The sequence below is a fragment of the Lotus japonicus genome, chromosome 1, assembly GCF_012489685.1.
Source record: "Lotus japonicus ecotype B-129 chromosome 1, LjGifu_v1.2".
In the NCBI taxonomy this organism is placed as follows: Eukaryota; Viridiplantae; Streptophyta; class Magnoliopsida; order Fabales; family Fabaceae; genus Lotus; species Lotus japonicus.
In genome coordinates this window covers 127,277,201-127,349,289 of record NC_080041.1, presented here as the reverse complement: position 1 = coordinate 127,349,289, position 72,089 = coordinate 127,277,201, and the positions used below count along the sequence as shown (strand labels likewise).

At 37.2% G+C, this 72,089-nt stretch overlaps 3 protein-coding genes, 1 long non-coding RNA gene and 1 pseudogene across 10 annotated transcripts; 3 read left to right on the top strand and 2 right to left on the bottom strand.

Annotated features, from left to right (window-relative positions):
* Positions 1–7,198: 7,198 nt before the first annotated feature.
* On the top strand, positions 7,199–10,249 carry LOC130730498 (uncharacterized). 3 transcript variants are annotated; one of them, XR_009016365.1, is made up of 4 exons: positions 7,199–7,632; positions 8,355–8,900; positions 9,050–9,144; positions 9,732–10,249. It is a non-coding gene; the product is annotated as an uncharacterized LOC130730498 (long non-coding RNA). The 3 variants fall into 3 exon arrangements; XR_009016366.1 differs by having other exon boundaries at positions 7,199–8,411; positions 8,521–8,900; XR_009016364.1 differs by having other exon boundaries at positions 7,207–8,900.
* Positions 10,250–29,970: 19,721 nt separating this feature from the next.
* LOC130730497 (60S ribosomal protein L23) lies at positions 29,971–31,402 on the bottom strand. The gene is made up of 4 exons (XM_057582526.1): positions 31,280–31,402; positions 30,899–31,183; positions 30,758–30,799; positions 29,971–30,194 (listed from the first exon to the last, which is right to left on the bottom strand). Exons 1-4 carry the CDS (start codon positions 31,290–31,292, stop codon positions 30,112–30,114), a joined length of 423 nt encoding a protein of 140 aa, XP_057438509.1. The 5' UTR covers positions 31,293–31,402; the 3' UTR covers positions 29,971–30,111.
* Positions 31,403–32,832: 1,430 nt separating this feature from the next.
* Positions 32,833–41,830, bottom strand: LOC130730496 (probable inactive histone-lysine N-methyltransferase SUVR2). 5 transcript variants are annotated; one of them, XM_057582522.1, is made up of 14 exons: positions 41,674–41,830; positions 41,431–41,528; positions 41,291–41,318; positions 40,410–40,517; positions 40,073–40,290; positions 39,931–39,972; positions 39,412–39,829; positions 38,591–38,766; positions 37,564–38,388; positions 37,142–37,404; positions 35,870–35,936; positions 35,708–35,758; positions 35,299–35,395; positions 32,833–33,141 (listed from the first exon to the last, which is right to left on the bottom strand). In XM_057582522.1, exons 5-14 carry the CDS (start codon positions 40,253–40,255, stop codon positions 33,110–33,112), a joined length of 2,154 nt encoding a protein of 717 aa, XP_057438505.1. In that variant the 5' UTR covers positions 40,256–40,290; positions 40,410–40,517; positions 41,291–41,318; positions 41,431–41,528; positions 41,674–41,830; the 3' UTR covers positions 32,833–33,109. The 5 variants fall into 5 exon arrangements, with proteins under 5 accessions (XP_057438505.1, XP_057438506.1, XP_057438504.1 ...); XM_057582523.1 differs by having other exon boundaries at positions 40,410–40,511; XM_057582521.1 differs by lacking the exon at positions 40,410–40,517.
* A 13,227-nt stretch (positions 41,831–55,057) lies between these two features.
* On the top strand, positions 55,058–56,988 carry LOC130730495 (plasmodesmata-located protein 1-like). Its single transcript, XM_057582520.1, has 2 exons — positions 55,058–55,904; positions 56,589–56,988. The coding sequence occupies exons 1-2, from the start codon at positions 55,148–55,150 to the stop codon at positions 56,714–56,716; spliced, it is 885 nt and encodes a 294-aa protein (XP_057438503.1). The 5' UTR covers positions 55,058–55,147; the 3' UTR covers positions 56,717–56,988.
* Positions 56,989–61,597: 4,609 nt separating this feature from the next.
* LOC130730494 (pleiotropic drug resistance protein 1-like) lies at positions 61,598–70,625 on the top strand (annotated as a pseudogene).
* Positions 70,626–72,089: the final 1,464 nt, after the last annotated feature.

Below are 72,089 nucleotides of genomic sequence, written 5' to 3'. Positions count from 1 at the left end.
CGTCTTTTTTATCCTTTTTTTTTATTATCTTTGTTTGTGATAGATCTATTTTTTGAAAGTAAAATAAGTGTTAATTTGTGGAGTTATTACAGTGATGGAAGCTAAACTTGATAAGTTAGAAGCCGACCTCGACGAGCTAATATTTTCTGTTACACAAATGTTGCTCAAGAACCATCAACAACAATTTGAGTCACCTCAATGTTATCCACAAGAGAATTTTGAAAATATTTGGTGTGACCCACCTTGCTATCATCCACAAGGGCAATTCCAGCAGTCTATTTATGCACCACCATGCTACTATCCGCAAGAGGAATTTCAATATCGTTTTTATGATCCACAATGCTACCATACACAAGAGGAATTCCATCAACAAGCAAACCCTACACCACCATCTAAAGAGTCGACGTTTGAAGAATTGGTGAAGCAGTTCGCGATCCAGAACATGCAATTCCAGCAAGAAATTAGATTGTCCATTCAAGAAACTAGGTCTTTCATTGAAAGCGAAGAGGTCTCCATTCATAATTTAACCAACCAATTAGGACAAATGGCTACCTCCTTGAACACGCTGCTCGTCGCACGCGCTCACAAATTGCAACATGAAGTTGATGCAGAGATTGATGATGAAGTTAATCCTTGTGTTGATACTCATCTTGATGCTATCACTGATGGTTCTGGTGATGTTAACGAGTTTGAAGTCGATGTTGCATCTGATGCTGATTCTAATGATGAAGCCAACCAACAAGAAATACATCTCCCTCTTCCACAAAGAACTTATGAGAATGAGAAGATGTATCCTGGTGAAGAAGAAAATAAGTTGTTGGATGATTTCAAGAAATGTTTTGCAGGGGATGAAGTTAAGAAGATGGATGTAGAACATGGATCTAAATTAGCAATTTTTCCACATAAGCCACTTTTAATTAATGTAGACATTTTTGAAAAAGTCGTGTTTATTGAAGACTCTGTTGATTGCAAGGAGTCAATTTCCATGGAGGAATATTTTTCGAAACCTCTACCAAAGCCTCCAGACAAAGAGTTGATTGTTGAATGTACTGATTTTTCATTTACTCTTATTACAGGTGGTATACATGCTTGGAAAAAGTTTTCGCTCAAACTGACCATTGTCATGAGTCATGCTGAAGGTGCTAGAAAACGGTTTGGGTATGTTAAGATTGTTGCAGATGAGATACCTCCAAAGCCACCTGACTTGTGGATTTTTGCTGTTGTGCCTCAAGACTATGAGCTTCCGCTTAATGCAAGGCCTCCACCGGACCCAGGTGATAGCATTTTCAGAGCATTGCCAGGTTTCATGTTTCGCCAACTCCCTTGATCCCTGATTTTTCCTAACATTTCTCTTTTATTACACTTGTCTAATTTATTTGATGATTTGTGCCTCACATTGTGGACAATGTGTGATTTAAGTGTGGGGGTGAGAATATTATTTAGGAGTAGTAGAACCTCAGTTAGGATAGTTTGCAATTTTATTTTAATTTATTTGCTTTGTTTTTATTCTTTTCAATAAAATAGTTCACACTTTTTCATTGAGTTTTAGAGATGCTGAGTTTGTGAGCAATATAACCATTTTTGTTTTGTTTCATGTCTCTCTTGGATGAAGTTACTTGCATTTTCAGTCCATCATGATTTGCATTGAGAATTGATTTGTTGGATTCATTGTGTTATATGCTTGTCATTTGAGACTACCTTGTGAGATTTTGGACCAAACACTTTAATGGTAATATCTTTTCCATGATTCTCTTCTTTCTTGTGTGATTTCCTCATGTTTATATGCACTGCAGAACTTGACTTGATTCTGACTGAAATTGTTGTTCATGTGCATACATTGAAGTGATAAGGCATTGTTTTTCAATAAGCTACTGGCCTAAAAAGCCTGCCTTGCATGTGTTAACCTTTGTTTTAGCCCCTTTGAGCCTAATATATCCATTCTTTTGTAGCTCATTATAAGTCTAAGTGAAAAACAATGATGATACCTTAACCTTAGGGAATGTAAGAGCTTTGGAATTGTTTTGAGAATTAGTATTCAATAAGTGTGGGGGCGAATTATTTGAATGCATGGTCTAAGTTGCTCAAAAGAGGCACCTTCCTTGTGGATAAATTGTAAGCAAGCTGAAAAAAAATTTGAAAGAAAAAAGGAAAAATGCAAAAGAAGAAGGAAAAAAGTGAAGTTACAAAGTGAAGGAATGTACTCATTGCAAAAGGAGAAGGAAGTGAAAGTTGTAAAAAGAAAGTTGTGAAAAGTAAGAATGTGTTAGTTCTTGGAGTTGTGAGTAAGTAAAATTCGAATTATTCTCCATTGCTCTTATTATTCCTAAGGTTTTAACTCTTAATATCTTTCATAAATCCTTCCTTGACCTTAGACTCATTACAACCTTGAAAAGTCCTTTGATCTTTGTATGCATTTGTTCAATTTAATTGGTGTGTTAGAATCTTGTCAAGCCTATGATAGATGCATGTTTTCATGAGATGATGAGAGTTGCTTAAGCATGATTAAACACAAGCCCAAACACTTGAGAGTATAACACTTGCATCCAACTTTGATGTTCAATTTGCAATTCTTGTTGGCTTAGATTAATGTAGGTGATGAAGCTCTTGTTGGTCTAATCTCTGTGAAAATGAAGTGGTTATTTTCTTGCTCGTAAACCTGAATTTCTACTTCTCAAAGATAAGTATGAGCTGAGTTTTTATATTTTAGGAAGTACTTGTTATCATAAGTGATTTTCTTATTCTTCTTTGAAGTTAAGTTTTGCTCAGGAATGCAAAAGGCTAAGTGTGGGGGGATTTGATAAGCGTATAATTGATGCACTTTATTTGTGTCTTTCTAAGATTCATTATATACATTTTTGTGCTTAATTGTTATGAGTTAGTCATGTTTTGACCATTAGTGCTTATTTGGATTATTCATAGAAAAGTGCTTATTTCTACACTTTTAGTTTCTATGGCTGTTTTGCTAAAACATATTGAATCTGGAGCACCAAATACTAAAAAAGGACTCATAATATGTCGTTGGAAAGCTAACTCAAAGGCCTACAACTTTCATGTTCAGCACAATTCCAGAACTAGCCTTGAACTTGGTCAGAATTTCCTTGCAAAGTTGTTGTGGCTAATCCTACGAGTCTGGAACAGTCTGCACTAAAATGATTATATCTTGGGCTACAGAACTCCGAATTAGGATCCGATTGAAGGCCCGTGAAGCTGACTTAAAGAGCTACAATTCTAATGTTTACCGTGATTGAAGATTCAGACTTCTTGTGGGACCCGCGAATGCCTGGTTGATCAGCAGCTTACTCCTTTTATGTGAGCCTGATTTTGTGAAGATTTAGAAAAGATTTAGATAACAAGGATTGTTACTTGATAAACAAGTTTATTTATTAGTATAAATAAGTGAGGTTTAGGCTTTTGTTAGACCTCACCACCTCACCACATCATCTCACCATAACCTCCTCCTCCTCCTCCTCCTTTATCTCTCTCTCTTTTCTATTATGAGTTGCTAAACTCCATAGTTAGTCTTAGGATTTTTAATATTCTTGTGTTTGCAAACTTGAGGTTCTATTCTTAAATGCGAATTTGTTCTTATTAATCCTCTTCATCTCTATTTCTGATCTAGGGTTTGCTTAATTCCGTAGTTTTAGAAATAAGAGTTGATGCATGTTCGCTTAGTTCATGTTAGTTCGTAACTGTTTCTTAATCGCTTAGTTTAGGAAACTGTGAATTAATTTCCGCTTAGTTAATTAGTTCTCATGAATTAGGGAATTGATAAGGAAGAATTAATCTTTTGTAACCAATGAAGGTTTGTTGCACTTGAATGTTATAATCTGATGACTAACGTTTTCTCTATTTTGTCTATCTCTTTAATTATTGCTTTGTTACCTTCTATCAAATCAATCAAAACCCCCTTTTATTTGTTTTTGTTTTACTCTAATATCAATTAATTATTCATCAAGTCCTTGTGAGGACGATCCTGGTGTTCAACACCTTGTACTGCATTTAAAGCAAAAATACTTTGACACGCACCCACGACAGTGCGTTCGTCAATGATATAAGTCTTTTTAGTATTCTTATAAAAAAAACTCACTTTTAGGCCACAAACATTTATATATGGCTCTACTAGTCACGTTTTATACTCTGCAATATACTAAACAAAATTCTTAAAGCGGTAGATAAGAGTTATAGTATATGAACCACAAACATTAACGACACCTTTACGACACCCAAATTTGTTACCTCCATCTTTTTTTTTTGTTGTTGATAATTTTGTTACCTCCATCTGCAGGGAGTTGGATTTGGCACCTCTAGTACCAAATCTGTCACTCCAGGTTTCTTTTTTTAAATGTCAGAACTATCCTCCGAAACTTTAAGTTTCGGGATACTTTGGAACTTTAATTTCCGGAGTACTAAAAAACACTAGGTGTTAATTCTAGTTGCAAAGGCTTCAGAACTTTAAGTTCCGGAGTACTTCGGAACTTTAACTTCCGGACTACTTAAGAAAAGGATATTTTAATATTTTCCCACTTTAAAATGGAGTGGCAAATCTAATATGTGGGTGGCAAATCCAACCCCCCATCTTCCTATCATATTTTTGATACAAGAGGAAAATTAGAAAACCAAAAAACTAACTAACGCCTAACGAAAGATATCCCCATCGCGTATGCAAGCAGAAGCTGAGCCATGCTCAGCGGAGGAGCCGACACTAACTGGAAGCGCTGATCCTGTTAAGCACCAGCTTTAGCCATGAAGTCAGCGCATGCGTTTCCTTCACGAAGAGTGTGCTCCAGACGAACCTCCCAATGACAATGAAGCAGATCACCAATCTTGGCAATGAGCGCTGCACACTCATGGGTGGATGCTGGAGGCTGAAGAACCAGAGACACCGCCAGCTGCGAATCAGAGAGGCAAAGCACAGACCGATAACCATTACTCCAAGCTACTCGCAACCCATGGAAAATTCCCTCAAGCTCCATACGAAGCACAAACTCATCGCCACCAAACCCCATGAAGCCCTCTAACCAATCCCCATGAGCATTCCGGATGCACCCACCAAAACCACTTCTCACAAAAGCTACACCCCTGCTACCGTCACAGTTAACCGCAACTTCCTGCTCCCGAGGCGCTTTCTAGGCAACCGCACGCTCCGGTCTATAATTAGCAGCCATCGGCCACGCTCGAAGGTTCTCACCACACAGCCCCTGGATCCAACGAAGAAGCGCCACAGGAAAGTCTGGTCCCCAAACACAGCTCTATTTCGAGCTGACCAAATGCCCCAAACTGCAGCCAACATCAAGCACTCATGCGAACCCGTAAACTGACGAACCCAAGCTCCAGGATCCACCTCTTCAAACCCAGGACTCCTGCCACTTAAACCCAACCCATGCCAGACCTGCCTCGCAAAATAACGAGTGAATCACCATTTTGGTCCCTAAGAAAGTAGGCACCGGTCATATTAGTCCCTAGAGATCATTAATGGTTAAAAAAATCCTTGTAAGTGTTGACGTCGGTCATAGTAGTCCCTATCTAAGTTTGGCCGTTAGTCCCTGGAACGGAAAGTGTCCATGTGTCACGTTATGTGCCACGTAGGTTTCAATTTAGTCCCCGACGTTATCAATTTAGTCCCTAGGTATTTAAATTTAATTAAAATAATGAGTTAAAAAAATAAAAATACAAGAATAGAAAATCTTAATTAAAAAAATAAAAAAATAAGTCAAATAATTTACAAATCAGATAAAAACTTTATTAAAAAAAAATCACATCATCAACTTCTTCCAAAGCTTCAACAGGTAGACTTAGTACAAAGAGGACAAAGATAATTAAAAAGCAACATCAAAGGAGACTAAGAATTAAGGTGCAGCAAAATGAAACTAATAAAAGGAAGGGAACGAATGTTGTAGCAGCTTCAGCAGCATCACGTCCCTCACATATTGGCAAGTCCTGTGTGTTGTACTTGAAAGCCTCTCCATGAAATTCACAGCAAACACAACAAAACTGCACAAAAAATTAAATTAACTGCACCCCAGAAAAAAAAAAAGACAAGTGCAGCAGGCCTTAGCTCCAAAATTCCTCACAACAAGTGCCAACCGAAAATTACCCAAGAGGCAATTGTGTCATCCATCCAATTTGTCACAACACCCTGCACCTGATATGAAGTATCTGCAACCCAGAACACAAAACAAAAGCAGCAATCCACAGCTCCCAAAGTCCCTCACAGCCATTGCCAAAAGACACATACCATGGAAGCATTTTACCTTTCCATCCAAAATGTCCACAACCCATCCTCACTCAGAGAGAATATCAAAACCCCAAAACCCATCATCTTCCTTCAACAGCAAAAAAAAAATCATAAAAACAAAAACATATATCAAAAAATAGAACAATGGAAGATGAAGGAGAGAAGCCATTGAAACCCAATCCCATCAACACTACCACCACACCGAATCGTCTCCTCCACCGATCTGTCTCCAGAACCAAACTCACCCCAACTTCATCTTCTTCAACAGAAAGGCACCAGATCCGACCAGTTGAAATTGATAAAGTTAGCATCTTTTTGTTGAAATCAGTGAAGAGTTTTCTCTGGTTGAAATTCAGAAGATAAGGGAGATAAATTGAGATGATTAGAAGAGGAAAGCATGTAGATTGGACCCAAATTTGAAACCCATCTGCTTGAGAGCAAGCTTGAAGAAACATAGTCCACAATCCACGACCCTTGACGAGGCTGAGTGGAGGCTTTGGATCGGTGGTGGCTGGTCGGCGGTTGCTGTAGTGAATCGGTGGCGGCTGGGTGGCGTGGAGGCTTTCGGGAGGGGATGGGTTTGGGTTAGGTTTCCAGAAGATGAAGATGATGAAAAAGATCTGGGGTTTTTTTATATTATAATTAAGATTTAAGAAAAATCTGGTTAATTTTTTATTTTTTGTAATTCATAATTTTAATTAAATTTAGTTTGGATTTTCTATTTTTTTTTTTTTTTAACTCATTATTTTAATTAAATTGATTACCTAGGAACTAAATTGATAACGTGAGGGACTAAATTGAAACCTACGTGCACATAACGTGACACATGAGCACTTTCCGTTCTAGGGACTAACGGCCAAACTTAGATAGGGACTACTATGACCGACGTCGACACTTACAGAATTTTTTTAACCATTAATGATCTCTATGGACTAATATGACCGGTGCCTACTTTCTTAGGGACTCCAAAATAACAGTCTCGCAAGCAGTGTAGAGTCGTCTGTGGACACACGGAGAGTTCACCACGCGTCTCCTATGGCGAAGCGCATTGGTAGGTAACACATCTCTCACAATCATCGAAACCCAAAAAACACACCTTGAATGGGGCATGAAGCTTCCAAATCCAGGTCCAAGATGGATTATTCCCCCTTCCATATCCGTAGCATCATTCAACAACCATTTATACGCATAGTACATGCCCGATGGATCTCCAAGCCAAACACAACTAATGAGTTCCACCACCGCGTCTGGGAGAACAGTAAAGAGAGAAGCAAAGTTCCAACTCCCATTCCCAATTTCACTGATATGTTCCGACGGGTTCAAGAGTTTTCCGGTAAATCAGCTCCTCTGGTTCAGTCCATTGAACTGTGCTGGTTGGATCGTAGAAGAAGATGATGGTACTACTACTGCCTCTCAGTTTCAGATCTAACTTGTATTGCTTTCAAGTCTGCTTTTATTGCTTTATCTTCAGGAATTTGGTTACTCCCAAAGTAAATACAAACTTTTAACACTCATTTCTGATAAAATTAGGATTGAAATATATATAGTGCAAAATTATAAAAAGAAAACAAATTGCTTACATTTTTAACTTCAAGTGTTCTTGTAGATGCCTGTATTCTGTTACAATTCCAATTGTTGATTTTTCAGATAAATGACAACTTTTGCACTTTATCCTTGTACCTACTGACATGTATGATAACTTAGGAAAATCATGACAATAACTTAAGCTTTTCCCATTAGCTGGGTTTGGCTATATAAATTAAACCAATGTCATAATACTTACGAGTGTTTAGCATTTTCTCTGATTTTTGGTACTCACTAGTGTTTTTCATTGAAGAGGAGGCCTCATTGCTACGGTAAAGGAATAGAACCAAAATAGCTTAATGTGTGGAGTTTTCCAAAATAACTCAATGGGTGGTAATTAATCATTGCAATTTTCCTAAAGCCATTCAATAAATTGTTTCTTTCCTAAAGCCATTAATTAAACTAGATTTTGATGAAGTTTAATTATAGATTTCCAGCTGGGAAGTATCAGTTTCAAGACTTTTGGGTTCAGTTTTTCCTTTTTGATTTGGATATTTTCTGGACGAATTTATTTGCATTTGCTTTTGTTTTGCAGAAAATCAAGAACCCTAACTACAATGGGCAATGGAAACCCAATGGATAAATAATCCAGGTTTGTTCAAGTGTCTCTATGTATATCCAGGTTCTTTGTCTTATACCTTATAGATTTCAGACTTCCCTACGCACTAGTAAATGCTTATCTTTCATTTTCCCTGTATTAGAGTTCGAAGATGACCTCGATCTTTATGTGCTTAAGGCTATCAAGTATGTCAGTTTTGAAGTTTGGCGGAATAATGAATATAAACTTGATGATGAGTTGTATAATTTATTTTAGTCTTCATATATATATATTTTTCAATTATGTTTGGGCAATGAACCGAATTTGTTCATTGTGGTCCTCCTCTTCTCATAGTCATTCCGATTACACCCCATTGATTTCTCCACTAAGCTTCAGACTCTTTAGGTATGACACTATCCTCTTCAGATTCTAGCTGGTGCCGCCTACCACTGCTTGCAGACGTCACCGAACAGGTTTCCATCCTCAACTCTACTTTGACGTGGAACGAAGCTGCTTGACCGTTTGCTGATCTTTCTAAGAATGGTAAATACATACCGATCCCATCGCCTTTTGCTACCTTCGCTTGAATTTCTTTGTCTGTGTAGTGTTTTCTTCTTCTGTGTTTCTGTTTGTCAATTGCATGTAGTGTGTATGAATAAATTGGTGGTTGTGTTTGCATGTATCATCTTCAGGCGTCGCCTTTGAGTGATTTTGCTCAGGGCCATTGCCATTTGAGCATGAGGTTCAGAAGGGGAGCGCGTTTGGTGTAGGACTTCTTGGCATCAAGGTCAATTGATTTTTCTGCTACTGTTTGTTTGTTATCATTCCATAATATTGTTCCTTAGATTCTCCTTAGTACTATGCATGTTCTGATGTACGCATTGATGTATGATTCCACAAACTGAAATCAAAGCTATTGCTCCATTCTGCTCTATTTGATTGTCAAACACTACCTTAAAAGTAAATGAGGGCTTCATAAGTAACGTGTGAGAGTTTAATTTGTGGATTTGTCTGCTAAATACTGTGTTATGTGTACTGTGTGGAATTGTGAGGGTGAATGTCATATTGAATGGAGTTCTTTATGGATCCAAAGTTATAGGAGCTTTGGTATGTATTTCAAGGCGGTGAATGGAAATGTTGTGGCTTATATCATAATCCACTTTCGGTTTCAGTTATATTATGTTTTGACTGTACCATTGCTTCCTCCTATCTCATTCCTGAGGGGGGGGGATCGATTCATAAAGGATAAGAGGTTACTGAGAGAGTGACCATATACAATCATTAAAAGCTCCTGCTGTAGGTGATATGTTTGGTCTTCTTATTTGTTTTGGTCAAGTATGTGTTTTACTTAAATGCTATGTACATTGGTTGCAGAGTGAGATCCTTGGGGTGTCCCAGACGATTATGAATGTGAGGCTTTTGACAATGATGCACCAGTTCCAAGCATGTCCTTCTCCATCGACCTCCTCCTCTCCCTAAAGAATTCCATGACTCAGAGGTTGTTTAAGTCAGGTCTAAAGTGATTGTTGGGAACAAATGTGGGGTAGGGGTTGGTAAGAAGGCCTGTGTTGCTCTTGATTGATTATAAGAACTGAAATTCAGACCAATGAACATTGTAGAAGCACTTCCAATAGATGCAGCACAGTGACCTGTAGGCTGAGATGTGTAAGAACCTGACTATAGCATGGAAAGAGCAGCAGAAGTGCTAGAATCCATGGCTGTGGCTGAAACTGGAAGTGGGTGATTGTGAGTTCCTAGTTCAATGACTGAGGTCATGTTCCTAAAGGGAAATACCCTCTTCCTTGTATAGAATAAGAAGCCAAATGCACATACCATCAGATATATATATATGTAATTCTAGGATTTCAATTATAGATGCATCATTCCTATCACATGTTTACACGGTCAGGTTATGTTAAACCTGAATTCAAAAAAGTGATTTATTTATTAACTGCACAACATGTTCCAAACATTTGGGATAAAATTGTCAGTGCCAATGAATAAAAAATTGAACATAACCAAAAATTGATCAAAGGTATCAAGTCTCCAACTCTCCATGAAGATCCTCACATCATATTCTCCAACCAGTAAAACAATGAATCTTTTTTATCATTGTCAAATCCGTGGAATGATGCACTATTAATAGGTCCTCCCCTTTCTTTATCCCACCGATGGCTCAAGCAGACAACAATGACTGCTATATCCCTGTGAACAGCCAGCCTCTCTTCCCCAGGAGCTATGCTATTAAGCTTTGCAATGGAGATTCCACTTCGTGTAGCTAACTCAGCTAATGCAGCATTAAGTAGATACTTTGCCATTCCCTGAATTAAAAAGAAATTAATTTTCAAAGTATTATAATAAAATGGATAGAAGGAGAGTTGAAAAAGAAAAGAACAAGAATTTTACATGGGGTGGGGCAGCATGAACAGCTGCTAGGACCCTTTGCTTGGTCATAACATCCCAAAATGCTGGAGATGCTAAGATAAGCACTTTATCCTTGGGAGTTAAAACTCTTCTATATAAACAAGGATCAGCTGCATAAGATGGCCGATCAGATGGTGCCCTTCCACCACTTGTGCTTGCCTAAAGAGAAGAAATTAATGTGGATTCATCCATAACACTGACAATACATTGTAACATGTTTTATACAATGCTTCCAAGCTATAACTAATTAAGCTATCATTCATTCAATCTTTTGCTAACAAAATAAGAGGTTGTGTAAAATATGAGTTTGTATACATTCACACTCTCATTTCTCTTCTATTTCACTTCCATTTCTTTTCTTATCTCGCTTATTTTTCTATTACATCACTTATAATATTTCTCTATTTTTTCTTAATTTCTCTCATAAGGTGGAGGTTTGCGAAGGGTGTAACAAAAACTTAATCTAAATATATTAGCATGGATATAGAGACATACCCGCAAAACCCCTTCCTCAAGCCTAACAAAGGTCTCTATATCTGAGTCTAGAGAGTAGCACCCACGGTCCAGACGGTACAGGATGTCGGGCCGCAACTGGTAGCCTCCACCATCTTCTCTACGAACAATCTCATCAAAAGAGCGTCATACAAGCATGGCTCGTGAGTCGCCCATGCTCCATATATACAACGTGCCCTTCCATATGAGCGCGGCAACACATGATGAATCCGGCCGATCAAACACTGCGGGTAGTTGGCTTGGAGATGAGCCGCAAGCTGACTCCTAGTAGCGGCCACTGCTCCCCTCACACCATCTATAGACATGGGATGAAATTTGGTAATACAATCTGCAAAAAAGTTAAATCAGGCCATTAAAAAATTAATTAACAAATGATAATAAATTCACAAGCAAACATTGGTAGAATACTAAGCATTAAATAAATACATAAAGTCTTTATGATAAAGCTAAGTTGCATGATGGATCTCATGCTTCTGTTAAGCAAGTTTTTTAACAGAATAACAAAAGCAGAAATGTTCAGTTAACACAGTTGAGGCTAAAGTATTAACCCACTCTAGCTTTCACAATATGATGTTAACTAACCTAAATTAGTTTATCAAGGATTAGCCAGAGCATTCTATGTCCAAAGAGATTGGAATGTACACCTAGAATCCTACCACGAGCATGTTAGGATCAGCTTCTCTTTGCTCATAATCAATTTTGAAACCCATAAGTGACGTTTCATCCCATAATTGATTGTGAGTCCAAAATCAATTATAGAAGACTTTCCAAACATGCACTACTACCACTACTCTCTTTAAAGAGCCAAAAAGTATAATATATAAAATCTAATAAAACTTTGGTGGGCACACCAGCCATCATCAACCACAAGTTGGATTTGTTCCACACAATAACAAGTCCATGTTCTTCAGCTTCTTCCACAAACTTGGGCCTTTTTCCCCCTCCTCAAATTTCTTCCCAGGATTACCTCTACCATTGCCATCTTTCCACTTGAACCTTCCAAGCTTATCGAGCTGAACGCGAACCTCCAACGCGATCCCTTCGTTGTTGTTCTTCCCCTTGCAGCTGCTTCCCATGCTGCAGCTGTCATCATCTCTTCTCAGAAGCTTCTCATAGTACTCCTTGTTCCTCTTCTCCAAGCCATGTTTCTGTGCTTGAAGATCCTCAATCTTCTTGTGGAGCAAGTACACCCTGTGATCCTCCCTCATCTTCAGCACACACTTTGCCAGCTCCCCGGCCTTCCTCTTAATAAACACCGACTCTGATGCCAGATCCTTGTTCTCTTCCACCAGAGTGTTGACCCTGTAGCTCAATCCAGCATTCTCATTAAGCAGAACAAGCCTCTCGGACTCCAACCCCTCAAGCAAGCTCTTCTGCAGCTCATTCTTCCTTGAGGACTCACAGTACTTCCTCTCCATCACACCAACCTCATGCATCAAGATATCATGCTCCACATTCTTAATCACAAAGCTCAGCAACAAAAGCATCAACATCAAGCATAGAGCTCCCAGGGAGAATCATCACAGGCATTGGCTGATAAGAGATTGAGCTCTCAATATCTGAATCAACCTGGCTCACACCACTAACCACCTTCTATGCCTGAAATGCTTGTGTTTGGCCAATGTTCTATACTCTAATATAAATGGTTGAGACTAATCATAGCACTTCCGAATTGGGCCAATAATTTTCAATAAAAACGAGTTCAGATCAAGCCATTTTTCAAGCCTAGCACACCACAAAACTAACAACTACGGCACAGAAAAATAATGAAAAGGAAAACGAAAAAAAGTGAACTCAAGTCAAATGACATACACAGGCACCAAAACAATGGAAAACAAACAAGGCATGTCCAAGTTCTTGGTACAAATGTATGTACCACGGATTATTAATATCACTGTGATCCAGTGACACAACACATTAACATAAAAGGGTAAAGTATAAATACGTGTTCATTGACAACATTTTCATCCTCTCTTCTAAGCCTGTTTTACTCAATTCCATGGCTTCTTAAACTAAATAATAATCAAATGCATACACTATTCGTCCCAAAACAGAAACAAGAAATATTCATATAGAAGATCATTGTATAAATAGTGGAACCCTCAATGCATTAAGCAACCATGCGTTCCGACAAAGTGCAAGAAACATGTTTCAAGAATCAAATTCACACTCCAAGAAAACCGAAGAACGAAGGAGGAGTTAACGGAAAGAACGAACAAACTAACCTCGAACATGTGCTCAAGCAAGAAAACCGATGCCTCACAGCCTCGAATCCCATCGTATAAAGCAGCAAATGCCGATCTCGTGGCAAAGTCTACCTGGCTCCGCACCTGCAAGACTGGGTTGGCTTGCACAGACGCCGTGGTAAAGAAGCCAAAGTCGTACTCGTCGTCCAGGCTCCACACACCACGTCATCATATACCGCCACATTGTCACCTCCGGCCACCACGTCATCATATACCACCACATTGTCACCTCCAGCCACCCCCTCATCATCAAGAACAACGTTGTTACCTCCGGCCACCACGTCATCATGAACCACCATGTTGTCACCTCCGGCCACCACATCATCATCAAGAACAACGTTGTTACCTCCGACCACCATCGCATCATCAACAATCTCCATGACATTGTCAACTTCCACCAAGAGCTCAGCCTGTGGCTGCGTCTGCACCACCACCTTAGTGCCCAAACAGCCCCAAAAAATCTTGAAAACCAACCCATAGATCGAAATTCTCGTCGGAAAGAAAGCCAACAATAATTGAACAGTGTTTGAACAAGAAGTGAACAAGCGCTAGCGCTAACAACTCTGAATTCAGAAATCGTTACTTTTGGAGGGATGGAGAACGATTTAAATAAACTCACCAAATTAAAATAAAAATGAAAATTTAATTAATTTTAAGTCCAAAACTGACATAGATTGACTGAATGATAATTAAATTCTTTTTATTATGTAACAAAAAAAATCTTTTTATTAGACCGTAAAAAAAATCTTTTTATTAGTTTTTTCAATGGAAAACTTCTAATTTTTTTTAATATTCTCTCTAGTCACAATTTTGTTCGACTCATATGTGGTCAATATAAAAGTCATCTTAAGATTGCAGTTCTTAGAATCAAACTCTTAACTTTACACCGTCCCTTACACGCATAGTCAATTCCATAGAATGAACATCAGCTATGCTAGGGTTTCCTCAACCCAGGCAAGTGCGACGGCGGCTGGCGGAGAAGATGGTCAAGATCCGGCGGCTGGAGATGACGAGGAGGAAGGCGATGACGAGGCCTGGGGCACTCCGACGCTGGTTCTGGTTTAAGACGAACCAAGATCGAAAAAGGGGCTTCCAGAGTCTGATTCGTCGAACAGCACAACTCTCTTTGTCGACGGAATTGAGGAGGCGGTAGGGTATCATCATCTCCAGGGGCTCTTCTCCCTCTTTGGCAGAGTCTCGCGAGTCTTCATCCAAAGAAATCGCAAGCTTGGAAGGCGATTTCGTTTCGGGTTTGTTCGTTTTCTCTCTAGGAAGCACGCGACCCATGCTATTTGTGCGCTGAACGACCTCAAGGTGGGTGGGGCGGCTCCAGCCAAGTTCCCGAAAGCAGTGCTGAAATCCTCTGGAAATTGGGCGTCGCACAACAAGGGTTCTCAGGTTTTAGTGGCCGACGATTTCGAGAAGGTGGTAGGGGTGGACAGGGGGTGCGACTCGGAAGAGAGGCTTCCAGTGGCTTTTCTTTTCCGTGAAGTTGTCCCATGTTTTCCCTGCCCTCTCGAGGAGCCTTCTTCAGCTCCGGAAGTCCTCTCCGGCGAGCTTTCGGTGGCGCTCCCCCTTCTTCCTTCTTTAGTGAGAGATCAGGTGGGAGAGGCTGTTGTGATTGCAACCATGGGGTGGAGTTGTTCAACATCTCTTCTGTTGGCAGGGAGGGGTAGCCTATGGAGTTCTGTCACAACCTCTTTCAACTTCTGTTGTTCCTAGACCAAGGGGTAGGCCCAAAAAGGCTGTGGCAAAGGGGTGCGAGAAGAAGGGCTTGCCTCCAACATGTTCCAGTTCGGCGCATTTATTTTCTCATCCATCATAGGTTTTTATGTCGTTAATACTTCATAGGTACTATATGAAAAATATAAATTAGGACAAATAAAAATACAGTTTAATGAATAAAATAATAAAATAAAACCGTGATTCGTATATTCACACTATCAACAAACGAATAATTATATTTTCACACCTCATTTTTTAGGTGTGGAGCAGGGACGAACCCTTGCACCTTGACAAGGAAGGGGTCAAGTGCCCCCACCTGATTTTAACTTTTGGTCCATATACTAAGTAAAATATTACATTGCCCCCATGTACTTACTATGAGTGCCCCCATACCTTGAAAAGATTTACATTTAGTGCTTAAAGACTAACTTTTGTTCTCTCTCATCCACATTTTGCTTTCTTTTTCCATTGAATAAAATGAAAGTCTAGGGTATTCTTAACTCAATTCTTCATTTTAGTGACCTCCATTGCAATTGTCGTTAATGTGTGTATAAACCGTCAGAATAGACTGAGTTTCTAAATTGTTTTTTTATTTGATATTTTTAGTTTGTCGTTTTGTGTTTTTCAAGGTGTTGGTATTTTATTGTGTTTTTCACATATTTTATATATAACAAATTTTATTATGTGATATTTTGAATCTTTATGTACATATAAAATTTCATAGGGGTAACTATTTTTAGGAGTGTGAAATTAATTATGTTTATTTGATTTTACTTGATCAAATTTATTAGTCCCTAAAACAGTTTTTATTGTGTTCCCCAATCAAATTGTGATACATTAATTAAAAATCACTTATTTATGTTATAAATATCATATTCATACATTTTTTTATGTGACATGTTACAATTTTACTCAATGAAACAAAAAAAGCGACACTATTTAAAAATAGAGTATCTTGATACGATTTTAACTAGACTAGTAATGAAAAAAAAAATCATAAGAAAATCAACATCAAACACTTGATAAATTGTCAGGTTAATGCTTAGTTAAGTATTAGATAGGTGTTGAGAATGAAAAATTTGAGTAATGTTTTCAAAAAATGAAAACTTGTAGTAAATATAATTATAATGCCTATTCAAATTTTTAAAATTAATATGTTATATATTTTCTACTTAAAATTTATATGTACATATTGCCCCCACACCAGAAAATTTTTGGATCCGTCACTGGTGTGGAGAGGTGGAGGAAGAGAGATAGAAAGAAATGAGCGAGAAAGTAAAGATGTGAGCGATGATTTGATTGATAGAGAAAAAAGAAATAAATAGAAAATGAATGTGAAAAATGAGTGAAGATATGTGTATATATATGTATGATAACTCGTCAACTAACTACTACAACAATCATGACAAAATTATTTGTGTGTGCATGGTATTTGGAGTGCTTGATAGGTTCCGGAGATATCTCACATACATATTTTTGCTAATGAAAATATCTTATTTTATCGTGCCAATGATAATGAAGTTGATGTTGTAAATCAATTCTTGGGCGAAAACCAACATGTGTCAGGTCACCTGATTAACTTAATTAATTTAAACTTATTTTAGCTGAATGTTCCCGAGTACTACAAAAAACAATGTAAATTGCAGCGGTTGATTAACACGCATTATATACATTAGTGATGGTTTTTATTTTCACAGTAATTGCATCCACCATCACCATACACTATCAAATGGCGGTTTACGTCAATTATTGTTTTTGTATAAAATGGCGGTTAAAACATCATTACTTTATTAGTATAGAATGGAACTTTTGTATGTATGAGAGTGGCGGTTTTAACCGCCGTAATATGCTTCATGTAGTTAACGGCAGTATCGACCGCCATAATATAATGTGGGTTTGATGAAATGACAGTTTTAGCCGCCATAACTATAATGCTTTACATTTCACATTTCACATTTTTTGAAGCCATTGTTGTGGCTGAAACTGGAAGTGGGGGATTGTGAGTTCCTAGTTCAAAGACGAGGTTACAATTAAATTTGGCCTAGTGGTCGACTCAGTCAAGGCATTGGGTCACTGGTCTGACCTTTGACCATTAAGTTATTGGTTGAATTGGTTAACACTGAATTTTTTTATAAAAATCCATAATACCATAACAAAATGTCACAAATATCATACGCACAAAAACAATAAGGAATTTTTTATCACAACAAAATGTCAACTCACAAATAACTGAAATAAGTTTTAAACACCATCAATTAACCGCAGTTCATTGGTTGGCACACATTATGACGGGTATTTTTTCTCTTGATTTAGGGAAGGGGACTTTTCAAGAATTTTTGCAGCCTGATCATGGGATAGAGGTGGATTATAAGTTGAGCTTGGATGTCATGAAGGAGTATGGAAATAGTGAGTCATGACTAAATTCTTCAGTTTTCCTTCTAACTTTCGTGTGTCTTTAATACACTGGTATGGGTTTAGGGAGCACCACTTACTTCGTGTTTTGGAGCTAGAATGATGAATCACTGGTCCACCATGTGTTTATAGTAACAAAAATGACACTTTTAGGAGGTCTCGTCTTGAAAAAAAAAATTGGTTTGATGTCATGAAACACAGGCTTCTTATGATTAAAGATATATATGTTGAGATGGAGAGTTTGATTACAAATTAAATTTCGTTCGGCATTTTTTATTTTTCCAAGCTTCTGGGATGGACTCGGGTAAAAACTAGTGCAGATTGCTTCTTCCAGTACTTTGTAAGGTTAAGAAATTTGTGTATGCTAACAAATTTAGACCTATTAGCTAATGTAATGTTATTTTCGAGATTATTACTAAGACTACTTACTACAAATAAATTATAATTGATTTTTCCTGATTTAATTTGTAACATTCAAAGTGTTTTTTCATGAGTTTTTTTATTACGGACAATGCTTTAGTAGCATTTTTCACTATATGAAAAAAAAAGAACTACTGGCTGGAATGACATGATGACTTTGAAATTGGACATGTCTGAAGCATATGATAGGATTGAGTGGGCTTTCTGGAGTCAGTTCTTCAGAAGACGGGCTTCCCACAAAGTGGGGTTAATTTGATTATGATTTGTGTCTCATTTGTTAATTTTCAATTATGTTGAATGAGAATCCTCAACCCGTGTTTGCACCCTTTAGGGGGTTGCGTCAGGGGACCCCCTCTCCCCTTATTTTTTTCACTTAGTGAGAAATCCATTGCTTCCTATGATATTCATGAGGTTAAGATTTCTAAATCTGCACTTGTTATTTCACATTTTCTTTATATAGATGATAGTGTGGTGTTTTCCCGGGAAATTGCTCAGGGGCCAGAATGTATTAAAAACATTCTAGTAACTTAGGAGCGCGCCTCTGGTCAAATGATCAACCTGGATAAATTTCTGCTTTAGGTGAGCCGAAATGTGCCAAATATTTGTTTCTATAAGCTAAAACAACTTATGGGTATTAAGGCGGTTGAAAGCTTTGATAAATATATGAGGTTACCTACTATCATTGGTAAATATGAAACTCAAATCTTCAAATTTTTGAAGGAACATGTTTGGAAAAAGCTTAAGGGGTGGAAGGAAAAATCACTTTCTCGTGCATAATTTTATGGGGCAGTGATGCTTCTCGTTATGGTATGCATTGGACGAACTGGAGCAATCTTTGCAAACACAAATGGGATGGAGGACTTGGATTTTGAGATTTTAAATCCTTCAATACAATGGTGGTGGATAAGAATTGGCGGCGTATCATTCAGCCCCAAATGCTTTGTTGGCTTGGGTCTTAAAGAGCATCTCTAATGCAAGGTTGCTAGTTGGATTGCTTAAACACTTTTCTGGTGGACCCAGACTGCCACATAGGATTCAAGCAACCCAAACAGAATTCGCTCCAACCACGGTTGCTTATTTTACTTTTATTTTGGGTCTCACTATACCTCATATATTTATATTATTTCAAGGTCATGACACTATTTAAGTTCATGAATGAAATAGAAAATATAATTTTTAATCAAAAAATAAGAAGAAAGAGAATAAGCAACCGTGATTGTCTTTCTTTTAGATGGTCTGGAAACTCTGTTGCTAATTTTTATTTTTATTTTGCTTAGAATGTCTCAACATTTGATAACTCTATTTAGGTTGAGGAGGTTCCTTTAGGTGCGGTTTCTTTGGTGAATGTCTATGATTGTATAGATGCTTTTGCCCTCAACTAAATTGTGGTCCTGAGGAGAAGGTTATAGTTGCTCTTGGTGTTTTTTTTTGTTGAGGCTTTTAGGGGTTTGTCTTTGATATGAGGCATTTGTGTTGCCCTTTGCCTTGGCTTTTGCTTTGGGTAATGGTCATGTTCTTTTGGATTTGTTCTTTCTTTTCCGCTTTGGGTTTTCTTGTTGGTTGGGTTGTTTTTTTTTTTTGGCTCCTTCGGGTTTAATGGTTTTTTTTTAACGAACGAACGAATAATGGTTTTTTTTAAAGTGGTTTAATGTGATATCTTTTAAGTTTTGTGTAAGTTTCCCATCATCTTTATATATTTTTTTTTTTCGGAAAAAAATATTATTGGACGTTGCTTTCAAAAATAATATATATCAGCATGCTTTGAGAGGATATTAGATAGCGAGTTTTGAACCACAAGGGGTGGCACAAGTGGTGAATGTGCATTTTCATGGGATTTCTCCTAAGTTTCTGGACCGGGTTCGATCCCCTCTAAGGTAAAAAATACTACCGTTGTGGCCAGAGACATCACTACTGTATCCCGAGTCATCTTAGTCACGTGGGGTCCCTTTCCCCGTGGAGACTGGTGGCCAAATGACAAAAAGAAAATAGATAACGAGTTTTAATTTTACTCTCTTCCCGAATATGTCTCACATGATGAAAGGAAGAAGATGATAATGATGATGACAAAATTTGGGTGGATGTATGGACGACGAAGATAATGATGAAATTTTTGGGGATTGAATTTGATTCAATCTTTGTCCTACCATTATAGTTAGGGGTCGATTGTGTTTTTGTGATTTAATTCATTAGTTTAAGTGATGTAAATACTATGGGTTTGGAGAATTTGGAGAAGAAGAAAGAATTTTAATTCAATTTTTGTTTAAAGTGATTTAAATTCCATCTCGTGTGAGGATGCTGCTGGGGATGGAGAAGAAAAGTGTTTCACGACTCACGAGATGAAGAACAAAAGAAAATGGTTTTTACATTTTTTAAGTTTTACTCCATCCGTTCCAGAAAGTTTGTAGTTTAAGGTTGTGGCACAAAGGGTAAGAAAACAATTATTGATAGCATAATTTGACTAGATTGCCCTTATTTAATTTTACTAGTTTGATGTGCAACTATTAAATTATACTTAGATAAAAAAGAATGTAATTAATAGAGAAGAGTTGTGGTTGGTTAATATGAAAGGTGATAAGTGAGAGAAAATGTATTAAATGAGGGTAGACGTGGAAAAAATTAGCAAAAAATGCATTGGTTTTCTAAAACAACAAACATTTTGGGATATTGAAAAATGGTGCAAAACAACAAATTTTCTGGAACGGAGGGAGTAATTAATAATCTGATGTAATTCATTAAAAAAATAAAAAAAATTCACGTATGACTCATTAAACACGTAAGCATGCCACATGGGACCTCGTCGGAGCTCCGCTCTCCGGCGAGGACTAATACCAAAATGCATGCAATCGCATATAGTTATTGCCTAAATTTTTTCGGGAAAAGACTAAAATCAAAACTCGCTACAACCCTAAAAAAAATATAAGGCAGAGTAGCAAGCGGATTAGGTTATCATTATGTCTTCTACAAACACTAATGGCGCCACGAGGTGACCAAAACGACGTTGTTTCATCACCTACCTCCACAGCTACTTCAAGCTCACCTTCACTCTGTTCCACCCCCAACCCACCCTGCGATTCACTTCACGCGCCACCGCAACCAATCCTTCCGAGTTCCGATCAAGATCGTGGACGAAATCATAATCAGGTTTCGGTGGAGTTCCTCTCGCAACTCCGGTGCGTCTGCAAGTCCTGGAACTCCCTGATTTTCGATCCCAAATTCGCCATAAGGCACCTTCGCCGGCTCAACCATCGTATCCTCCTGGTAAAGTTCTGGGATCACCGCTCACTTAATTTCAATTTCGTGTCGTACCCACTCCCCTTCGTTCTCAAGGCGTCTGCGACCACCGGTGGGAGGCATCATCCGTTGAAACACCACCATGAATATTCAGTCGTTGGGTCATGCGATGGCCTCATCTGTTATTGGAATCACACTGGTCATTCCTTTATCGTATTGAACCCTTCTATTCGGAAATTCTAGGAATTGCCGCTTTTGGAAGAGCCATGCAAAAAGTCATATTCGATTCTTATGTACGGGTTTGGTTACGATCATCTCTCTGAGAGTTTCAAACTGGTTGCAATATTTAAATCTGAAGGTTGGACAAGCGGTTACGAAACTCAAACTCAAACTCATGTCATGGTTCATACTTTGGGCTCCAATTCTTGGAGAAAGATTGATGATTTCACCCCCCTTCAAGATAGTGGTCATGATGGAGGAAAATTTGTGAGTGATGCAGTTAATTGGTTGGCGCGCTATACGGCGCGTATTATTTCTCTAGATTTGGGGAAGGAGACTTCTCAAGAATTTTTGCAACCTAATTATGGAATAGAGGTGTATTATAAGTTGAGCTTGGATGTCATGGGGGACTGTTTGTGCATACTTGCTAATTCAGATTTTTGGGTTATGAAGAAGTATGGAAAGAGTGAGCCATGGACTAAATTGTTTAGTTTTTCATCAAACTTCTTATCTCGGGTGTCTTTAGATTGGTATCGGTTTAGGATGCACCACTTACTTTGTGTTTTGGAGAATGATGAATTGCTGATCTACTCTGGTGGTCGGGATGATGTATATATTTATAATCACAAAAATGACACTATTAGGAGGTCTCATCTTGAAAAAAAATTGGTTTGATGAAACACAAGCCTCTTATAATTAAAGCTTAAGGGGTGGAAGGAAAAATCACTTTCTCGTGCATATTATTCTGGGACAGTGATGCTTCTCGCTGTGGTAAGCATTGGACGAATTGGCGCAATCTTTGCAAGCAAAAATATGACGGAGGACTTAGATTTTGGGATTTTAAATCCTTCAATACAATGTTGGTAGGTAAAAATTGGTGGCGTATTTATTTGGCCCCATATGCTTTGTTGGCTCGGGTCTTTAAGGTAGTGTACTTTCCTAGTGGTAGCATGTGTAAGGCAAAGAAGGGGTGACGGTCAAGCTATGCTTAGTCTAGCATTCTGAAAACTAGTTGGATGTTTGAATGAGGTGGTAAATGGAGAATTGGGGGCATGACTCTAAGTTAATGTGTGGAAAGATAATTGGCTCATGAATAAACCGCCTCTCATTTTTCGCAGTGACTTGGAAGATTTTGCGGGTATTACGAGAGCGGAAGACTTGTTAGAACCAACTCATAGAGTTTGGTGGAGAAATGTGGTTGAAGCTGTCTTTTGTCCAAGTACAACTCAAAGCATTCTGGCTATTCCACTCTCCATTTATGTTGAAGAGGACATTCTTTACTGGCCTGATGTTGCAGATGGGTTGGAGGAGGTCCAGGGATCGATTCCTAGCAGGTGCAATATATAGTTCCGATGTACCAAAAAAAAAAAGTAGCAACTAACAAGAGGATTTAGGTTATCATACGTCTTCTACAATCACAAATGGCGCCAACCTCCACAGTTTCATCACCTACCTCCACAGAGACTTCAACCTCACCTTCACTCTGTTCCACCCCCAACCCACCCTGCGACTCACATCTCGCGCCGCCGCTCCCAACCCTCCGGATCGAGATCGTGGAAGAAATCATAATCAGGTTTCCGATGAAGTTCCTCTCACAAATCCAGTGCGTCTGCAAGTCCTGGAATTCCTTGATTTCCGATCACAAATTCGCCAGAATGCACCTTCGCCGGTTCAACTCCTGCATCCTCCTCGTAAGGTTCAAGGAACACCGCTCACATAATATCAATTTCATGTCGTACCCACTCCCCTCCGTTCTCAAGGCGGTTGCGACCACCAGTGGCACGCATCATCCGTTGAAACACCACCGTGAATATTTAGTCGTTGGGTCCTGCGATGGCATCATCTGTTGTTGGAAGTACACCTGCGAATTTGGTTATTCCTTATTCGTATGGAACCCTTCTACTCGGAAATTCTGGGAATTACCGCTTTTGGAAGAAGTGTCAAAGTCATATTCGATTCTTACATACGGGTTTGGTTACGATCATCTCTCTGAGAGTTTCAAGCTGGTTGTGATTTTTTTTTTAAATGTTGGTCACGCGAAACTCAAACCCATGTCATGGTTCATACTTTGGGCTCCAATTCTTGGAGAAAGATTCATAATTTCCCTTGTATCCCCCATCAAAATAGTGGTGATGGAGGAAAATTTGTGAGGGATGCAGTAAATTGGTTGGCGCGCGGTATGACGCGTCTCTTGATTTAGGGAACGAGACTTTCCAAGAATTTTTGCAGCCTCATCATGGAATAGAGGTGGATTATGAGTTGAGCTTGGATGTCATGGGGGACTGTTTGTGCATACTTGCTAATTCATATTTTTGGGTTATGAAGGAGTATGGAAAGAGTGAGTCATGGACTAAATTGTTCAGTTTTTCATCAAACTTCTTATCTCGTGTGCCTTTAAACTGGTATCGGCTTAAGGACCGCCACTTACTTTGTGTTTTGGAGAATGATTTTTTTTTTGTCAATGGTTAATGTCATATCATTAATCCAAAAGGAGTCTAGCTCCAAAGATGTACAAGGAATGGTCTGCACGACCCAAAGGGCCCAAGGTCCGCACTCAATAGAAAGCATAGCTAGAGAATAAACATGTAGCAAAGCTAGCTAGTTGACCCATTTCAATGCTCTGAACAAACTACTTACATTCAGGCATGAACATAAATAGGGGACTGAAAATAACGCAAGGTGGTAAGCAACAAAAAGACCCACCTGCCTAAACAATAAATACCAACTACCCCGATCCCAATTATTAAAGGAGAGAAGAACAGGTTGTGGCACTAAAACTACCAAAAAGCCAAACAACCTTCAAGTAAGAACATCAATCCAGTGGGATCAAATTAAAGTTAGGATGCACTACAAGGCCATCATGGCTGCCTTCTTAGTTCGCCTGGTCTTGGTGGTGGTCTTTGCCTCACAGAAAGTGAGGGAGCAGGAAAAGGAGGCGCATGATGCTCTTGGGCCTGAACAAGGGGTTGAAGGGGGGACACACAAGAGGGATATCTCTGTCAGAGTTCATCTTATCTTTGTTTAGCGCATCTGTCAGCGTAGGTGGTGGATTCTAGGTCCAATTCTGATTCAATCTTCCATTCCAGCTCAGAACAGCTGCAATATGGGCAGCTTTGTTACATTCTCGAGGTGTCCAAGAGAAACCAAAGACCTCAAGCGCACGAACCATACTCTTGATGTCATGAATAAGCACAGAGATGGATCCCAACTCTTTCAGCCCCCTGCAGGCTTGAATAAGTTCAAGAGAGTCGGATTCGAAGATAACCTTGGAGCATCCTAGATTTGTAACAAAGGCCATTGCATCTCTCAAGGCAAGGGCCTGCAACCAGCGGCGAGCGTGCGAAGAAGTGGCTAGTTTGTCCCGTTAGCAGGTAAGTTCTCTCATCCCTGATAATCGTGCTTCCAGTAGCTTGAAGATTCTTCTTATTAAAAGCAGCATCAGTGTTACACTTGATCTAATCCACACGTGGCCTTTTCCAGTGAGGAAGGGTTCTCCTGCTCACCTCACACACAGGTTGTTGAGCAACCTTAGCAATAGAGTTGATGTATTCTTGGTGAGATCGTTGGGATAGCATGATAACTTGTAGAGGGTCGAGTGTGTTGTTAGAGAAGACATCGCCATTTCTAGCTTTCCAAATACCCCACAGAAGGAAGCTTACCATGGAGAAAGCAGAAGATACCCGGTCTTTATTAGTACCCCATGTAGCAACTAAGGCTAAGAGCCAATCTTCAAGAGACCCAACTCCAGCGGTGTTGATGGTTAAGTTGAGAGCGGAGCCAAACCAGACCGGTCGGGTCCAGCTACAACCTATGAACGTGTGAATGATAGACTCATCTGCATCATTGCAAATTGGACACAAGGCATCATTAGTAATGTGCCTTCTAGCTAGGTTACCTTTCACAGCTATAGCGTTATGGCACAAGCTCCATAGAAACATCTTGAAACGGCTATAGCTCCTATATGAACTACTGGGAAGATCATAGCGGAGAAGTCGAGACCTAACAAAAGAAGTAAACCTAAAGTGTTGCGAAAGACTGGGATGGGAAACAAAACGGAATGTACCGGATTTTTAGCACGTGCAACCATCAAACCAGAGACCAAAGCAGGGCTCGATAAAACAGAAATTATCATGGTACCCTTAGTCCAAAAAACCTTCCCTGAAATGGAAATTTCATGCTGGAGCAAGAACTAGCATGAAAGTCGATCTATTACGACCAGCGCGGTTGTTCGTATTTCATTTTCTTCTTCCAAGCCTTACATGCAATGCACTAAGTTACTTATATCCACAGACGGTAAGGGCTATTCTAAAATGCCCATTCTTGTATCTCTTTGGTCAGCCTCTGGTTTTAGCTATATCGCCAGTGCAGTAGGGAGACCGCTGACTTCATGAAATTTTGTCTGATACTGTGCGAGCAGCACTTGGAAAGCATTATACAATATGTGATTTGTATTTTTTGGGGCACTAAGGCTCCCTAAACCAGCTTCCATAAGAGAGGGTCTTGAGGAGAGGATGAAGAAACCAGCCCTTGGAGGTTGTAATCTTCCTCGTTAGCCACAAAGTATCCCGAGTTAACAGCATAGGTTCCTACCTTGTTGTACGGCCAGAACAATTGGTCTTTTTGTGGTGTCCAACTAACCGGTGTGTGAAGCACTTCGAGTACTCGATTCTGAGGAACTACTTACCTAACTTTACTTTCATCCCAGCCTCTCGTATCTCTTCCCAATAAGTGTTGCACTGGCATCTCTTTGTGTGTTTGGTTTTCCACGAGTTTTACCCCGGAGCTCACCCAGTTATGCTTCCACACGTCAATATCCTTGCCATTCCCAACCTGCCAGTGGCCATGCTGGATAATGAAGTCTCTTCCCTGTAAGAGACTGCTCCAGGCCCAAGAAGCGCTCCTTTTACGCCGAGCACTAGAAAAGGACCCATTCGGAAAATGTAGAGACTTGAGGGTTTGTACCCACAAAGACTCCGGAGATTGTAAGACCCTCCAGGCTTGCTTGGCCAGCAAATTCGTATTCATATTGTAGAAATTCCTGAATCCCAATCCACCAACCGGTTTTGATCTAGTGAGGACCCTTCACTTTCTCCAGTGGATGCCCTTTTCTCTCTTAGTCTTGCACCACCAAAACCGTGCCACTTTCGCACAAAGAGCATCACAAAACCCTTTAGGAAATCTGACAATTGACATCGCATACGAGGGGATAGACTGTAACACTACCTTGATTAAAACTTCCTTCCCTGACTGGTTGAGCAGTTTACCTTTCCAACCTGTGATCTTATTCATAACCCTCTTTGTGATCCAGTTCAAAGCCCGAGACTTTGACCTCCCCCACTCAGCTGGGAGGCCTAGATATCTCCCTGGTGAATCCCACACTTGCATATCAAGAATGCTTGCAAGTTGGAGAAGAGCTTCCGGTGAGAGATTTCTTCCCCCAATTACACCAGATTTGGTGGTATTAATGGGTTGATCCAATGCCCGGGAGTACAGATTCAAAAGACGCTGGACGTTGTACAATTCCTCAGCTTTAGCTCTAGCGAACAAAATTGAATTATCAGCAAACAAAATGTGGGTCAAGTAGGGTCCAGAAGCTGGGAACAAAATTGGAGAATGATGAATCACTGGTCTACCCTGGTGGTCGGAATGTATATGTTTATGGTCACAAAAATGACACTTTTAGGAGGTCTCATCTTGAAAAAAAAATTGGTTTGATGAAACACAGGACTCTTATAATTAAAGATATATATGTTGAGATGGAGAGTTTGATTTCACCTTGGTAGATTATGTGTGCTTTTGCACTTTTGGAAAACATTCCTCAGAATGTATCAACTACACCTTCAAATATTTATGTTTATTCTTCAATTAGCTATTATTAATTTTGCGGATTTGTTAAATTTTTGCATTCTGTATCTATTTTCTTTCCTTACATGATAGCTGTCTTTCAAGCAAGTATATGAGTTCCTTTTTGGCATTTATGTATTCAGATGTTAGTTTTTTATGATGGTGTATTTTACTATGAAGTGTGATCACTTATGTATAACACACTTGTCATGGTCATATACTGAAATAAGGGTGGAACATCTCTTCATAGTGTATGAATGAAAAACTTGGCGTTGGATTCTTGAGTTAACACCTTTTTTTGGTTAGTCATTTATGAAATACTTATATCATAAAAAAATGTTTTTATAAAAGCGAAACCATAAAAGAAATTATTAGATTAAGGGTCTGTTTGGTATGTTGTATAGTATAAGGCTGATTGTATTAGGCCTAATAGAATAAGGCCTGATAAAATTTTAATACTATACAATTTTTTGTCATACACTGTAGAATTTTGTAGCGACAATGGTGGTAGTGGTTGTATTTGTATTGAAAGGTGATGGTGGTGGCGGTGATGGTGGCAGTGGTGGAAGGTGGAGGGTGGGGGCGGCAGTGGTATTGACGTGATAGCGATGACGGTATCAATGATGGTGGGAGTGGTGGAGCGTGTTAGTGGTGGCAGCGACAGCGACAGCGGTGGCAGTGGTGGTGGCAGCGACAGTGGTGGTGGATGGTGGCGGTGGTAGTGGGAGTAGTGGCGATAACGATGACGGTATCAATGTTGGTGACAGTGATGGAGCGTGGTGGTGGTGGTGGCGACGGCGGCAGTAATGATGGTGTTGGTGGTGGTGGTGTTGGTGGCGGTGGTGGTGGAGGGTGGTTGTAGAGGTGATTGATTAAATATATTCAAATAGTTTATACATCATACTTTTATCATGTCTTATCTATCATCTATAGGGTAAATTAAATAATTCATCATTCTAATGTATAAGAGGATATTAATGTATAAGCTTATACAATAAAATGTAAACACGAAACAATGGATAAGTCCATAATATATTGTATAAACTTATACTATCATGTCTAATACGGCGCATCAAACGAGTCTTAATACTATGCTTTTTCAATTTTCTTTGGCGAAGGTTCAAGAGAGGACATGGGTTCAGATAGTTTTTTCCTTCCCTTTGTTCAGATAGTTTTTTCCTTCCCTTTGTTCAGATAGTTTTTTTCCTTCCTTTTCCCTTTTGAAGTGCAATGTCTATTTTTAGGTAAGGAGGCAAAAAAATGAATGGTCATCTGGGGTTTTGATGATATTCGTGGAGTGAAAACAAGATAAATTATTTATGTGAAGCTGATTTGTATAGATATTCTGTCCTGTCAGTCTATAATATGTTGTTACATTATATCCTATCATAGTCTGTTATATTTATGAGATATAATCAATGTTCATATCATGGTCCGAGCTTTTAATCTTATGAATTATGAGAAACTATTGTTAGTTTATACTCCCTCTGTCCCTATTATAAGATCCCTTACGGAGGGAGTATAAGTAAATGCTTTACCCTCACATAAAATAGCAGAAAAACGACAACTTGTTTGCCTTACCATTTGTTAGGACTGCCCCGTGTTTTACAATTTAATTAGGCATGCACATTGATAATAATGAAAAATGAAACTGAAACATTCACATAAAAACAACATACAACTTAATTAAATGCTTTACCCTCACATAAAATAGCAGAAAAACGACAACTTGTTTGCCTTACCATTTGTTAGGACTGCCCCGTGTTTTACAATTTAATTAGGCATGCACATTGATAACAATGAAAAATGAAACTGAAACATTCACATAAAAACAACACATACAACACACATGTCAAAAAAAAAATTAGAGTGGCTAAATTCGACCATAAGGCTTACAACATACCTACAATTATTAGTTCTATCATGAAATTTACAAAATTAGATCTCAAATCACAAATAATCTGTGAAAAGTTGAATATTTGATAACTTGAATTATCAAATTGGCTGATTCCAACAAAAACTTTTCATCACTCAAAAACATCTGACTTAATCTGTTCCTAAATAAAAAAACAGGACATATGTATAAGGTAATTCTCACTCTTGCACTTGGTAAGTCAGCAACAATGCGATAAAATCACAGAAAACCACATTCTCACATGACACACTCCGTGAAAAATTACATCAAATGATTTAACTCACAGAAATTATACATTTGATTTAGATTATAAAAACAAACTCAAATAACAATCTTTTCTTTAGCTAAAAAAATGGACATCACTGAGTGACCAAAACTATCATCAGTGAAAAACCTGTCCTAGAGTATATGAACATCATTCACTTCAAGAAATCTAAGTATTAATGCTCAACAGTCATTTAAAAATTCTAGTTAAGAAACCTCAATAATGATTCAGTAGGTACAGCTAACATGAAACTTGGAATTCATGCTTAAAAACAAATGGCAAAACAAAGCATAATAAATACCACAATCAACCACTCGCACATGCAAATTATTGTTATCAACATCAATCAGAACAATGATAACATGAATAAAGCAGATTGAATAATTTGGAACACAAGAATAACTAGAAACAAATCTTATAACCAACAATTTCTTCAAAACTCAAAATCTGTAACTTTGGAATACGATTAATCCTAGAAATATCCGAGACAATTTAAAGAAAAAAGCCAAAACATTGTCAAATAAATACTAGAAATCCAAACTAAACAATAGCATTTGCAGCACTTGCAATCCTAGGCCACAGATCTGCACACTCCTTTCCAATTGGACCAGTGATAGCAGAACCTACAATTACAAAAACAACCATAATAAAAACCAGAACAGAATGCACAATATGTACACAATCAGCCCTTCAAATATAAACCTATTAAAATCCATTCCAATCACAGTCCTTCAACAAATCCTTTGAAGTTAATAAAATCAAACTATCAAACACCAATTCCAGTTGTCAAAGACACAAGTAAAAGGCATTTTAAATAGCTTGTCTAAACCTTACTTAAGCCTCCATTACAAGCAAAGTATTCAAGTAGGTGTATACTCAAACATTGAAGTAGTTTTATGACAAAGTTCCTACCTATTTCAGCCTACATTACAAGCTAAGTATTCGAGTAGGTGTTTGCTCGAACATTTAAGTAGTTATATGACAAAATTCCAACCTATTTCAGTTTCAATAAGTATACCAGATAATCTCATGAGCAAGTGATTATTCAATAAGCTCTTTCAAAATAAAACTCACCCCAAAAGCAACATTACACAAACTATAAGCATGGCTTCATGTAAATGACCAATTTACTAGAACTATCATGCATTCAAAATCTATAATATAAACAAACAAGAGCTATATTTACCTTTCATTTCACCCTTTGGATTCACAATTACACCAGCATTATCTGCACAAAACCAAAACAACCAAGTCAAAATCAATCAGCACAAAAACAAGTATAGGTACTCAAGGTGATTGAATTTTGGAAGAGGAATGTGGAAATCACCTTCGAAATACATGAAAACACCGTCCTTTCGGCGCCAAGGCTTGCGCTGACGAACGATGACAGCAGGAAGCACCTTCTTACGCAGATCAGGCTTTCCCTTCTTGACAGTCGCCATCACCATGTCACCGACGCAAGCAGAAGGCAAACGGTTCAGCCTTCCCTTGATCCCTTTCACTGAAATGATGTACAGGTTCTTCGCTCCCGTGTTGTCGGCGCAGTTCACCGTCGCCGCCACCGGAAGACCCAGTGACATCCTGAACTTGTTACCCGCCGAACCACCGCGACCTACAAAATCAAACACGAAGTTAGTTGCTAACACGATCAATCAATCAAGGTTCAAGTGATTGATTCATCTATGGAGATGAGAATCGAAAATCGAACCTCGCTTCGACATTGTTGCTGCTCGTCGATGCGACACAACAAACCCTAGTTTTCGCTCTTTGTGTTGTATATATACAGCATGATTCTCTTTCTCTTCTTGGGCTAGGGTTTAACCACACCAACACACACTCCGAATATAATGGGCCGCTATATCTAGTATGAGGCCCATAACAATCTCACCTCACTTCCTACTTTTATTTCATATTTTTCTTTACATGAAAATATATTGCACATAATTTTTTTTTGATAGGTCAATGTTAGTTGTTAATTGTTAGTAAATTAGCTCATTCGCCAGGATTTGAACCCTGACCCTTCACCCTGCAAATCTCTTCATTCCCTTAGTTGTCAAGTGAGCTACCCTTCCCCCCAATATATTGCACATAATACTTACAAGTTTCATTACATACACTTGTTTTATTGAACATTTGCATAATTATATATTGCACATAATTCTTTAGGGTATGTTTGCATTATCATATGGTTCGGCGGAACCTAAATGGTACTTTGAGGTTTTCGTTCACGTTATGGCCTTGAGCTTTGGTGTTCTAAAGCACCATTAACGCTCACTTGCAATTCACTCAAACATACGCTAAATTGTTTGGTACTACCTTCATTTCTTTTTTCAGTTTGAACGATTGGTGTCATTGAATGAGACAATCATGTTCGAGCTAGTAGGACTACTCTGTGCGGCAAAGCTCTCTCTACCAAGTATTTAACATAAATGCATTCACAGTGACCTTTTGACAGTCGATCTACACACCTGTACTACCTTCATTTATGATATTTTGTTTTAAGGTTATGCACATAGTTTAATATCTCTTTAATCAATAATCATATTTGTTTGTTGAATAATTCATGAGAATGATGGTATGTGAAAATAGGAGGTGATACTGATAACTAAGAGATATAATTATTAAACTGCCTGTGATGGAGAAGAAAAATAGATAATTAAAGTTAGGAAGAAAGGGGGAAGTTAAAACAACAAAAGAAGTGTTAACATTTATGCAGGACTATGCACCTCCTTCTTTTTTTTGTTACGGCTATGGCCCTCCTTTCCTTCACCTTTTATGAACAAATCATTTGTTAACATCTGTTTGTCGACAAAAACAGTTTCTGGATAAAATTTATAAAAGAAAAACTGTTAAAAGTATATATTGGGGTCCTGCTCACCAGTGCCCTTGAGGCCATTCACTTTTGAATAAAAGGCAAGTGCACATTAGCATTTCTCCTACCACAAACTATATGCGATTTCAACGTTATCAATCAATTTGCCACAACCGATCATGAAGTTGATTTATGAAATGTTTCACTCAACTCTTCATTTTTACTTTAAAAGTTTGAAATAGAAGATAGAACAGTATAAGGTGACATTGGCTAACTAACTTTACTTTTGGCGACTTTACTTATCTATATGATGATGACATTGGTCTTTTGTTTTGATTTCACATCGCAGCAGTAGCAAAATGGGCGTTTAACTTGTTCATCTTTATCAGCTTCAAACCACACAAAAAAAAAATTACCAGTAACTTTTTTAACAACTAATTTGTCATGACTTCAGTACAAAAAATCCATTAGCAATGAACAAAACCCAACGAATGACACAGTAATAAAACATCAAAGTCTCAGATTTGCTAATGCCCCAAAAGTTATTTTCTTTTTCTAGGGCCATGCCTGCCTAAGTTTCCAGATGACTGTACTAAGTGATTAGCATCCAAGTTTCAATAAGAACAATAAATAATCAAATAAATAGACTAATTCAGTAAGTTGGGGTCTCGTTGCTCCCCATCCATGACATTGATCTGGCAGCAAAATTAGATTAGCAGAGAATTGCTACAATCCTGAAGTTGACGATCTAATGGACCCTGCATTGTGAAAGTGCCAAATGAATTTGTAAGATAATCATAATGACGATAAATGCCAAAACTAAAACAATTAAATGCATTTACTGTTTGATAGAGACAACAAATTGTCAGCCATTAAAAGAGTCTTGCAAAAAACACAAGACAATTTCTACCTATGAAATTAGTGTCCAAACAGGCCAAGTTACAAAGAGTCAGGTACTTTGTAATTAGTGTCCGAAAAAGGCCGTACGATTGTGAGAAAGAAGCTAAACAAGAAAGTTTATGAGCTACCTAGCTCCCATCTCTCTTGGATATTCTAGACGAGGAAAATGTTCAGCAACTGAGCTATCTTCACAACCTAAAATTTTTAGTTTTTCTACAGCCATTTTTAGTGTCCGAAAAAGGCCGTATGATTGTGAGAAAGAAGCTAAACAAGAAAGTTTATGAGCTACCTAGCTCCCATCTCTCTTGGATATTCTAGACGAGGAAAATGTTCAACAACTGAGCTATCTTCACAACCTAAAATTTTTAGTTTTTCTACAGCCATTTGCTTTTCCACACATCTATACAGAAATGGTTATCCAAGCAAACATCGAAGCATCCACCCACCGACAAATATATAGAATACAATAAATTAATATGGTAGGTGGTGGGGATATAAAATACACAAGTCAAATTCGTCATCTTTTGTATATAGAAAGCGTCACCGGTATAAATTTCAAGATCATAAACCATGTTTTTAACTAATGAGTGTTGCAACCACGCTAAGCTGAGCTCAAATATCAGCTTAGTTTACAGCTGAATCCTAACCTAAACCAGGCCAATATCTGTCAAAGTCATGTTCGATATAACTCTTCCAGAAAAGGAAATAGAGAACCATCACTTATAGCAGAATCAATAACATTATTAGTATATATCCAATTTTACCCCAATAAACTACCTGTAAGCGGAAGTTTCACTAATAATACTCTCTAAAATCAAACTCAACACTACAATGCCTAAACAGATCAATCCACATTGGTGATAAACAGTGAAAACAAAAAGAGTGGTAATACCCTCTTTTGAACACGCTCTCTCACACACATCCTATGACTGGTTTAACATACAATTCCCACAACAAAGCAAGCAAATTAAAAAATAAAACTGCAGACTGCAGTACGAGCAGAACCTTTTCAACAATCAATTAAGCAAAATGAAGCGGAGGTTTATGTAGTGTAAAGCATAATGTCATAACAATCAAAGATTGCCTTTTTAAATACAATTACAAACACTCTTCATGTGATTGGTTTATTTCTTCAAAAGTCAACACATTTCTCTCACTTACTAAAACATTTGTTGACTTTTCAAAAAATAAACCAATCAAATGAAGTGTATTAGAGACCAGGCTTGTTAATAGCACGCTATAGCGGCGCAATAGCCTATAGCGTAGCGTCCTGGGGGTTCACCGCTACTCCACTATTCACTGCTATTTGCCGCTATAGCGCTCGAAATAGCGTTTTTTGGGCTTGCCGCTACACTACGCTATCCGCCATTAACAACCCTGTTAGAGATAGTGTTCAAAAGAGTGTGTCGCTAGCATTTCTCATAATTATTGCCTTCGTAAATTTTTGTCATAATTTCATATTAAATGATACCATTGATCAGGTATTGATGTGCAGCACAAAGAACAGCTTCCATCAAATGGAATCACAGACCAACTCAGAAGTTGATGGAGTCCATTTCATAAATAAATATAATAAAAAGCCATTCATGTGTCATTTACAGTCTTTTGGGATAATTGGTTCATGACATAGCATCAAAGCCTCTATGACCAAGCGGTTTGGAGTTCGATCCTTGTGCCTCATTATTCCAATAAAAAATTGAATTTAGCACATAGTAAGTGGATCTGTGTTGTCAACGCTTCAAGCCCAATAGGCTATTGCGTGAGGGAACATACTAGAAATATAATATAAAACTACTCAGTATCATTTACCCAATAGCTTAAGCTTCTGGATAATTGGTTCATGACATGAACTATCAGGGGGTCTAAAACTTGACATACACAACATAAAATGAATATTGAAATAAAGTAGAGAAGGCCACAGCTTAAAAATTGAGTTATCCAAATAAATGTAGCAGATTCAACTTTGACATTGAAAGTAAAACAATCACAATACACAAGTGGAAGATAGAGCTTACTGTTTGGCCGCTTCATATTCCTGCAGAATTTACTGCCACATCTGCACTGGAACAACTCAGCTGGCTGATCATGGTCATCAAAGTTTATGCTGTAATCCTGAAGAAAAATTATGCATGAGCTTATCGAGATGAAAAAACATTTCCTACAATAGTTTAACAGTTGAAAAATGAACTAATTAAAAATGAGAAGGTAAGAGATGTTCAACAACAAATGAACTTCCACGTGTGTACATAGCATTTTTCATTGAGTAACCAGTAACAACTTTAATTCAACCATGCTTATGCCAACTTGTTGCTAATTTATGCCCTACTTGAGAATAAAGAGCAATGAATATGCACCATAAAAAACGGAAACAATTAATGAAAAATAGGACCATTCACAAACATATTACAGAACAGATCCACACACCCAAGTGAGCTCTTCCTGTGCTGATATTTTTCTGGATGTGAAGAAGGCAAACTGCACATTTGAAAATATCAACATCATCAGATGTGTTCTGAAGAGCCAATCTCGCTGACAAAGTAAATTACAAACTGCAAATGGATTTTTTTGGACATGCTAACTTCTCACATGATAGTAGTGATGAGCAGGGTCCTCAACTTCAACTGGGATCTCAATCAAGTTTGCATCTAAACATCTGCCAAAACGAAATAGAATTATTAAACAATTTCTTTCATAATTTCCTAATAATTATTCCAATGTCTGCCAGGACACTCATTCAAAAAGTTTATACTTAACAGTACACAATCATACATTTACCATCAACAAGCGCATGAAAGAACCTTGGTGTCCTTAAACTCAGTCATTGACTTAATTAAGGGCATGTTCATTGCAACACTCTCTCATCGCACCCAGTATTTTACATGGAAAAGTAACACGGGTTGTTTTCTCTAAACTGAAATTTTCTGTTGTGTTATTGACAACAAACCTCTAAATTGAACCACTTCCAGCAGAATTCTGTTTCATCTTTTACAGTAAGTACTTTTGGCCCACACAAATCAATAATTAACAATACGTTTTCTTTTTCACTTGGGATAATTAGAAGCTGATGTCCCAAAAATTAAAACTAAGCAAAAGCAATCTACACCTTGTTTATATGAATATGTATCAGAAAATCAAAATTGACAACATTCTCCTTAAAATGATATCCTCCCCCGCCCCTTTCTTCACATATATTGCCTGATATTTTTCTTCTTACATTGTGGCATTTGTTCATTATGTGAAGCACCTAACTTCAACTCACAACAAAGAGGAAAAAAAAATTGCCTTCTTCAATCTTCTACTCTTCCCAGGAACTCAAAAAAGCACTAAAGCAAATATTTGACGGACAAAAGAATTGTAAAAAATATATTAATAAATCCAATTAAATTTATACTGGAGAAGTAATAAAGGTTCTCCCTTTAACACACACAGTGGCAAAATTAAAGCTACTGGATTAGGATGATTTTCGCTTCAAGAATGACATGGTCAGCAAACCACTTGCTCACCCAGTATCGAACCTTAGGAGGCCAGTGAAAAATGGTATTTAAACCATTACATGTTACTATCTAAAAATATTGAACTGCTCTTGTTCAATTGATATTTGGCAGAATATTCACCTGTTGAGTTGAGGAAATTTATAAAGTTGATGAACTAAACAGGGGCCCATTGCTGACTCCCAAGACCATTAAAAAGTAAATAACAATGTCTGCCTCAACACGTAGAGGACTAAATTGCTAAAATTCATCCTTTATAATTAAAATAAATAATTAATAAAAGCTACAGAGCACAGGAGAATCTCTAGAGTTAACCTTTTATAAATAATCACAAAACACTTGAGTGAAAGTTGAGAAACTTTAGTACCTGTGGTTAATAAACCTAGCAGCATTCCCATATGATGCTGCATACAAGCAAAGGGCTTTTGTATCCTTAACGACTCCTGAATCCCAATCAGCATCCAATAAAATTGGATATGTATATTTCCCATTTTTGGGAAATTTCAAATTTCTCTCATGCAACTCCTTGACCGTTAAAATTTCTCCAACAAATTCACATACAAATGCACCTTTTGGAAGATCCTCTAAGGTGCGAAGACCCCACCCTTTTCCATCTGGAGTTAAAAACACCTGTGTAGTGCGAAATTATTAGAGAAAACATATCTAAATAAAGTTCTATGAAGGAATAGATGTCTTTAAGAATGTAAATAGTTTAAGCGTCACCTCATTGACATCAACATTTAAGAAAATATATTTGTTTGCTAGGGTAAAGATGACTTAAAACATCACCTGCAGGTTGCAAGTTATTCCACGCTGGACAACCCGATTGCCACAATGTTTCCCACAGCCACATTTGCTCCAGCACTCCTTAATAAACTTCCTCTTCAAGTGTCCTTTACATGGTTCTAACCCGTCATCATTCTTAGATTTTTCAAACGGGCAGTCTTTGCAGTAGAAATAATTTTGAGTGCCGCGGCTCATGGCAATACACTCTTCCAAGAACTCTTCCTTTAGTAGGCCTTGTGCAGTGTAAGCAAATTCACCGCCAGTTTTATTTGCACAACGACATGGTTTAGATGACAAGACACAATTGCCCATACAAGTAAAACAACAATCCTCATTCCCAATACGAGATAGAGAAATATCAAGATGCGCATCTCGGAACACAAGGTTTCGGGGAATGTAATGAAAGGATGGTGGGTGATCATCAGTAGTGTTATTTACCCATGAAATTTTCACTCTTTCTTCTCCCTTTGTGAGGTCATTAACATCACAGACAGCCTTTATATCATTACTTGTAAGCTGATTCTTAGAAGCATCAACTAAGTTACATGAATTTGGAGATATAGGATCCCTGAGCTCCTTCCCATAATCATGATCTAAGATATCATCCATTCCAACATTATTGGAAACTAGCATAAGATCATCCTGACCACTCGAACAAGGTGGAGATATGGGATCTTGAAGTGCAACCAAGGCAGTAGAAGGCTTAGCACTGAGTGATCCATTTGAAGTGCAAGAGTGCATCTCTAAATCTTTATTGCCACTGACAACAAGATCGCCATTTGCCTCAGATTCCTTTGCAACGTCAACAGCTTTCTTTACAGATCCCTCCTGTGAATCATTATTTAAATCAGTTCTAACTCCCAACGAACCATCACACCCATCTCTCAACAGATTCAGGACAGAAAAATTAGGGTTAGTGATTTTATATGATTGCAGACATTATCCTCTATTAGTTCTTAGAGTTTGGCCACCACAAGGCAAAAGAAAATCTGATCCCAAGAACTGGGATGCAACTTTGAGAAACCTTTACCTCTCCCATAGATGATGAGGCTAGGTCTGCATTAGAAGTCGCTTCTTCATTTAAGGAAGGAAGAACTTCTTCACCTTCAACATCTTCATCTCTGCATTGTGATGCCACTATGCCATGGCCATCTTGCTTTCCAGTTGCATCATTCTTCATTGACAAGTCTCCTCCACTTGTTGGTTCTTTAGAGGAAAAACAAATCAAAATAAAACTCATCAAACAATCATCAATTCAAACTTCAAAGTTGAATGGAGGTTGGCAACAGAAGGACAAAAACTAATATATATATGACACAAAAGTATCATTTCTTTGGCATAAGACAAATTCTGAATCCTGATGCCAGGAACCAGGGTTCCTTCCACAGTTCCACATATAAAAGCAACAGCAAGCAGAAAGCATCTTATGAAAGACTTTCTGAAAATGCAGAAGCCGTACAGTATGCAAGTAGGAACATGCCTGTATCATATGCCAGTGGAATCACATTGTGTGCCCCAGTGAAATGCTGGCATTTAAGGGCTAAAATTACTCAGTTGAGTTCCAACAAAAATCATCACTGTTGAGCTCAATTTTGCACATTGACTACTATTTTTCTTCTGAGGTATATTAGCAATAAGTTTTTCCTGTATTTTCCTAAGAAACTTTACCATCTAGTGCGCAACGTTACCAAAAAATATACCGTACTTATTATTAAAACTAAACACAAGTTGACCATGAAGTTAATACCAAGATGACACAAAAATAGAGAGAGAGAGAGAGAGAGAGAGAGAGAGAGAGAGAGAGAGAGAGAGCAAAAGAAGCTTCTCATCAGGGCATGGTCAGTTGAATACCAGGATGAATCACTGCAAGGGGAACCACATAATCTGGTATATCATCTACAGGCTCATCCTTGGGAATGATAAAATTGTAAGGATAAGGCATTTTGTTTTTTGACGATGGCACAGCAGGGGAATTTCCGTTAGATAAAATTCTTCTCCCTCCGGGAATATCTTGAGGTGACACAGGTTGCTTTCCCTTGTCAACAATAGCATCTTGTGGTTGAACTTGATGCCCTTCAATCCTTGCACTACTTCCAGGTATTGTTGCGTCATCTTCTAATTTAGGTGTTTTCAATGGAAAGGCAGCAGAACTGGGGCCAGGGTTACTCAGAAGGCGTGAAGAATGACCCTCTTGGCCTCTTAAGCGCAACCTCTTCAATGGTCGCAATGGCTCATCATGCACTTGAGCTTCATCATGTGCCGCCCGTTCCTGGATATTTTAAAAGCCAGAAGACATTTCAGCAGTCATAGGCTTAAGCAAGTAAGAAAAACGGACAAACTCAGCAAAAGGGAATAAGAAGTGTTATGTACATCAACTTTCTTGCTATTATTATTCTGGTCCGGCTCTGGCACCTGTTAATAATATCAGATAATAGATGAGACTTGAGAGTATGTAGAATAGACTAGAATGTGGATAAAGAAAAACAAATAGATGATAATGTGGGAAGTACACCTTATTTTCATCCTCCTCAAATATTGCATCTGCAAGAGCCCTATAATTCTCTTCTTCAATAAGTTCCCAGTTTTTATCATACAGTTTAAGTAGTTTCTTTAATACCGGTTTCACTGTTGATTCATGAATTCCAAGATTTGCCATTGCACGAAATGCTGCGATTACTTTTGGATTGGGTGCCATTTTTTTTATCAGCCAGCGGTTACTTCTGCTACAGGCTACCAAATGCAAAATGCAACTAAATTTTCAAAGATTTCTGAGATGGAAAAAATACAATATATGGTCTATGAACAAAGTAAAGCTAGCATTCATCAAGAACTTTTTCATATTAACTTACATAGAACACAAAATAGCAGGGGAGATAACAAAAACACTTGTTGCCCTTGCCCAGCGTTTCAATATTCAAAAAGGAAAAAGTTCATTGACACCCACAATGCATCTACAGCTTGAGAGAGATAGGAATAGAAGAGTGAGAAGTGAGAGGTATGATGGTGATGTGATAGGAAAAGGAGAGAGACAGGGAGAGAAAGTGGGTGGAAATGTGATGGAAGAGAAAACGAGTGTTGATATACAAAGTTGAACTAGAAAACTAAGCATGCCAATCTAAACTCCATAAAAAGAAATAAAGAAAATAAATTCAATCAAAAGAAGGTCGAGTATCTGTCTTATTCAATCAAATGTTCTGTTTTGGACAAGGCCTTAAAACTAAATGTCGTAAAGTTTTCAAATCATATGTACCACAGGTGTTGCACTTGAAATTAAAATGCCCATTGGTCTAAGCAAAACTGGGGAAGATTTGTCAAAGTACAACTGGTATCTGAGAAAATCTTTTGCACTCCTGAAATACCTCCTCATTCCTCTAATAACAATCATCAATTAAAAGTTTTTTTATATATTTTAACCTGAAATAGTTAACCATACAAGGATATAGGTTTAATTGATATAATGGAAGTAGAAGAACTGAAATTTTTTCCTAGTTTCAAGTTTCAACCATATATATCATGTCAACTAAGCCACCTCTTGTGCTGCATTGGAAGTGAGAAATATACAAGAAGGAGCATGCATGCATACATGGGGCATTGGAAATGAACAATCATCCTTTGCTTCTAGCTCACTTTCAAAAAAAGTGCAGAGATGAGAGAACATGTTAACAGCCATACCCACAAAGCTAAGGAAAACACCCAACACAAAAGGGGCAAAATAGGACAGTGATCTTACCGGCGTAGACTCATACAACAATCCAAACCTGAAAGTTACACGGAATCAAAGAAAAACATGAATTAATCGTGAGGCGAAAACTGAGAATAAATTGAAGTCAAAGCGAAAAACGAGACATAAACACAGGCACAGAGACATACACACAGCGTAGTGAAAAGGAAACCTTGATTCAACCAGCGAGAATCGAACAGCGGGACAATGTGGTCGGGAATCAAGGGTTTCGGAAATCAAAGGTTGCCTGCATTTTCGAATTGAGAAATTTGATTATTGTTTTGTAATTTGTTTATGTCTGTGGAGTTTGGGGGGAAATGGAAAAGGTTAGAATTAAAATTGGAGAACAGAGAAGGAAGAATGAAGAGTGGCGTGGATTCACTTCAATTTACCTTTTTCTTTTACACTCTCTTTCATATTCATTCACCTGGAGATTGCTGCATGATGTTTTAGGTTTTACAGTGACGAGAGAGAGTGAAATCGAGATGAGGACTGTTGTAAAGGACTCTTGCAGCATTAATGTACCCTCACCTTCAAAGCCAACGCGTCAACATCACCCCTCAAGGTGTATGTTTATAATGTCGTCACGAGTTTAGTCTCTCGTCCGAGTAAAATTGCATTTTTGAATTGTTTAATTTTAATCATTATTATCGGGGATAGAGATAGGCATGTGCCCGACGAAAGCTAATGAGGCTCCATACGCGTGTATTAATTCCCTTACGTAGCGAAATTTGAAGTTGTAAGAAAATCTCAAATCTCTTTCTTTCTCATTTTAATTATGGATTTCTAAAAACTTCCATGGTCATCTTCCATTTCTTGTTCCTCTAACAACCATTTCTCTCAACCTTTGTTTCTCATTCTATGTTCTTCTACATCAACTTGTATCTTCTCTTCTAGACAAACTCAAGAGCATCCACTTCTTCGTATTATTTTTTTCTTCCAAAGACTCGGCCACCACAAATACCTCAACCTCTCACAACAACCTCCACCCATAGAACCTAGAACCCATAAAACCCATATCAATTTCGAAAACCACGAAATCGGTTTTTGGTGCCCATAGGAAGCAATAAAGAGATGAAGGAGTTTGGGCGCAACCTGCCTCTTCTCCTTTGATGAGTAGGTCGCGACCAAGATCTTTAAAGGTCTCCCCTCTAGCTACCCCTAACCATTGTTTCAGTTGCATTTAGGGTTTTTTAATTATCTCTCTCAAACGAAGATTCACTACTTTTATTGTGAGAAATAATTTTGATCGGATCTATACTAGGATTTTGAACACCAATACATTCAAGTTAGGATAAATTGCGTACTTCTTAAAAACATTGTTACAAAGTTCTTTTGATTCGCATAAGCACACACACGACTGTATGCGACAATAACAAGACCTCCAACTTGATCTCCTGTCTCTTGCAAATTGACCATTCAGTGGAGCACTAAATCGTTAAAGAACACAAGAGACAAGTAGGGATTTTGCCCTCTATTAATAAAATATGGACAACCTAATGTCATCGATCATGGATATTAGACTCATTTGACCCTACGCAGAAGTTCACATACTTGCTTATTGGACTAAGTCCAATAAACTTATATGTACATGGTGGTTCCCAAAATAGTCCAAAAAGATCTCATTAACAAATGAGCTTACAAGAAAAATATATCAGCCATTACATTCAACTCATTTTTCATAATTTTTTAAAAGGGGACCAATCAATATAAGCACAAATGAAATAAAATAAAAACTAACATATGTTACATTTGTTTTGGGCTGTCCAACAATTAGAGATTTGGAGAAACACAATGGTCAAGTAGTGATTTTCTTCTTTTGGGTTCTTGCGGTGGAGAAGGCCTTGGCTTAGACGGTGAGACAGAGATTGAGGGATCGACCTTCCTTGTGAGTTTGGGGTTTTTGCAATGATTCAATGGTGGTAGATGTGTTGAGTCTATCGGATTCATGGGCTGGCTTCGGTGATGGACAAGCGTGTCTTGGGCTTAGACGAGGATTGCTTGACTGGATGATGGGGATTACGAGTTTGGTGTCTAGCTAGGCGAAGGCTGGGTATGACAGGTTGTAACAAGGTTGGTTGTAGTGATTTTGTGGAGGTTGCATACGTGGTTTGGCAGCTAAGAAGATGGAGAGCAACGATTGTTGGTTTGGTCATCAAGGAAAAAAACTCAAAGCCATGGTCTATGGCGCGATGATGTTGGGTTTTCCAGCGTAGGTCTGACTTGTGTGGGCACACGAGCTTGGCCTTGGTGGCGATGGATGTGAGGTTTGCTACCACAACGGTGACGATGGAAGGTGGAATGTGGTGTATTCATATATGGGTTATGGATGGTGATGAAAGCACTAGATTACCAATCCTACATCCTAAAGAATGGTAATTTATGTGGTACAGGAAAAAAAAGTTTGGGTATGGTACAGGCAGTGACGTGTACCATTAGAATAATAACACGTGGAAATATTAGTAAATAAAATTAAAAAATTAAAAAATAGGATTACAAAAATACCCTTTTTACATTCTACCTTGTCTCTACCTTTCCTATCCCTTTCTCTCTGCCTCTCGATCCCTTCTCAATTCAATGTCGTGAGAGAACCACCAGCAACCCACGGGCGAAGAGGACCACTGAACATTCAACCTCCCCTTGTGGTTTCCCCTCATCGTTTGAAGTGCCACGTTTGTTGAAGTGTTTTGGCATCTCCACTCACTCAGCACCACCTCTTCAAGTTCTAGGTAAAAATTGAAACTTGCTTTGGAATTTCACAACAAACAAATCAAAATTGTACAACTAAATCCACTTGAACAATCAGATCCAACACTAACGGCCTGTTTGTTAGAGGGTGTAAAGGTGAGAGAGAAATAGGGTAGAGAGAGTTTGAGTAGATATTATTAAAGTAACCTTGTTTGGTTTGACAAGAGAGGGGAGAGAGGGGGCAAAATGGTGGGCCATACCCACTTTTTCTTCTCTTCGCAATTTGCGAAGAAATTGGGGCTGAGTTGCTTTTTTGTTTTTGTTTTTTCGTGTTTGGCAAGCGGTTTTAAACCGCCACTATTTGCATCTGAGGCACTTTTTTTATTTAAAATTATTATTTTAATCAAAAGTCAAATTTTTTTTCTCTCTTCCACATCATTATTTCTCATCTCTCTCTTTCTTATCTCTACCATACCAAACAACCCAATAAATCTACTCTATTTCTCACATATTTCTCTTTACTCAACTTCTCTCTTCTCTATCTCTCTCTATCCTACCAAACAAAGTGTAACGGCCTGTTTGTTAGAGGGTGGAAAGGTGAGAGAGAAATAGGGTAGAGAGAGTTTGAGTAGAGATTATTAAAGTAACATTGTTTAGTTTGACAAGAGAGGGGGGAGAGATGGGGCAAAATGGTGGGCCATACCCACTTTTTCTTCTCTTCGCAATTTGCGAAGAGATTGGGGTTGTGTTGCTTTTTTGTTTTTTGTTTTTTCGTGTTTGGCAATTAACCGCCACTATTTGCATCTGAGGCACTTTTTTTATTTAAAATTATTATTTTAATCAAAAGTCAATTTTTTTTTCTCTCTTCCACATCATTATTTCTCATCTCTCTCGTTCTTATCTCTACCATACGAAACAACTCAATAAATCTACTCTATTTCTCACATATTTCTCTCTACTCAACTTCTCTTTTCTATACCCTCTCTTCTCTATCTCTCTCTATCCTACCAAACAAAGTGTAAGAGAAGACACCACCGCATTAGAGATTTAGAGTGATAACAGCACCAATGAAGTCACCACCGCACCGGCGACACCGCTCCGCGCCAACCTCGTCGCGCCGTGATTGCTCCCAGGCTCCATAATCGGAAACGGAAGAACCTAGTCGTGTTCACTTTAACTACAATTAGCTCCCCTTCTTTCTACATTCTAGTACTTTTAGTTCTCTCCCCCCATGTTTTGGTCTCGGATCTGGTGGTGGTGGTGACCTTGATTTAGATTATATCTGAATCTGGTGGTGGTGTTGTTGGACCCAACGAGAGGAGGCTCTTGTTGAAACGATGTTGCAGCCTCTCTCGACGACAACCTTTGCACGCTGAGTGGTAGAGTACCGGCGACATCGTCTCCTCTCTTCCCTCCCCACCAACGATGCTGCCCAGGGAGAAGATTAATCTCTCTGCCACAATCGCTCTTCCATGTTCCTCAGAGGGGCTTTACTGTCATACTAAAATTAAAAATTAAAAATATGAATAGGTAACTTATCCATGTCATATCAAATGTATTAATATTATTGGTCCATGTCACTCCTGTACCATACACTTATCTGAATTTTTGGATACCAGAGCAAGCACTCTAAAGAATAAACTCACTCCCATGTTATTATTAATTGTCATGCAGGCATGATCAAACAAATAGGCGTGCAGCACAAAGAGGCTACCTAATGAGGGGGATTACGCTTATCTGATGCATAGCTTATTCACAACCCCATCACAAGTTACGCTATTGAGAAGATATGGTAGAAAATCATTATTTTTAGTTCTATGATTTTTAGAATTCTTTTTTCGTATTATCCTATTGTAAATTAACCATATAATTTAATAACTATTATTGGGTTAAATGTGTTTTTGGTTTGTGACCTATAGAGAATTATGGATATTAGTCTTTGAATGGAATTCTCAACAAAACCAGTCCCTTGTTGTTGTTTGAAGTTTTTGTCCTTCCACCCAACTTAGGGCTGATGTGTGATGCTCGTATGTCGATTTTTAACGATGTGGATTTTTTATTCCTTATATATGACTTTATGTTTCCTACGTGGAGGATAAAGGGTCTAGAATAAAATAAAATAAAAAAGATCATCTCTAATCATCTCATGATCTTCTTCATCTCTCATCACTTGTTCATGAAAATGAAGAACCCATACCAAAACCCAAAAATACGAAGAAAAACAAATCAAAAAACTTTATTTCTCCATTTTGAAAATCTATAACCTATCTCCAAAATTTCCAGAACCTATCTCAAGAAAAATCAAAAAAAATTCTTATGACAAAAATAAAAAAATTCAGAACCATTTTGAAAACCCAGAACCTATCACAAAATAATTTGAAAAACTTAGTTCATGAGAACCATGAATCTATCTCCATTTCCTTCTTCTTCATCCTATCATCACACACAAAATTTAAATTCTTCTTCCCAAAAAATCCAGACCTGAAATCAATCCTTATCGTCACGAATGACTAAGGCGTGACCCTGTCGCTGTTTTAGAGTTGCGGAGAGGGATCTCGGTTTTCACCGAAGAAGTCACAAGCGTGTCGTCGTTTTCGCAAGCATGACAAGGAGAAGAAATGAGGTTGATCTCATGAGAGGAGGAGTGTGGCGGCACTTCTGGTTGTTGCCTCGTGCGCGACGGCAGCGTGTCGCAAAGAATTTTGTTGCATCATTTTCTTGAGTGAGGAAGACCACGTTTTAGGGAAAGGAAGGGAAGAGGAAGGATTGAAGCTTTCATTGAGGCTGTGCCATTTTTTTTTTTGAGAGAGATAGAACAAATTGGTCTTTTTTATTATCTTATGGGTCATTTAGGCACTTTAAAAGTCATACTAGATATTTCTTTCTCATGTAAAAAAAAAAAGTCATACTAGATAAAATAAATTGGTCCATGTAATACGTAAATAGTTTTTAAAGGGTAAAAATACTTTTTAAACTAAACTAACTTGTAGATAACATTACTTTCAAAAAAACTTGTAGATAACTATTGTTTTTTTTTTTTTTGAACTATTGTAGATAACATTGTTGGACAAACAACACTTGTAAATAACATTGACTAAAGAATGTCTAAATTAATTTATATATATATATATTCTATTTATATATAAAAATTCAACATAATTAAAAGAATATACACCGACAGTGTAAATTTTGTTTACACATGCACCCAATTGAATTCCTCCAAAACAGAAAATATTTTTTATTTTATTTAAAATTTAAAACGAAAGTAACTCTCTGTCCTACGTGGCATACATTGATTAGATGTTAGTGTAAAACTATTTTACACTAACAATGTATATCCATTAAACTCAAATTTAAAATATCTCAATACACTTCTAGATTATTCTAGAAAGTTTAACAAGCTTATAAAAAAAACTTATAATTTATGTTTACTATCTATATATACGTGTCTATTTACATACATATATAAATTTGTGTTCTACCTACGTACACATATAAAATTCTTTTAAATTCATATTTTTTATTTATGAAAATTCATAGTAATGAATTCAGTTTTTTTAAATAATTAACATTTATTTAGTATGCATAATTAAGGTAATTGTATAATTTATTATCAATTTTATATTTTATTTAATCTTCTCTCTTCTTATGTTTTTTTTTTCTTCCACTTGAGCTATCCTATAATCCCACTTAAAGTTTATCACACCAATATATAATTTAGTTTTGTTGCTTTCTCATGAGGAAAGTTATAAAAGCCAACAACAGAAATACGGCGAAGAACCATATATCCTTGCATCTGATTATGTTGCCATTTCAGATACATTTTGGTCTCTACTTATCAACCAAGTGAAAGTCGGTGTGAGATTAACTATGCTATTAAGTGTATGTCATGCAGTGAAGTTGTGGTGATTGCTTTATTTAGGGAGGACTATAGCATTTATAATGGACTCTTTTACAAATCCATTCTACTCGGAGAGGAAACTACCACATGCTTCAAAGATAATAAGGATAAAACTGTTAAAGTGGTTTTTGAAGTATCGCAGCCTCGAATCCCGTCGTATACCTGACAGGGAATGCCGATCTTGTTGGCTCCGCACCTGCAAGACTGGACTGTCTTGCACAGACGCCATGGTAAAGAAGGCAAATTCATATTCGTCGTCCAGGCTCCACACACCTGCGGGGGACTGCACACAGTGGCGGAGGGAGAGGGTGACCAACAGGGGTCACGGCCTCATCCTGAATAATTAATTTATCTACATCCAGTGTGAATATCTATCATGTTTTGCTTTTACCCTTCACTAGATTATTCTTTGAAGCAATTGATGATTGCTTGTTGGATTTTACAACCGACTACTGTCATTTTGAGCTACTGAATGTGATGTAATTTAAGACCTTGGTCAACTTATAACAAAATAAAATGTTTAGTTGGCGGTAGCATACTTAGAAAGAATTATACAGTTTAGATTTTGTATTTGGAAAATGTTTTGTTCACACTAATTTCATCTCCACCTTTAAAGATATATGATAGGTAATGTGATTAGAAAATAAATGAGGAATAAGAAAAAAACAAAATAAGTGAAAATGAAATGGGAGAGAAAAAAAATGTGAATATATCAAAAAGAAAAATTAGTTGTCTCACTCCAAAGTTTTGGATTTGTACCCCACCACTTGGAAGTACGTTGGTTGTAATTTTTGGCCTTATCTCTTGTATTTCTTATAGTTATATACATTTTATATCTCACAATAAAGTTCTTTAAAAAAAAAATGCTTACAAAAATGTTATAATAGCACATTAAATTTGATGTGTATATTATCTATGCGAATATTAAAATTTTACCATAAATTATATGTCCATTTGTCTCGGCCACCCTCAAATTAAAATGCTAGTTCCGCCACTGGCTGCACATGACCCTCTTCATCAGCCACCATGTCATCGTCAAGCACCACCTCAATGACGTTGTCACCTTCGGCCACCACGTCATCATATACCGCCACATTGTCACCTCCGGTCACCACATCATCATATACCACTACATTGTCACCTCTGGCCACCACCTCATCATCAAGAACCACGTTTTACCTCCGGCCACCACCGCGTCATCAACTACCATCTCATCATCAAGAACCACGTTGTCACCTCCGACCACCACCGCATCATCAACCACCACGTTGTCAGCTATGGGAACGATATAAATAAACTCACACCAATTTAAAATAAAAATGAAAAATTAATCAATTTTGGGTCCAAAACTGACATAAATTGACTGAATGATAATTAAATTCTTTTTATCATGTAACAAAAAAAATTATTTTATTAGTTTTTCCAATGCAAAAATTCTACTTTTTTTTAATATTCTCTTATCACAATTTTGTTCGACTCATATGTGGTGAATACCAAAAGTCATCTTCAGATTGCAATTCTTAGAATCAAACTCTTAACTTTACACCGTCACTTTTAATCATTGTGACCGACGCCCTTGGGTGAAAAATTTCAAGATTTTTTAACCACAAACATTCTCTATAGAAACAATTTTACTCGACTTCGGTGGTGAATGTCACATGTCTCCTTAAAAATGCGACTCCTAAAAATTAAACTCTTAACCTTATATATATATATATATATATATATATATATATATATATATATATATATATATACCTCTAAAAAACTACATGTAGACGTAAACGTCATACCAAAGACCTTATCGTCTACTCCACAAAGAAATGTCCCCATTTGACGAACAAAGGCCCAACCCAACCGAATAAACCAAAAGACCCAACAACAAAACTCTAATAAGCACCGTAGAGCCGAGATCTAGAATCTAGAAAGAATAACTAATAGATAAAAAAAAGTAACGAAGAACAGCAAGCCGACCAAACCAACCACTGGACCACCTCCGCAACATAAGTCAAGAAGAACGCTGAGGCCGGGAACCCTAACCTCAACATCTTAACTTAACCCAAACAACAAAGAAAGTGGTCAACCCAAAGCTCTACTCCAAGACACACCACTGTCTCATCCTGCAAAATAACCCAAAAACTCAAATCCATACATGGATGGACAATCCTCAACCTGCCACCAACAGACAACATCCAACACCGAAAACTTCAATTCACATGCTCTGCCACTGCGAATACAACAACCCAACCTCATAAACGCCTCGATAAAAAAACATGAAACCCTACAACAAAACCACCAGATCCACTACGCTCATGAAGCTGAAACGAGCAAACAATTATTAATAAGTGTTATGTATTTGCAAATTTACATTTTCAATAGACCAATAAATATAATATTTGTTATTTTTACATTCCCAAAATTGAAAAATTAATTTATGTTTATTCATATCTGTTTGTTTTTTATGACTTATATATCCATTTATAGTATCTTACAAGTGTGCTATTTACTCGGTGTTTATTTGAGTTTTTGTTTTTGAAACCTGGAAGAAGGCTCATGGAAGGACAGATTGATACTCGAGGATCCAAGGAAAGCACGAAAACTAGATGCTATGATTGCTCCTAATATGTTTTCCGAAATAATGGTTGCTTCTATTAAGAGAGTTTAGCTTAGGTTCCTATTGAATATATTGGTGAACCGGTGAACTGTAAAAAGATTGATTGTTGCAAACTTGTATATCATTCTTGAAAAAAAAAATTAATTAATTCTTTGCGATTCATACTTACAACTTACACTTTTAAAGTTATACTATACTATTTGTTGGTGTCATGATGTTCTAGTGTAGCTGTGTTTTTTATCTTTCCTTTGTAAAAAAAAAAGAAAAACTATTCGTTGGTGCATACGTGAACCCTATTTTCAAAACCCAAACACACAATTTTTCATAATTGATCAATTTATTTATGTTATCAAACAGACTAGAAGAACAACTTAGGCAAGATTGATCATTTTCTTGTTATCGACCAAATTAACCAAACAAATTAATGTAGCTCACCTCTTATGTTATCAAACATATGAGCAAGCTAGTACTTATCTCATGCACACTTAATTAAATATAAGTTAAAAATTTTATAATGTTAACCGTATATATCGTTTAGTTGTAAGTTTGGTTATCAAACTGTGCATATTGTTTTTTCTTCTGCCTTTACTGGTATAATTCTCAAGTTTACAGAAAAAAAAAAAGTTGAGGTTCAGAGAAAAATTGATGTAGACAAAAAAAAGTACACATATGGTAGCGTGTCGAACTGCAGCCGTAAGATAACAATGGTAGTAGTTAGGTAAGCCAAACGTAGCGGTTTTAAGGAATATTTGTTGCGGTTAAAATCACTAATAGTCTTGGTTTCCAACTGCTACTACAAGATATCAAAAGTATCGGTTAAAAGAATTGCTACCCAAGTTTTGGTAGCGGCTTCCATAGCTGCGGTACGCAACCGCTACCAAAAGCGTTTTTCGTGGTAGTCAAGCCTTCAAGAAAATTAAAGTTTTGCAGCCACGAACCCCGTCATAAATTGCAGCGTACACTGACCTTCTCACAATGTCAACCTGACTGCGAACCTTACCACCGCACTAGCTTGAATGGAAACCATCATGAAGAAACCCAAACCCATGTTCTTCATCAAGACTCCAAACACGAGTGAGCTGCACTCAACGACCTTCATGACGTTATCAAGTTCATGTTAGAATTTTTATTTTATTTGGGCTTATATTGATTTTGGTACATTTTTATTATATTAAAAAGGAGTTGGATTTAATACCTCAGCAGTGGAAGGAATCAGATAGTGAGAACAATATTAACATGGCAATGCCAACCTCTCAAAAATCCTAGTATTTCTCAAGCCTTTGCACTTCAATAAATCCTGTCAATTACATGAACTTCTTAGGAGAGAGTCCTCATGTACTTTCAACTTTTTGAAAGTTTCAAATAAATGAAAATATTTTTTGCACCGTACGCACATTATTAAATAAAGTGTTTTCAAACTTAAAAAAAAAAGTTGAATGTAATACCTAGTATAGCACATTTGTTAATGTAATCCATTTTGAGTTATTTTGGGAATTATAATATACATGTAAATTTATTGGGTTGGGAATAATAAAAAAGTGTGTGAGCTTTTGTGTAGAGCCCAATGAATATTTTAAAAACAATTGGAGCTGATTGAGGAAAAAATTGGTCACTAAATTAGGAAAATAAATAATATGTTTAGTTTAAGATATGGCTAACGTTTGACATAGAAGAAAGAAGGAACCGTAAAACGATCAGTCATTCTCTGCAATCTTCTTCTTCACACCGAGAGAGGCGGAATGACACTCCAAAATGGCTCCAAGGTGTCTCCTAAATTGTTATTCCTGAAGCCTCATAAGCCGAAAGTCTCACAACGATTTCTGGAAATTTCCTCTTATATGTGATAAGAACTTATGCTCGTAACGCATTTCAGTAAATTTTGAATCTATTACTTTGAATACATTGATTCTTTTTTTTTTTGTTTTTTTTGCCACCAGTTTCCATGGGAGAAATGAACCCATATGACTAATTTGGCTCGGGATACAGTAGTGATGTCCCTGGCCACAAATGTATTATTTTTTATCTCAGAGAGGATCGAACCCAGGCCAGAAGCCTAGGCGATGATTCTTTAAATTATACTCGTAACGGAATTAATTTTGTTACTTACTTATATTGATTTAATACTATTGATTGTGTACTCAATTTAGACCAATGAAAGATACACATGTAGAAAATGGTAAGGAAAAGCCAATCAGTAGAATACATATGTCATTCAAAACACAATATGATTCATTTGATGAATGAACTTTATTTATATATATATATATATAGGCTTAATTGCACATCTCCTCCCTCATTTTTTTCCATTGTGCGAAGTCCCTTCCCCATGTTTAAAATGAGCAGATTCCCTCCCTCATGTATTAATTTGTGAAAATATGCCCCTTCCGTTAGTTAGCCGTCTGAAAGCTAACGGAGGTTACTATTTTCACCCTCTATTTTACTATATGCACCACCTACACGATTTATGGAAAAAAAAATTATAAAAAACTCAAAACCCAGAAATATATCATCTTCATCTCTTCCCTCATGATCTTCATCTTCTTCATGGTATACAACAAAAAAACCCTAGAAAATTATTTACCCCAAATTTAATCGGTGTAACCTAATGCTTTTAAAATCTAAAATATAAATTCAGTCCTCCAAAAGTTTGAAATTACTGAAAGTGTTTTCCCCTTCCTCCTGCTGCCACCGCTGTTCCTGCGACTTCCGCTCTTCATCCTCACAACTTTGTCACTCCCATCACATGCTTCCCACCTCATCAATAGTTGTTTTCTTTGTTCATTGGATTAATAATAAAGAAAACAACAAATCACACCATGATGACAGAATGAAATCTTTTAAATTCAACATAGCGTGATGATCAAAATGGTTTCTGAATCAAAGCCCTTAGAGAAAAATAAATTCAAGTGAGGAAATGTAGAAAGGTCACAACAAGCACACAACGTCGCCTTCTACAGGGTTCGACGACGTTCCCGTCCACCAATCACAGATCCAGGAAGTCATCGCACCGGATAAGCGGCATCGCCCAGCCCACCACTTACGGTGAATCAACAGCGCCCTGGCCAAGCCCACGCCCCAACCTCCGCCTAAAACCCAACCAAGCCACTTGAATCAGGTTCAAACCCACGCCCCAACCCATCAAACCCAACCTCCACAACCTCCACCGCCCACACCTCCAATTCGCAACCCAGCCGACCCACTGACCCACCACCCCCAACCATGAACAAACCCAGAATAAGGGCAGAGGCAAGAGTAGGAGGAAGAAAGAAGAGATCGATTGAAAAAACCCAGCCCACCCAGCTTCCGATTGAACCATAATTTGGGGGGAATTTTTGGGTTCAAATTGAGGATGAAGAAGGAGGAGAAAATCGAGATGCAAGGGTGGTTGTGGTGGTGAGTAGCGCTGGTGGAAGGGAAGGAGAAGGTAGCAATTTTGGAGAAGGTTCTGGTTCAGATACGATGTCTTCCTCTTCCTGTTTCATGGTGTTTTTTTTTTTTGTGTTTTTAATATGTTTTAAGATTTTTTTTATTGTTTTAATATGTTCTGGGTTTTTAAAAGAAAAATTTCAGAATTTTTTTTAGTGAAATTCCAAGTCTTATTAATTATTTATTTATTGTATTTAATTTATTTCCTTTATTTTTATTTCTGATTGAGGCGTGTGGATTGTAAAAAAAAGAGAGGTGAAAATAGCAACCTCCGTTAGTAATTGGATGGAAAGCTAACAACAGCACAATTTGAAACACGAGGGAGAGAATCTGCTCATTTTAAACATGGGGGAGAGACTTCGCACAACGATGAAAGATAAGGGAGCAAATATGCAATTAAGCCATATATATATTTTGAATTCAACTTTATATATTATCAAGATTTAAGATACGTTAAAAAAAAAAAAGATATCCCAATAATTAATAGTACTAAATTATCATAAATAAATTTCTCATCGCTGGAAGCCTTAACATCCAGCGAGGGCCCACGCGTTCGAAACCGTCATGTATACAGCGCGGGTCCACATCTCTGCAAAAGCTGTTATTTTATTTTTTTTTGGTCAAAGCAAAAGCTGTTATTTACCTCTTCATTTTGTTTCTTCTGGGCACCTCAATAGTCACCATTAAGTAACCTTTCTTTATGAACAAGTTTACATTTTAAACCACAATAATAACAATCACTTAATCAATCCCCAGTTTTTAATTAATCCACCCATAATTAAATCGTACTACACTTTATATAGATCATTAATTAACAATTCAAGATGATCATCAATCATGCTAGTTTTCATTTTAAGGTAAAAAGACCCATTTCTTAATGATATCTCTTACACTTAAGCAATAATCACCCATGACTTAAGTATTATAATTTGCTCTATCAAAGTTGAGAAAAGATACAATGTGACGACCGATTGTGAATACATGCTGACTCAATTTATAAGAGCAACAGTAATAAAAAATGTGCTGATGAAAGATCTAGAATACATTTGTAATGGTGACCGGAGCTGAACCCGTCCGAAATTTCAACACAAGAAAGCAATGTGACAAGTGACAGGTAGGTTGCATATAAAACCGAAAACAAACACCAAAAACAACCCTGAATAGCCTTCTAGAAATCAGAGAGAAAAATATTAAAAAACAGAGAAAAGCTTTGCTTTCTTTTCCAACAATCTCCAAAATGGGAATACTCAGAACAAAACGCTTCACTCTCCAATTTCTGAAGCCCTTTCTCTTCATGCTCATCGTTCTTGGTCCTACCACCGCACCAACCTCAGCTGCTGATTACACCACCCTGGTCTACAAGGGTTGTTCACAGCAGAAGCTTCAAGATGGGAACTCCGACAATCTCAAAACGCTGCTATCTTCTCTGGTCGCCGAGTCAGGGCAAAAGGGTTTCGCCGCCATAACCGCCGGGAACGCTGTCTCCGGCGCGTACCAATGCAGGGGTGACCTGTCAAACTCCGACTGCCACTCCTGCGTCAGCGAGATTTCCAACTCGCTCGGCCGACTCTGCGGTGGCGGTGACGTGGCGGCGGCGCGGGTTCAGCTCAGCGGGTGTTATCTCAGGTACGAGGATGTCGGGTTCAAGCAGGTGTCGCAGGATCAGCTGCTGTACAAGGTGTGTGGCTCCAGGAAGGTGGTTGACGGCGGCGGGTTTGAGGCTAGGAGGGATGCGGCGTTTGTGATGGTGGAGAATGGGTTGAAGATCGGTGGGGGTTTGTTCTACACGGGGAGTTATCAGTCTCTGTATGTGCTAGGGCAATGTGAGGGGAATTTGGGAAGTGATGATTGTGTTGCTTGTGTGAAGAGTGCTGAGGATGTTGCTAAAGCTCAGTGTGGTGATTCGATTTCTGCACAGGTTTATCTGTATAGCTGCTATATCAGTTATAGCTTTTACCCTAATGGAGTTCCCACCATCGCATCTTCTTCTCCAGGTAGCAATGGAGGTTAATAATTATCAATTTGCCTTGTTTGCACATGTTTTCCTTCTCAGCCTTTGATTATTAGAAGATATACCATGTTTGAATCACTTTCCCTTTTATTGGAATCAATTAAGCTACTTTCCAAATTTGATTTTAGTTTCAGAATCAATTATATGAGAGTTTCCAAACATGCAATCAGAATTCTTTCATCCCCAGATATCTTAAGAAAAAGGGGGAAAGTCAATTATTGATGTTACTTTTTAATGGTTGAGAAGATGCTTTGGAATCATTCTAGATTCGATTCGAAAGTCTTAATCGTAATCGATTCTATGTAGAAGCTTGTGCGAGTAGCTTTTGATTCTAGAATTGATTCCGAGTAAAAAGAAGTTGATTGAAGCATGCTTGTTATGTGAAGTATGGTATAGAAGTTGTTTTTTGTCTGGTTGATTTAAATATTGGGCCAAATGCCATTAGGGATTTGTGAAGTGGGGTTGGGGAAGGGATTTGTTGGATCTGGGTAGGTGGGTCTTTTCTTTTAGGAAGATTTGGACCTGTGGTTAGTGGTTGTTTGTTTATTGTAGCATATAATTGCATCTTTGTAATCAATTCTGACACCCGAAGCTACTCACATAAGCTTTTCTTGAAGATTGATTTTTGCTTCAGAATTGACTGAATTTTGTGTTTTGATTGGATTAGGCGGGCATCAACACACTTCCAGGACAGTGGCTATTGCAGTGGGAGGTGTTGCAGCTTTTGGATTCTTGATTGTTTGCTTGATGTGTCTCAAGTCAGTGTTGAAGAAAAGAAGTGGTAGCAAGTATTGAGGCTGAATCTGGATTGTATATACCTCAAGGATTCAATGATGCATAGATCTAGTTTTGACATCTTAGTTGGTGAATGAATATACCTTATGCCTTTGTATAGCTCTGCTCAAAGGGGATTAAAGTGAAATTCTTGTTTAGTGAATGAATCCGATTTGTGGTAGGTATGAATGGGGAGTTTGAAACAGAAGTTTATTGGCTGGTGTGTGATGGATTTCTGTCCCCACCATATGACTTTTAACAAATGAGAATATGAGATCACACCTTTATTTTTAGGGAGCTTTCTCGTTCGGGGTATGTAGACCCCTCTGATTCTTTATCGCCCTTGTTTCTTTACTTGCCAATTGCCATGCATATCCTCTTCCAAATCTGCATCATGTGTGTATCTCATAGGTGGCAACACAGGGGAAATTGAAGGTGGAATCAAAAAATTCATAAGGTATCCAAATCCTTCCAAGTGCATGTTTGCAAAACTATCTACAATTGATAAAAAACTAACATTTGATGAAAATCTTACATTGGTTTTCCTTATGTGTGAGAAAATGCATTCATAGAGGTTAGAGGATAAATGTAATGTATAGAAGTTTGCATTCCCAGTAGAATTTTATCATTGGATACCTCTTTGTGACTTTGTGACTATAGTGCATGTTTGGATACACAGTAGAAAGCTTCACTACTAGCAAAATCATTTATTTCTATCTACCATTGTTTTGGTCCGCTAGGATTTTCTACCATGTATTAGAACATGCACAGAGTAGATTGTTAACGGGCGTGCAATTTTTCTTAGTTATCAAGAAATGAGAAGTGCTTTTAAAAGGTGTAACCAGATTATATGTTGGACCATGAAACCTTTCTCCCTTTTATGCGCGTAATAAGTCACTAGAAAAACATCAAGCATTAAAAGAAAAAAAAGAAAGAAAGAAAGAAAGAAAGAAAGAAAGAAAAGGGGGTGAAAACCAAATCAACAACATTATGTAAGATGTAATGTCCACTAGAAATAAAAGGAAGGTGGTGGGAAAATATCCATCAACCACTCGCAAATGAAATTAAAATTAGCAACTTAAACTTGTCTTAATATAGAAAATAGTGATGGTCATGAATAACAACAGGATGCTTTGAAGGTTCGCTGTGTGCTAATGATTAATGATGTGGAGGTCGACATCGCAGCAACACAGACAGGTGGAAACCTAAACCTGGCTTAGTAGTTGGGTATATAAAACAAAAATATCGCTGTAAACTGGAAAGAAATGGAAAATGAATTTGCCTTAAGGGTTTGTTTTTCTGTTTGCAAGTGTGGTTTTAGAGATGTCACACATTAGTTCATGACATGATATTAGAGTCTCTGTGATTTGCCCTAAATTATTTCAATAAAAAGTTAAATTACAGTACATGGTAGGTGAGTTTGTGCATCGTCTACGCTTCAAGCTCAAGTGTACTCATGGGTGAGTAGACGTGTAAGCATAATATAAAATCACTCACATGTGACCCAATAGCTTAAGGTTTTTGAGATTGTTGATTCATGAAACCTCTCATGATATGGAGGATGTAGAAGATAAATTAGGAGTGTTTATTTTTGCTTTTGGTTTTTAATTTCTGATTTTTTATTTTTGGTTTACGGGGAGGAGAAGATAACGAATGACGTGTTAACCGTTAGGTTTTCAATTAAAATCACATTCGATGCATCAAATCTAAAAAATACGCGTTACAAGGTCTCACCTTCCCTTTGGGTGGTGTAGTACGTATGCTTGGAGGAAATTGTTCTTTGGGCAGCATTGATGGATTGTACAGGACCATAGCTGATTTAGATGACAAATGTTTCAAGTCAAGAGAAGTAAAGCACAGGCTTGTTGACCCTCGCCTTGGACCGAATCTCAGACTAAGAAACAAGATACTGCCAATTCATGAGTCCAATGATTTAGGATATTATGTGCATTATATGAAAACATATGGTTTTTATGAGTTTCATAATTTTATTATAACTGACTATAGGGGTGGTGATGCTGAAAGCAGAAATTTTCTGAAGATGGATTTTGATTTTGAAAGGATCCTCTCACGGAAAGTGGTGGTAAAGGTTTTGTGGAGGGACCAGCAATGTACATGGCTACGGATGACTTGATTATAACACCTATTTCTCCGGTTTCAGCCATACATTTGCTTCGCGATTTAAAAACTAATCCCAGTGACCTATACGAAAAAGACGTTACCATTGGCATCAAGGAGGTAATGAAGTGTAAAACTTATTGCCTTCTTTTAGTTTGATTTTAATCCATTGCTCATTTTGCATTGTTGTTGTGCAGTGTCTCAACATACTAAAGGCATCTTTGCTCTCAGCATCTGCACTCACAAATGGGCTTAGCCACTTGTTAACCGAAGTTGAGGAGGGAGATTGTTGTTGCTTGCTTAAGATATGTTGGTGGAAACTTTGCAATGGACTATTGACATTACTAGATCTACTGCTTAGTTTTGGTTATTTTTGCTTCAAGGTTTCTTGTTTTAAGATCTTTCGCTTTTACTTGCTTCAGTTATGAATTTAAAATGAGATGACTACAAACTAGAGCTGTTTCTTTTCCTCTCAACTATGTTTAACTTAGCATACCACCACATCATATGATGCACTCTTGGTCTGGTGGTATCTGAAAAATCATTTGCCACACTGACGCCTCTGTCAGTAGTACACTTGTCATAGAAGTAACTTATTCGAACAAAGAAACCCATTGGTTCATGAAGTCTTTGTTTGGATCATGAAGTTTTTTTTTTTTTTTTTTCAATTGAGTGAATGATTTGATAATTTTTCAATTGAGTCTTTGTTAGCATTAAGATTTCATTTGTTATAATTTGATGTGTTTCAAACATTGTGCTCGTTGGTACCTAATCAAATTTAGGGTCTGTTTTAATGTCTCTTTTTTTTCAAATGGCAATATGGCATAATGCTCTGTAGCCTCTGTGAACGTGACTGTTATATAGCTTATGTTTACGGTAACTGTCACACGCATTTTGTGATGCAAAATCTCTTGGCTTCAAGTGTGGGAGCAAGCACACTCTTTGTTTGAGGAAGAACAATTTGGACATGGAAGGTGCAGCCAAGACCATGGATGAGCTATGGGATGGGATATTGGATTCTATTTCCATTTGTATGAATTATTTGAACTCGGTTTTGCAATTTTTGTTAGGACTCATTCAAGGAGCCAATCTCAGAATAAGCAATGAGTTAGGAGCAGCTAATCCAAGAGTAGTAAAGTTTTCCGTCTTCATAGTGAGTGGAATTGGCTTGGAGCTTTCTGATATGCAGTTTGTTATTTGATTATTTTACATTTCAAATTTTTAATCACACGTGCGTTTAAACCAGTTTGATTTAAAAACTTGATGGAAGTTGTTAACTTAAAAGTGTCTATTTAAATTCTGAAGTCGAAAGTTCGATCTTTAGAAACACATTTTTAAGAAGATTTTTGACCTTTATTACACCCAGATAAAATAAGATTGTCTAAATAGAGGATAATTATGATTAAAAAAATAAATTAAAAATTAGGGTAGAAAATGACTATAATAATTTTTGAGAAAATAAATGAATAATGGTAGTAATAGATATAAGTGATATGATGTGTGTTGGAAAAATTAGGAGGATAGTTGCGTCGTGGACGAACCACTGCCTTGAAAGCAAAATTTTGGTAGACCTCCGATGCTATCTAGTGTCGGGTTTGCTCTCCAAGGTTAACAGCGCATGCAAGACACTATGCACTCAGAACCTACACATGCTGGAGTCTCTAAAACAATGCTCAGAAAAGAAAAAGGAGAATTTCATTGAATCCTTATCAATATTGGTTTTTGTTATACCCTTGTAAAAACACAACTCGTCCTTTCTGATGTGACAAAATTCTACAAAACAAAAGACCCACTACCTAGTGAAATAGACATGGTCTTCTAATCCTCTTCCATAAGCCATAAGTTACGCTAAAAAAACAAGAGCACTAAAGAGGTTTTTTAAAAGCATGAAAGACAAATAAGTAACAAGACCAAATAAATGAGTCTTTCAACTAGTAATGATTGCTGAACCACTATACAGTAGGAACACTTCTAAACACCCATTTTCCTGTGGATTTTGCTTCGGGATTTCCTGCGGATTTTGCTACGAATTTATATGCGGTTTATTAGCGGCGGTTATTAACCGCCGGAAAATCATTTTCTGCGAAAATTCATTCGAAAATAGTACTTTCCTGCGGATTTTCTTACAAATTTTACCTTCAAATTTTTCCGATGCAAAATCCGCAGGAAATTCCGTAGCAAAATCCGCAGGAAAAAGGGGTGTTTCTATGGTTCAGGAATCATTTTTCCCTTTCAACAGCTGATTTCAAAAAACTCAACGGTTAAGAGAATGGAAACTGAAGGAACTCCATTAATTGATTTAAGTAATTTTCTTGAATGTCATTGTTCCAACCGTGTGATTTGACAGAAAATGCAGAGAGATAGAAAGAAGAAAGGGTGAAAACGAGATGTAAGAGAAAGAGAGGTGTGAAGATATCATTACTCATTTTGATACATTCACACCTCATTTTTACTTTCGTCTTATTTTCACATATTTTTCTTTCTTTCTATCTCTTTTTCTTTTTTATCACATCACATATCATATCACTCATTTATCTATTTTTTTCACATTTTATCAATGTGAAAGTGTAATTGATATGTGAAGATAACTATTTTTTTTTGCATAATCAATGACGTCTCATGTTATGTTAATCCAAAAGCTAATAGTTCCTTTTCCTCAAAGGAAGTGAAAGGGAAAATCAACTGTACTATACGTGGAGCTGGAATGGTCATGATCACAGTGACCAACTTTAAGGAACATGAACCCATGATTTGCGCAGGCGCAGCCACAAAAAATGAAAGCCTCCATGTACCTTGCTCTATCCCAATATGGTTTCCCATTAAGCCATTGGGAATCAAAGGAATTGGATCCTTTTTCACCTTAGAAAACAAGACCAACAGAAACAAAAATACAAAGTTATAGCTAGCAAGTGATATTCAAATTTTCCAACACCCTTTTCTCCAGATTTATTGCATAAAGGATAAAACTTTAGTTCTGGGGGCATGGAAGGTGGGGGTAGTTTCAGGATTGGAAATTCATCACTTTGGAGGAACAGTGATGCTGATGAGATCTTCTCTAACTCCTTCCACCAAGAGGAAGATGATGAAGAGGCTCTCAAATGGGATGCCATTCAGAAACTGCCTACATTTACACGTACGAGGAAAGGTTTGTTGACTTCCTCGGAAGGGGAAGCCACTGAGATAGATATCAAGAAACTTGGGTTGCAAGAAAGAAGAGCTTTGCTTGAAAGGCTGGTGAGGCTTCCTGAAGAGGACAATGAGAGGTTTTTGCTGAAGCTCAGACATAGGATTGATAGGTGAGATTGAGAATCCCACTCTCATTTCTTCTTCTTAATTTTAACAGAGGTATATGCTTAATTTTGGTGGAACATATCTTTTGTTCCGAAACGGTGCCTTAATTTCCTGTGGAGTCAATGAAATCTTGTCATGTCACATGATACGGTTTCTGATTAACATGTCAAAATTTTATTGGTGAGACAAAAAATAAAACACAGTTTGAGGATCGAAGATTTCAACTATTGACTGGCTTCTCCTCTTGTTTTTCTTCCTTTATCAGAGTTGGAATTGACCTTCCCACAATAGAGGTTCGATTTGAGCACTTGAACATTGAAGCAGAAGCTCGTGTAGGAAGTAGAAATTTGCCCACCTTTACTAACTTCACGGTAAATATAGTGGAGGTAAGTGGTACAAACTTTCATAGTAGAACTTGCTATATAACTTATTGAAGTACTCTCTCCGTTTGTCCACTCTAAGAGAAAACTTTTGTTTCAAAATAACTGTCCACTTACAATTCCAAGAGAGCAATAAATGATGTTTTCCTCTATAATACCCCTATTAGAAGAATAAATGAAGAGAGATAAAAGTACATTTTAAAGGTTAAAATAGGAAAACAAACAAAATGTTCAAAAAAGTTAACTATAATAATTACATTTCTTAAGATGCGTTGCAACCTTAAAAGTGGACAGTTATTTTGAAACGGATGGAGTAGAACTTAATTATTGTGCTAATTTGTTTTTTTTCTTTTAATTTTTAAAAGAGCTTGTTGAGCTCTCTTCATGTACTTCCAAGTAGAAGACAACATATTAATATTCTCAAGGATGTTAGTGGAATAATAAAGCCTTCTAGAATGACACTGCTTTTGGGCCCTCCAAGTTCAGGAAAAACTACACTCCTGTTGGCATTGGCTGGAAAACTTGATCCGAAGTTAAAGGTGAGAGTACATTAAAGAGAAGATAATGTTTTCATGTTTTAGCTCTATTTTTAAATCTTGGAACTAATATAGTGTGGCTTCTTGATTAGTTCACTGGAAAGGTGACTTACAATGGTCATGAGATGAATGAGTTTGTACCCCAAAGAACTGCTGCTTATGTTGATCAAAATGATCTTCACATGGGAGAAATGACTGTAAGAGAAACCTTGGCCTTCTCAGCAAGAGTCCAAGGGGTTGGGCCTCGTAATGGTTAGTGCGCGTTTGGATCAACGTTGTTACAATTGATTTTGATAAAATTGATCTTGGTAAATTTAATATTGTAAAAATGAGTTGAAAATGAAGTGATTTATGTATCGATACGTTTATGAAAAAGTGATTTTTATAGGGTAATGTTGTGAAATCCAATAGTAAAATCTCACAATTGACATGTTCACACAGAAGCTACTATCTCTAGCTTCTAGCATAATTGATTTTAGGACTGAAATTGATTCTCCAATAATGACTCCCAAACATCTTTCAAAATTGATTTTTCTCTGCCAAAATTGAATTGATTATGAGGTTCACCAAGGAAACCAAAAACACACTTAGTGTACAAGCTGACATTATTAAATCTAGTTTTGAAAGCACATTTTAGATGAAAATTAAGTTTTGATTGTACTAAATGTGATGTTGTTGACATTCTGCAGAGTTATTAGCAGAACTGTCCAGAAGAGAGAAAGAGGCAAATATCAAGCCTGATCCAGATATTGATGTCTACATGAAGGTAACATAGAGGCAATACTTTCTCAGGGATGTGTTTTTTGTATTTCCATACAGATAGAGATTAATTGGTTTTCCTTTTGACGCGATACTCAGGCTGTAGCAACTGAAGGCCAGAAGGCAAATTTGATAACAGATTATGTCCTCAGGGTAAAATTCATACTTACAAAACCCTCTCTGATCTTCAAGAATTCATTTAATATTGTTATATGGATGTCTCATGTTTCTTTGCGATACCTTTGCAGGTTTTGAGACTTGAGGTCTGTGCTGATACAGTTGTAGGAAATGCCATGTTAAGAGGTATCTCAGGTGGACAAAGGTAACGCGTTACAACAGGTAAACAAACCTGATTTTAATTCATGTTTAATCACCTCATCAAATTATGTGAGAATGTTTCATAATTATGAATCTATGAATACAGGAGAGATGCTGGTTGGACCATCAAAAGCTCTTTTCATGGATGAAATATCCACTGGTTTGGATAGCTCAACAACTTACCAAATTGTGAATTCACTCAAGCAATATGTCCAAATTCTCAAAGGAACTGCAGTCATCTCACTCCTGCAGCCAGCACCAAAGACTTACAATCTCTTTGATGACATTGCTTTACTCTCTGATAGTCACATTGTGTACCAAGGTCCCCGCGAAAACGTGCTTGAATTTTTTGAATCAATGGATTTTCAGTGTCCTGAGAGGAAAGGAATTGCAGACTTTTTGCAGGAAGTAAGTATTATCGTCCCTTCTCTCAATTGTCTCCACAGGTCCATCTTCCTTGTGCTGAAACTCAATTTATTTTATTAGAATAGTAGGAGAAACAACTTTATCATAGAGACTTCGATACTATGTCATGAGCTAACGATTTTATATCATATTTCTAACAAAAAATAACAATTTAACTTTGAATAGTAAAATTATTATGTTATAGGTGACATCAAGGAAAGATCAGGAGCAGTATTGGGCAAACAAAGAGCATCCTTATAGATTTGTCACATCAGAATAGTTTTCTGAGGCATTGCAGACATTTCATGTTGGAAGAAGGCTCAGTGATGAACTTGCCACTGAATTTGACAAGTCTAAGAGCCACCCTGCTGCTCTGACAACCAAAAAGTATGGTGTGGGAAAATGGGAGCTGTTAAAAGCTTGCTTATCAAGAGAATATTTACTCATGAAGAGAAATTCATTTGTCTACATCTTCAAGCTTTGCCAAGTATGTTAGGGACTTGGATATTTTGATTTTACTATCTCGTCATCTAATGCTATGTGTACTTATTCAAATCAATTACTGACTAGTTCTTTCTCCTTTTAGCTTGCTGTGATGGCAATGATTGCCATGACCATTTTCCTCAGGACTGAGATGCATAGAGACTCAGTGACTCATGGAGGTATATATGTAGGTGCATTGTTCTATGCCGTGGTAGTGACCATGTTCAATGGAATGGCAGAACTTTCCATGGTTGTTTCAAGGCTTCCTATTTTCTACAAGCAAAGGGAATATTTCTTTTTCCCTCCATGGGCCTATGCTCTCCCTTCATGGATCCTGAAAATTCCCATGACTTTTGTGGAAGTTGGTGTTTGGGTATTCCTCACCTACTATGTCATTGGCTTTGATCCACATGTTGGAAGGTAAAGGGGCTATGTTCTTACAAGTTCCAAGCATTCATTGATCTTTTCTTCCTTTGTCTCAATCTTTATTTGAACAATAAACCAAACAGCGCAGACACCTCACATACACCACCTACTTTTGTATATCTCTCTCTTCTTATCACATTTATTAGTTCTCCCTCTCGTATTTTTTTCTCACTCTTGGTTTTTATTGGATGTCTGCACTATGCAGATGTCTACAAATCATTTTTCTTATTTGAATCCTGCTAAAGAAATATTGATATGTACTTATGGATCTATATAATGCAGATTGTTTAGGCAGTACCTTCTTCTGGTACTAGTAAAGCAGATGGCTTCTGGATTATTCAGATTCATTGCAGCAGTTGGGAGGGAATTGACAGTGGCTCTAACATTTGGGTCTTTTGCACTTGCCATCCTTTTTTCTATGAGTGGTTTTGTCTTATCAAAAGGTATCATATCATATTCATAAGTACACAACAAAATAATGCATTATTTCTCCCATTATATTCTAAACTAAAAAGTGCTTCTCTATTTTCTTTGCTTTATTTCCACAGACAATATAAAAAAATGGTGGCTATGGGGCTTCTGGATATCACCTATGATGTATGGACAGAATGCCATGGTAAATAATGAGTTCCTTGGAGATAAATGGAGACATGTAAGTTTTATCTTTTTCACTAATATTTATGTTCATTTTTATGCCTTCCTTATCATATAAATAATCTGATTTGTCTTATGAAAAGGTTCTACCAAACTCAACTGAGCCTCTAGGAGTTGAAGTTTTGAAATCTCGCGGGTTCTTTACTCAATCATACTGGTATTGGATAGGTGTTGGGGCCATGGTTGGATACACATTGTTTTTCAACTTTGGCTATATCCTTGCTCTGACTTTCTTGAACCGTGAGTGTCTTCACTTCAAATGTATAATAATTCAGCCAAGGCAAGGGAATGTACTGATATCACAAAATTCATTATGCAGCACTAGGGAAGAATAGGACTGTTATATCAGAGGAACCTCAAAGCAATGAGCAGAATGGTGGTAGTAAAACAAAATATAGCTTTTCTCAGCACTCAAATAGAGATACTTCATCCCTTAACAATAGAAAATGTAGTAATGTCAAATGTGTAGATAAGAAATAGTTTATTTTCTATTATATAACAAATCATGGGTAACATTGGTGCTACTTCACAGTGAGAAACGGTGAAAGCTTTAGCGGGAGCACCTCTCCTAGTACTGCATCCACTAGACAAGTAGCAATTGTTGCAGAGGCAAATCATAACAGAAAAAGAGGAATGGTTCTTTCTTTTGAACCACATTCCATCACATTTGATGAAGTAACGTATGCTGTTGACATGCCACAGGTAATGTAGAAACAAAATAATATAATAATGTGGTTTAAGCTTGTATTAAGCTTTCAAAGCATTATCATGAAATAAAAATTATTAAATACTTTGCAGGAAATGAGGAACAGCGGTGTTTCTGAGGATAGGCTAGTTCTTCTGAAGGGTGTTAGTGGAGCTTTCAGACCAGGTGTTCTCACTGCACTGATGGGTGTCACAGGTGCTGGCAAAACAACTCTGATGGATGTCCTTGCTGGTAGAAAAACTGGGGGCTATATTGGAGGGAACATCACAGTCTCTGGGCATCCAAAGAAGCATGAAACATTTGCTAGGATTTCTGGATACCGTGAGCAAAATGATATTCATTCTCCTCATGTTACTGTGTATGAATCCTTGCTCTATTCGGCGTGGCTTCGATTGTCCCCTGACACTGATGCTGAAACCAGGAAGGTTGGTATCTGAATCCCATGCCTTATCTAATCTTGGCTTTCAATTTTACAGTTTAAGTTTTTGGTTTGATATAGGCTGTTAAACAGTTTGAACATTTGTGATTTCCATGAAGTAGCCATTTCAGTCTTATTGCGTCCATGTCCAAGTGTGGCTTTTTCTAATATTCTAGTACATTTTATCAGTAGCCAGTTTTATTTACCGGTTTGAACTTTCATCAGTTTCATGTCATGAAATATGTTTTAAGGGTATGACCAAAATAGTCCTTATAAAGGGTATAACAACTCTCACTTCTGAGTTAGATTTAGGGTAGATTTAGGCCTAGCCTGAACTTTAAGATCCTAGATATATTTACCAGAGACCACTCATATGTGGACCACCCGCAGATGTTCATTCCTTAGAACTCCATGCTCTGGTTAGCTTTTTTTATTAATGTTACTAAGTTTGAATCTGTCAAATGGTTGCAGATGTTCATTGAGGAAGTCATGGAGCTTGTGGAACTGAAACCACTAAGGCATGCACTAGTTGGATTACCTGGCGTGAATGGCCTATCAACAGAGCAAAGGAAAAGGTTGACTATTGCAGTTGAACTTGTGGCAAATCCTTCTATAATATTCATGGATGAACCAACTTCTGGGCTTGATGCAAGAGCAGCTGCTATTGTAGTGAGAACAGTTAGGAACACAGTGGACACTGGAAGAACTGTTGTCTGTACCATCCATCAGCCTAGCATTGATATATTTGAATCCTTTGATGAGGTAAAGTTGGAAGAATCAAGAAATGTAGCAATTTTGGTTTTTTCCTCTTCCAATCTGAGTTTCTAATTTTTAATTTTTTCACAATGAAATGCATGCAGCTTTTTCTAATGAAGCAAGGAGGAAAAGAAATGTATGTGGGGACACTTGGACATCATTCTTCCCAATTAATTAGTTACTTTGAGGTATAAAATAGAAATGCTATGAAAAATAGTGAATATTGAAGTCAAATTTTTTTTGCTCCAAGTTTTCAGCTCCATGTAAAATTTCACTGATTTCCACATGTTATTAATCTTGAAGGGAATTCAAGGTGTCAATAAGATTAAAGATGGCTATAATCCAGCAACATGGATGTTGGAAGTTACTTCCTCGGCTAAAGAAATGGAACTGGAGGTTGATTTTGCTGATGTGTACAAAAGTTCAGAGTTATACAGGTATTTTCAATTGTATGAAAAGTTTAATCAAGCTATAGAACTGGAAAATAATCTTCTAGAATGCACATAATGAAACGAAGTAATAGAAGATTTTAGTTGCAAGTTGTGAGTCACAATATAGAATATTTGCTGATATAAAAATGGATTTTGGCATTTGTTTCAGGAGAAACAAAGAGCTCATTAAAGAATTGAGCACTCCAGGTCCTGGTTCAAAAGACCTCTATTTTCCTTCACAGCATTCAAGGTCCTTTATCACCCAATTCATGGCTTGTTTATGGAAACAACACTGGTCTTACTGGCGCAACCCTATATACACTGCCATAAGGTTTCTTTACTCAACTGCTGTAGCTGTTTTGCTTGGGAGCATGTTTTGGGACCTTGGCTCCAACATGTAAGATCAAACTTGAAAACATTATGGCTTCAAATTAAACTCTTCTGTTTGTTCTGTGACTTCTCTTTCATCTGACACTAGAATTTGACATTGATAATTGCAGTGAAAAGCAACAAGATCTATTTAATTCCATGGGGTCCATGTATGCTGCTGTTCTCCTCTTTGGCATCAAGAATGCTAATGCAGTGCAGCCAGTGGTTGCTGTTGAGAGAACAGTCTTTTATAGAGAAAGAGCAGCTGGAATGTATTCAGCTTTGCCATATGTTTTTGCTCAGGCAAACATTCCTTATTTTCTAAACTTGTCTTTTATTTGAGTGTTGTTATATCCTCTTAAATCATCTTGCTTATGACGAAGAGGAATGAATTCCCAAATTCTTCCCCAAAATTTATATGGTTCTTCAAATTAGTCCATAAACTAAATAAAACAGCACGAGGGTACTAAATCTATGTCTTGCATGTCACATTTGTCCTCCACCCTTGTTTTTGTCCATCAAATTAGTCCTTATTAAGGGATTAAGGAGGACGAGTGTGTCCTGCACAGAATAGATTGAGGATGTTATTGCTATTTTGCTTAGTTCAAGGACTAATTTGATGACTACGCTGGGAATGAACTTGAGCATTCACTTCAAAAGAAAATATCATATAAAATTTAGGTTTGTTTAATGTATTTAGAATAGAAAAAACAATTAGGAAGATATAAAATTATTGCTTTTACTTACTCTATTATGTGTGAATAGTTTACCTCTACTTTCTTACTAATCTTCATCTTCTTTTTCAGGTTCTAATTGAGCTCCCATATGTGCTTGTACAAGCTATAGTTTATGGCTGTATAGTTTATGCAATGATTGGTTATGAATGGACTGTGGCTAAAGTTTTCTGGTACCTCTTCTTCATGTATTTCACATTCCTGTACTTCACCTACTATGGCATGATGGCAGTGGCTGTGACCCCAAACCAACACATATCAACTATAGTTTCCTCTGCATTCTATTCAGTGTGGAATCTCTTCTCAGGATTCATAGTCCCAAAACCAGTAAGTTTTGGCTTCTTTCTCACACCTAGTACACTTTTAGCATGTTTTCATCAGTTTTTCTTTCCTCAAAGTCAATTCTGACACCCAGAAGCCAACTAAGTCACTCACAAAAAACTTGATTTTAGCTTTAGAATCAAATTGTAGACGGAATTTCAAACATGCACTTTATATTTGTACCTTCTAATAATAAAAGTAGGTAGCTAATTATTTTATTGCATGGATTCACAGAGGGTCCCAGTTTGGTGGAGGTGGTACTATTGGGCTAATCCAGTGGCTTGGAGTTTGTATGGATTGGTAGCTTCACAGTATGGAGATTTAAAACACAATATTGAATCCAGTGATGGAACACAAATATCAGTTGAAGGCTTTGTGAGAAATTACTTTGGTTTCAAGCATGATTTTCTTGGTGTGGTTGCAGCTGTCATTGTTGCATTCCCAGTAGTTTTTGCATTGGTCTTTGCCATATCAATCAAGATGTATAATTTCCAGCGGCGCTAAGAATGCCAATCAAATTTTGTGAATAGGATGTTCCAATAAGAAAGATTCACATAGCTTACTGGATATTCTTTTATTTATCAGTTAAATGCATCCAACACATGTTTGATGAGTTGGTAAGAACATATCACTTCCCTTCAGAAGGTTGTGTGTTCAAATCCTCTTCCCTATGTGAGAGCTGTGTTGATGGGCAATCTGTATGTACCTCTATGTTACAAAACTTTTTTTCATAGAAAAAAAAAAGTTAAATGTAGCATAGTTAGATAAATAGATAGTCTAAGTGAAATTTGATGTAATCAATGAATGCATATGCTGATTCATTCTTTTCTTCCTCTACCATTAAAAGACTTGATTGGATATATTTTTACACACATATTAGGCTTAAAAGTGGTTTCTGTAATTTTTCTTTAATTCATTTCATTGCTAATTGTAGACAGCTCAGAGCAAACCCTGCAACAAAATATCTTGTAATCCATTGTTGTTATTGTTATTGCCAATGTGGAACAAGCCTCTATTTGATTGGACTCTCACATGTTAAAATTTCATGTCATGTAAAAATTTTGTATCTTTCTTTTCTCATAGACACTAAGGGTCTGTTTGGTTAGAGAAGAAAGGGAGAGGAAAGAAAAGTGGAAGGAAAGAAAGAGAAAGGAAAGAAAGGGAAAGGAAAGTGAGAGGATTATTTGAGTTGTTTGGTTTGAGAGAAAAGGAAGGAAAGAAAGTGAAAAGTTTTCTTTTCTCATGATTGATTTGGTTGATAGGGAAAGGAAAGAAAGAAGATATAATTGTAAAATGACTTAAATACCCCGAATAAAATAAAATAAATATATTTTAAAGAAAATTTATTAAATAAATGATATTCTTTCATATTTTTATCTTCCAATAGAAAATAAAAATAACAAAATACTAAATAGGAAAAATATTATTATTTATTGACCATTGTAATCCTTATTATTTTATGAAAATTCAAACTATGCACATAATTTGAGAGCTATAAGAAAAGAAAAAAAAATTATCATAAATGCTTCTAACATTTATATACGATATATAAATACACTGAAGAAAAAATATAGATCCCCATGATACATTAGATGTGATATATATCATTAATACCATACATTGATATGTAAAAGATAGTAGTAGATTTGGATAGCCAATATCAAATCTCAGACATAATTAAGAAGAAAATGATCTCATCGTACTGAAAGGAAACAATAGCATCTAAGTTAATATTAATATTAGTAGTTTATACACGTCAACAAGTCACTTTAATATGATATGCAACCTTGACAAAAAAATTGGTACACAGAACTCGTTTAATTTTGACAAAGAGAGATAAGAGCACCCAATGACAGACTTATACACTCATTACAAGCCTTCAAACATTCAACACCAAAGAGGTTTCCTTTGTCAACGAACATGAAGCTACACCTCTTTCTACCAACACTACCAGCAGTACATTTGGTCCCAGTGCCTTAGTTTTTGAAATGATCAGATACTGATATTCTATTTCCTGCCAGCATTTAACAAAATCAGAATTTCTTAAAAAAAAGCATGCTTAACTTAAAGACACATAACCCAGAGCTGAATCATGAATGCACTTACTCCACCAATGTAGTAAGAGAACCAAGTTCATTTGGAACTATAATATTCCACTGCGCCTACCTATAAACAAAAACACTAATTTAATAGTTAACCATATACATGTTGTAGGAACATGGCAGTGATGTACAATGTACACAGGCAATTTAGATACATGAATTACCTCTCAATTGTGCATCCAGATGA

Coding starts and splice junctions, on each gene's coding strand:
- LOC130730497 (XM_057582526.1), bottom strand. Junction 30,800..30,898: donor TGTTTTCATGTATTTCGAAG/GTGATTTCCACA, acceptor GGTTTTGTGCAG/ATAATGCTGGTGTAATTGTG. Junction 30,195..30,757: donor TCCAAAGGGTGAAATGAAAG/GTAAATATAGCT, acceptor TTGTAATTGTAG/GTTCTGCTATCACTGGTCCA.
- LOC130730496 (XM_057582522.1), bottom strand. CDS start 40,255: ATGGCACCCAATCCAAAAGTAATCGCAGCATTTCGTGCAATGGCAAAT. Junction 39,830..39,930: donor ATAATAGCAAGAAAGTTGAT/GTACATAACACT, acceptor TAAAATATCCAG/GAACGGGCGGCACATGATGA. Junction 35,759..35,869: donor CTGCTCATCACTACTATCAT/GTGAGAAGTTAG, acceptor TCAAATGTGCAG/TTTGCCTTCTTCACATCCAG.
- LOC130730495 (XM_057582520.1), top strand. CDS start 55,148: ATGGGAATACTCAGAACAAAACGCTTCACTCTCCAATTTCTGAAGCCC. Junction 55,905..56,588: donor CATCGCATCTTCTTCTCCAG/GTAGCAATGGAG, acceptor TGATTGGATTAG/GCGGGCATCAACACACTTCC.